Source organism: Gastrolobium bilobum, unplaced genomic scaffold (assembly GCF_033153095.1).
Source record: "Gastrolobium bilobum isolate Gb01-03AN ecotype WA unplaced genomic scaffold, APGP_CSIRO_Gbil_v1 utg2169, whole genome shotgun sequence".
In the NCBI taxonomy this organism is placed as follows: domain Eukaryota; kingdom Viridiplantae; phylum Streptophyta; class Magnoliopsida; order Fabales; family Fabaceae; genus Gastrolobium; species Gastrolobium bilobum.
In genome coordinates this window covers 164,443-235,160 of record NW_026897815.1, presented here as the reverse complement: position 1 = coordinate 235,160, position 70,718 = coordinate 164,443, and the positions used below count along the sequence as shown (strand labels likewise).

The window sequence follows — 70,718 nt, the reverse complement described above, 5'->3', positions numbered from 1 at the left end:
TATATATATATATATATATATATATATATATATATATGAGAGGTTATACTTACTATCTTTTTTTCTTACTATCAAATTTTAACCATTGATTTCCGTCAATCTAACGATTATAATTTATTGGGTCACACATATTAATTAATTATTAAATTCCAATAAGTTATAACCGTTAGATTGGCGAAAATCAACAGTTAAGATTTGATAATAAGAGATAGTAACAAAAAAAGTAGTAAATATAACATTTCTCACACATATATATATATATATATATATATATATATATATATATATATAGGGGGAGGATATTGTAACAACCAAGTTGTGTTACTACCATGTTACTACCAATCAATCTCACCGTTAGATCGATTATGTTAATCCAACGGTTATATTTATTTCCATCTTTGTATGATTATGATTCCCCATATTTAAAGTGAAAGCATTAAATATGGAAAATCATAACCATACAAAGGTTACAATATCCTTCCCCATATATATATATATATATATATATATATATATATATATATATATATATATATATATATGAGTTAAGATCATTTTATACCAGTATAAGTTATATTTTCAATCTTATCCTCTGATCCCACTTATATTTAAGGGCTCAAAATTTTTAGTAATGTCAGTCATTGGATACAAGTGGGTCAATGGTCAAGATTGAGTGTAAGACTTCTTACTCTTACACAGGTGTAAGAATATCCTGCCATATATATATGTGTGTGTGTGTGTCCAGCTAATGTCCAGTTACTGGATAAAATCTTATATCCAGTCCCCGCATTATATATATGGGTCCAGCTGGTGTTCCAGAATACATAATTATAATATTAAAGTTGTATTTTTTTTTTTCATTTTCCACGTCAGGAGATAAGTTAATGAATAGAGAGAAAAAATACAACTTTAACATTATAACTATATATTCTTGAGAGTACATAGTTATAATATTATTTTTTTCTTTCTCTTCAAAAACTTTTCAACTAACGTGAAGAGAAAAAAAAATAACTTTAATATTATAACTATTTATTTTTCGGAGTATATATTTAAATGAGGGTGCCTGAAGATAAACTTATTTTAAATGTCTAGAGAAATATTTTTTCATATATATATATATAGGAAAATGTTATATTTACAACCTTTTTGTTTACAAACTACACTAAGTATGACCGGTCATACTTCAATCAAGAGTGTATGATCGGTCATACTTAGTGTAATTTGTAAAAAAAGTTTGTAAACGAATCAATCCCTATATATATATATATGAGGTAGGATCCTTTGACACCACTGTCAAATTTGAATTTTGACACCTCATCTGAGAGCCATTAGATCAAAAAAGATTAACGACTCTGATTTGTAAGCATGTGACACTATTGATCTTTTTTTATATAATGGCTCTCCGACGAGGTGTCAAAATTTAAATTTGACACTGGTGTTAAGGATCCTACATATATATATATATATATATATATGTGTGTGTGTGTGTGAAAAATATTTTCTTATGTTATAGGATAATTATTTTATCTTATATGTGACCCTTCAATTTTCGTATAATAATTTATTTTTTTTAATAGATGTGAATTTCATACAAGATATGTCTATATATTATGAGAAAATTTTAATGAAAGGAATAAATGAGATGTCATCATGTAACCTTTTAATGATCCATCATTCAGTTTTATAATTATTTTATAACTATCTCAGGTTAGAGTTGAAAAATAATTTTTTTATTCCTTTTATCTTCTAATCCTTCCATCATCATGTCTTAAAGTCTGTTTTTTTTTCTCTCTTTCTGTTTTTTTGGGTAAGATGGAGTGACAGCTAGCGGCAGTCCTATTGGAATAAAGTAGAGTAGAGTGGAAATAGTTATTGGAAATAAAATTCCAAAAACATGAGCTAAAGAAAGCAACTGAAGTATATAAAGTAACCATCATTAGTCTTAAAATTGTAACTATCATCGATGTTACAATATAATTGTAATCATCGTTAATACTATAATCGTAACAATCATCTATCATCACGCTACAATTGTAAAACATTAATTCTATAATCGTAACAGTTTGCTTCCTAAGAAATCGTTTTCTGTCTTCAGAAATTGTGTTTTTACGTAGATTTTTTTACAGTGAGACAAGGTGATATATATTTGTTTTCAGCCATTTAAGAAACATGGTTTGTTTAGCTAGGTTGGTATCACGGCATGCAATCATGTCATTGTCACATTTCATTTATCATAATGATGATTGATGCATAACTCTGAATGGTAGATGAGTTGGTTCAGATGACAACAATTTTCTAGGACAATGCCAGGCCGCTCTCATGGATATATATGTGAATAATGATAAGGTTCACATGACAGCAATTTTCTATAATTTTTTTCTTCCTATTCAGGAAAACGATGTGTACTCCTCTGGAGCCTTATTATTTTTGGGTTTGTTGATCAAACTAAGTAGTTGGAATAGTTATCGAGTGGTAGAATTTTGGTTGATCACGAGTTTTGCCCTTGAGACCCTCTTTGTGCTTCTTTCAGAAGAAGGGACTCTATAATTCTCATACTACCCTTTTGTAGTTTTGTTAATGTATTAGCAGATAGTTGGTTTTATTTAATTTAATTTATACAGTAACAGCTTTTCAACTAATTAAAACTCTCTCTATAGCGTTTATTTGATTAAAAGTTTTTTTTTAAAGGTAAAATGATTATAAACTTATAGTTCAAATGTAATTGTTATCACTGGTGTTTTTAATTTATGCATTAACTCCTAGTTAGTATTAACTCCTAGTTAGTTATAAAGTAACCTTAGTTAATTAGTTAGTTATGGAGTTAGTTAGATGTGAACCTGTATATATAAATTCGTAGCTTTTATCATTTGTATTCATAGTTTCAAAAATTCATTAATAAGAATACACTTTCCATTATGAACCTTCTCTCGCTTAGTTCCTTCGACTCCCTGGGTTCTGATATGGTATCAGAGCTATGAGGGAGCTCTGTTATATGTTCTCTTGATTTTTCCTTTCTTGATCTTTCCTTGTTTTTCTTCTTGATCTTGATTTCATTATGGCAGATCAACATCGAAACCAAAGCCCCCTCCCTGATCATCTTACGAACCCAGCCAATCCTCTGTACTTACATCCTGGTGAAAATCCAAATCTGGTTCTTGTTACTCCTCTTCTCAATGGCAAGAATTTCCATTCCTGGCTGAGATCGATGAAAATGGCGCTGAAGTCCAAGAACAAGTTGAGTATTGCAGACGAAACTTTTGTTATTCCAAAAAAGAGCAATTCTACCTTTGATGCGTGGGATCGATGCAACACAATGGTGCTATCGTGGATTCACCACTCGGTCGAAGCTTCTATTGTCAGATCAATTATCTGGATGGAGAAGTCTCATGAAGTGTGGAAGGATCTAAATGAAAGATTCTCACAGACCGATGTTTTTAGAATTGCAAATCTATACGAAGACATTCATCGTCTCCATCAAGGTTAGCAAACGGTGAGTGGCTTCTTTATTGAGTTAAAAACGCTTTGGGATGAGTTGAAGAACCTTCAATCATTACCAAAATGTACTTGTGGAGTAGCTGATAAATTGAAGAGTTGTCGTGAGCAAGATCTAGTGATAAGGTTCTTGAAAGGTTTGAATGATCAATTTCACATGTACGCTCTCAGATCATGCTGATTGAGCCATTACCAAGCTTAAATAAAGCTTTCTCACTAGTAATCCAACAGGAACGCCAAAAGAATATTGAAAATGTTACTGAAGTTGTTATGGAAACAAAGGCATATGTTGTTGATCAACAACCTGCTCGAACTTTTATTCCAAATAGATTCAGAACTGGAAGAGGAAGAGGTATGAGGATTTGCATTTACTGTGGACGAAATAATCACACAGTGGAAACATGCTATGCTAAGCATGGTTATCCACCAGGATTTCGAGGAAGGAACACGATGGCTTTCGCTAATGCAGTAGATTCTAACTCTGATTCCAACAATGTAGCTGATACAGTTACCATTAGTCAAGGAGAATATCAAAATTTGATTGATTCATTTCATCAGCCAAGAGTCGCTGACAGTGAAAATGGAAGTAACAGTGTTGAGAATCATAGTGCACATATGATTCAGACCAAACATGGCATGGCAAATAACACTAATAATAATGGTACGTTTCCTACTCATTGGATAGTAGATACTGGAGCAACTGATCATATAGGATCAATGATCTCTCAATTTTCTTTTATTAAGAAAATTAATCCTGTTATGATTATGCTTCCAAATGGGCACAAGGTCTCTGCACATTACTCAGGCACAATTATTTTGTCTGATTCTCTACATCTCCTGGATGCGTTGTTTGTTCCAGAGTTTCATGTCAATTTAATATCGGTTGCTAAGTTGCTAAAGTCATCACATTATGAGCTCATTTTTCGTGATTGTTTGTGTTACATAAAGCAGATCCCTTCAAGGCAAGTGATTGGTTCTGCTAGGCTAGTTAATGGTCATTTTGTCTTAGAACTTGATGAAGCAGTTGGTTACAAACGAAAGAAGATTGGTTCAGCTGTTGACAGCTCTTTTTCCACTGATGCTATTAGAAATTCATATAATATACTTGTTGATACTGAGTTCAACAATGTTGTTGATTTTTGTAAATCTCATACTGATTCATTAGGAGATAGTCTCTTATGGCATTACAGGTTAGGCCATATATTAGATTCTGTGATGACAGATATGTGTACACGTTTTTCCTTTGTGAAATGTAATAAAGCAAATGTACCTTGTGATATTTGCCATTTGGCTAAGCAACGAAAACTTTCATACCCCAACATCAATAGTGTCTCACTCAAACCTTTTGATTTGATTCACACTGACATCCGGGGACCATTCTCAATTCCTTCGATTAATGGTGATAAATACTTTCTAACGATTATAGATGATTTTTCCAAGTTTACATGGGTAATCTTGATGCAGAATAAAGGAGAAACAAGGACTCATTTACGCAATTTTTTCTTGATGATTGAGAATCAGTTTAAAACTACCATCAAAGTGATTCGTAGTGATAATGGTGCTGAGTTCATGATGCATGAATTTTATTCCAGTAAAGGTGTTCTCCGTCAAACCTCATGTGTTCAAAGTCCTCAACAGAATGGTGTGGTGGAAAGGAAGCACCAACACATTCTAAATGTTGCAAGGGCTTTATACTTTCAAGCAAAGCTTCCTTTAAAGTTCTGGTCTTACTGGATATTACATGCAGTCCATTTAATAAATCGAGTTAGCAGTCAAAGTCTATTGGGAAGACTCCTTATGAAATTCTCTATGGCCAACCTCCTATGCTCATTCATTTAAAGGTCTTTGGCTGTCTCTGCTATGCTAGTACTCTCCTCACTGGTCACACCAAGTTCTCCTCTTGTGCAAGGAAGTGTTTGTTTTTGGGATACAAGTTAGGCACCAAAGGTTATGTCTTATTAGACCTTAACTCTCATGAAGTTTTTGTATCTCGCAATGTAGTATTTTATGAGCACCAGTTCCATTTCAAACTCATCCTGAAAATGAAACCACAAAAGAGATCCCTGACTCTACACAAACTACCACAATTACTCATTTTGATGACATCATATTTTCTCCATTACTTCCCATTTCTTCCCCTCAGAACCATGTTTCACCTACAAGTCATGGTCCAACCCCATTTACCTCTCAGTCATTATCCCACTTACCTAATCATACAGTATCCCACCAGCCCTCTTTACCTAACCACACAGTATCCAACCACCAACCCTCTTTATCTACTGAACCTGATCCTAACCTTCGTCGTTCAACAAGAACACGTCAAAGGCCCTCTCATCTTCATGATTACAGCTGCAATATTGCTTCCAAAACACTTTATCCCTTATCCTCATTTGTCTCTTATGACTCATGCCCATCCGAACATACATCCCTTTGTCTCAACCTTAATTCCATCCAAGATCCTCATTCTTATACTGAGGCATCCAAGCACAAATGTTGGAATGATGTTATGGCTGCTGAGTTACAGGCTTTACAACAAAACAACACTTGGTCCCTCACTGATCTCCCTCCAGGAAAACACCCAATTGGATGTAAATGGGTTTTTAAAACAAAACTCAAAGCTGATGGCTCACTTGAACGCCACAAAGCACGCCTTGTGGCTAAGGGATATACACAGCTTGAGGGTGTGGATTTTCTGGAAACATTCTCTCCAGTTGCAAAAATTGCTACAATCAGAATTCTCCTTAGCGTTGCTGCTGCTAGAGGATGGCACTTGGAACAACTTGATGTAACAACGCCTTCTTACATGGAGAATTAAATGAAGAAGTCTATATGTCCTTGCCACCTGGTTTTCAGCCACCTAAGCCTAATCAGGTGTGTCACTTACAGAAATCTTTGTATGGACTGAGACAAGCGAATCGACAGTGGTACTCTCGCCTCAGCTCTGCTCTAGTTTCCATCGGCTATGTGCAATCAGAAGCTGACCACTCATTACTCATCAAGGCTACTTCCAATTCTTTCACAGCTCTCCTCATTTATGTTGATGACATAGTGTTAGCAGGGAGTAGTTTGGAAGAAATAAATCATGTCAAAAAGTTCCTCGATTCTGAGTTCAAAATCAAGGACTTGGGCAAGCTACACTACTTCCTTGGACTTGAAATACCGAGGACAAAGGAGGGTCTAATAGTTAATCAACGAAAGTATACACTTGATTTGATTGCAGATGGTGGAGTACTTGGAGCCAAACCTTGTTCAACACCTATGGAACCTGGAACAAAGCTGGATCGTGAATCAGGAACAGCTTGCACTGATCCGGGTGAATACAGAAGATTGGTGGGAAGATTACTTTATTTGACTACTACTAGGCCTGATATTTGCCATGCTGTTCAACAACTCAGTCAGTATGTTTCGAGCCCCACTGATCTACATATGAAGGCAGCAATGCATGTTCTTAAATATCTCAAGAATGCTCCTGGAAATGGCCTGTTTTATTCATCTACAAACACAATGATACCAAGTGGTTTTTCTGACTTCGATTGGGAAACTTGTTCAGATACAAGAAGGTCAATCATGGGCTATTGTGTGTTTTTAGGTGACTCATTAATGTGCTGGAAGTCTAAGAAACAAACTACAGTATCCAGAAGCTCCTCAGAGGCAGAATATAGAGCACTGGCCACACTGACCTGTGAATTACAATGGTTGAGTTACATACTGCAGGACTTGCATGTTACTGTCTCTAAACCAATATCAGTATACTGTGACAACCGATCAGCAATCCATTTGGCACATAATCCAAGCTTTCATAAGAGAACAAAGCACATCGAAATTGATTGCCATTTAATTCGCGAAAAGATCAACTTGGGATTGATTCATCTCCTTCCCATTCGTTCTGCAGCCCAATTGGCAGATCCGTTCACCAAGAATTTATCACCAGGACAGTTCTAGACTTTAATTAGCAAGTTAGGTCTGGTGAATGTACACCATCCCACTTGCGGGGGGATGTTATCACTGGTGTTTTTAATTTATGCATTAACTTCTAGTTAGTTATAAAGTAACCTTAGTTAATTAGTTAGTTATGGAGTTAGTTAGATGTGAATCTGTATATAAATTCGTAGCTTTTATCATTTGTATTCATAGTTTCAGTTTTCATTAATAAGAATACACTTTCCATTATGAACCTTCTCTCGCTTAGTTCCTTCGACTCCCTGGGTTCTGATAGTAATTGTTAACGTTTGCTGAATTTCAAGCTTTCAACCTTGCTCCAAGTTTGGATGGATGAATTTATTACCAATTTCTACCTTCGTGCAACTTCCTAGTAGATGTTCTGTTCCAATGATTTACCAGTCTTTGGATTTTGATAATCCATTGTGGAAAATGTTCATTCATCCTGTCAAAGGTAAATTTTGTGGTTGTCATTAGGTACTTTCTGTGTTTTTACCCCAACCAGATGATCCCCATTCTCGATCTCACTTATCACTGTCTTCTACCTCTCACTGTTTTATCCAGCAATCTTTGTCTTCTTATATAGTTATACTAGTTTATTACTGGTGTGTGATGCATCGAGAACAAAAATAAGTCAGTTTATTTGTCTCGTAAAAGTTAACACAAATTTTAAATAAATTTTATAGAACACAATTATTAAAGAAATAATTAAAAGATATAATAGATTAGGGATTTGCAACTTAATATTGAATGATGTTTATAATAGACTCTAAGAATATTATATTAGTGACTTCAAAAATCTGCAATAAGAAATCCCGTAGAAGAGATTTTAGGGGCATCTGTAGCATTTATCTCTATTTCTCTCGCTCCCCACTTTACAGAAAATGAAGAATCAACCATTGAAAGAAGATTCAGAAAAAAAAGGAATATCATACGTTTTCAGAAAATAATCAAGATTAATTAAAAGACTAACATGTAGTTTATAAAAAAACAAAAAAACAAACTTCCTAATAAATATAAATTAAAAGAAGTCGGTTGAAGTGTAGACACATGAATAATAAAATTTTGAATGACAAATACCATTTTACACTGCAGAATGTATCTCTTCATTTTTTTAGTTGAAAATGGTTTACCATAAATGTATTTTATTAAACTTTTCTTTTTTCGTCATCAAACAAAGAAATAAATATTTTCAAATTTCAAGGAATAAACGAATTATTGTATATTAATCATTACAGAAGATTAACTTAAGAAGATGAGAAGAAAAACAAATACAAAAAATTTAGATTATATTAAATGAGATAGGATATTGATACTACCAATTAGTGTTGCTACCAATATCACTACCAGCTTGTTTTACCGTTAGATCGATTATGTAGATCCAACGGCTCTTATTTAACTTTATAAAAACCTTTTTTCTTCTCCTTACAATTAATACTTTATATTTATTTCCACCTTTGTATGGTTATGATTCTCCATATTTAATGTTTTCACAATAAATATGGAGAATCATAACCATACAAAGGTGAAAATAAATATAACCGTTGGATCAATATAATCGATCTAATGGTAAAATAAACTGGTAGTGACATTGTGACATTGATAGTAAAACGAATTAGTATTAACAATATCCTATTTCATATTAAATATCATAACGTCAAATAATTAATGTTTAACCTCATGTTAAACATTAGACAATCATCCATAATTGTTCAATCAAACATCAAATAAATATTAAGACATTGCATATTTTCTAACTGTCTAATAATTCTCAAATATATAGTTCAACAACATCTAGAACAATGTTTATGTTACACAACTTCTTTTCTAGCAGTTCCGTCCATACACAACTTCCCTTTCTTCAGCAAGGTATCTCCAATATCAGCAATAGAACTAATTTAAAAAAAATATTTGTTGGGGTCACTATACTATATTAATGATATAGAATATAGAAATAATATGTAATAGAAAATTATAAACACACAAATAATGGTTAAGTACTTAACTCTTTCTCTATCTTAATCTTATGAAATTGTCACTATTTAAACCAACTCCAAAATTTCTGATAAAATAAATATATCCTTCACGAATTTTATTTCGGATTTGTAAAGAACATTCAACAGCAGCATGTATCCTTCCATCTTACAAAACGTACATATTAATAAAATAATAAAATCAAAGTATATCATTTCACAACAGTTATGCCAAATAAAAAATCAAAAGTATTATCTGTTCATCTAATAGAACCATCTCCACATTGTCATCAAAATCTTTCTGATACAAATTAGGAACCTTCAAAGTCCTAACCACCCTAACCTTAACCCTCCACTCCTCCTTGGTAGAATTAAGATCCTTTATAAAATCATATTCGAAATACATAATGTAGAAGAACTTGAGAAGAAGAAGAAAATCAGACAGAGAACGAAGAAATATGTGTATATAAGTCAATTACAAAACAAAAAAATGCAGTAACACATTAGCAAACTTTTCAATAGGAATAATTTTTGGCTAGGGTTTTTGAAGGAGCAAAATAAGAAAAATATCTCATTTAAAAAAAGAAAAAAGGAAACTAAATATAATGGCTAATTAACCCCTTGATTAGCATCCTATCACTTCCCAATCATATTGGGTAATTTCTATTTTTTTATCTAATCAATACAATTGATTGGTTTCTCTAATTTTAGTCAATCAATTTAATTAATTGGTTTTCTTAATTTGAGCCAATCAATCTAATTAATTAATTTTCTTAATTTTCTCCAGTGTCATAAAATCTAATTTCATAGCTATATTTAAATTTAAAATTTAAAATTTAAAATTTAAAATTTAAAATTATAATTCAAATTAATTTTATTAATTTAATATTTAAATTAATTAAGTTGCATCATGAATCAAGTCTCATTTGGCCCATGACGCATATAATATAAAATTTTTAAAAAACTTATTTAACATGAAAAGTTTACACTTTTTAAGAGAATTCAAATCATTGTATAAATTACATGTCACAAAATTTTGGAGGAACTCTAAATTATAATATAGTATACATCATTAATGTGGCCAGGCAAAATCAGATAGTTGAGCGAAGTACAAGAAACCAACAAGTTCAAAGTTGTAACGCCGTGTTTGTTATATAGAATAACACATGATAATATAAGTTGATATTATAGGCACATTTTTATTATATATTTTTTTTTGATAACACATTTTTATTATATTTAGTGTGACTGTTGACATGATTATGATAAAGTTACGTGCTCAACCCATCAAATTGAAAACATCTTTGGTACTATTATTGCTGAGTATTAACTTCCGTTTAAAATAAAATTATAAATAAAGTATTTAAGGTAATATATAGGTATAAATTTTTTTTTTTGATAACAGGTATAATTTATTTATTTATTTATTTTTTTTATATCTCCAATAAGTTTTTTTTTTGATAACAGGTATAATTTTTTTTTAATAAACCATGGTATTCTTTACAGGAACCAATTTTATTAGGGGTAGGTTCAAGATTAAAGTTTTAAATTCTTTTCAAAAATGATATTGGAGATGATTGAATATATATTCTTACTTCATCTGCTCAACTCTCACATGCTAACTGAACTATTATTATTTGATGATATAATTTTTTTTCTCCAAAAAAATGTCAATACATATATTGTATTTTTATTGGACAGATATAAGTACGGTTGTATATTAGAAATTTCGCATCAAATGAGTCTGATTTTGTCAATTTTTTTTGCAGGTAGATGGGCTTTAAGGTCATGCTGACCTTGGCCTTCAGGCCTGAAGCCGCCTCCTTTTATTTTATTTTAGTTTTTTATTTATTTAATCGCACGTCCAAACCGATGCTACTAATAGACATCATTTAGGAATGGGTAAAACAAGTATTATTTAAATGGATATAAGTTAGTCTTTCATACGATGTACATAAAGTATGATTGATTATATTTTGTGTAAATTTAAAAAGTTATTTTTTTTCTCTTTTCAATCATATCACTGACGTATAAATTTAAAAAAAAATGTAACTTTTCAAAATTACACAGAATATGACCGTTGATACCAAGTCACTAAAAAAACACAACTTCTATCATTTTAAACGACACACACTAAACCTTTTAGGAAGTTGTGGCCAAAATTTGTTATCATCAATATTTTAAACAAATAGCAGTATATTCGTCATTTAAAACTCTAAATATATGCATCTCATGAAATTTAACAGTGAGCATGCTGTCACACATTGAATTCACTGTAAGCTTGAATCTATATTAACCTTTCTCAAAAGTAAAGACAATATAGAATTTCGTAAATAAAAAAATACAATTGTAAGAATTTTATAAGTACTGAGGAATACTTGTGAGGTTAATCGGAACACTAGAGAGAAAAGAATAGAAAAATACATAAGATATTGAAATAATTTTCTTAAAAAAAATGTAGATACAAAAAATGTGGCAAAAGATGAAATGGAGAAAAGTTAAATGAATATTGTGCATATTAATTAGGTAGCTTTTTTTCTATGGTCTAAATACTAATTATGTAGCTGGCTTTATAGTAAAAAAATAGGAAATACTAAAAAACACACAGATATATCAACTTATATATAATAAAGGAAAAATATTTATCTTTTAAAAAGATATAACTTTGTATTATTGTAGATCTTAATCTTTAATTTTCGTCAATTAACAATTGTAATTTATTGGGTCGAACTTATTAATCAATTAATAATTCGCAATAAATTATAATCATTAATTGACGAAAATTAACGGTTAGAATCTAAAATGATACAAAATTATATCCTTTAAAATGATAAATATTTTTTCATATAATAAAATAAACTATAATTATTAATTGACGAAAATCAACGGTTATAATCTAAAATGACACAAAGTTATATCTTTAAAAGAATAAATATTTTTTCCATATAATAATAATTGTAATTAACTCTTGAAATCATTATATTAAATAATGATATACACATAAAAAACTTCTTTATAAATTTTATACATCTCATAACAATAAACTATTATTATTGTTTCTTTTCCTCTCTTTTTTTTTTGTCCGTTACACCAAAATTCAATAAGAAATATGTACAGTAAACACCATTAATATTATCATTAGAGTAAATACTTTTTTTAATTTTAACTTCTTTTGATAAGCTAAATCATAATTAATTCATTTTATTACCCTACCAATTTATTTTTCATTTTATTACATACATAACTTACAAATATCAATTCGAATATTCTTTTCTTTTTTCTTTTTTCTTTTTTTTTTTCTAGAAAAGAAGAAAGAAATTCTAGGGTCTGGGGTTGGCGTTCTCAGCACACACTGTTTGAACGTAGTTTATGGTTGAAGGAGCAAAAAGAGGCAGAGGCATTATCACTCTAGAATTGAATCGAATCCATTTTGACTCTAAGATCTTCAAATCCATAACACTATAACGACAATGGTGAGAGGATTGCTCAACAAACTCGTCTCACGCTCCCTCTCCGTCGCCGGCAAATGGCAGCACCACCAGCTCCGCCGCCTCAACATCCACGAGTACCAGGTCTATTTCTTCCTCTCTCTCTCTCTCTCTCATCGTTATCGATTTTATTTCTAATCAAGGTCAAGCTTCGCCGAATCTGTTACTTCTTTTCATTTTAGATTCCTCTCGTGTCTCCATTTTTTTAATTAAAAAAAGAAAGTAACAATAACAAATCGTCTTTGTGGATCATGACTCTGTAATTTCTTGAATATATGTAATTTGCGAAATCGTTTATGTTTCTTCGAAGCTCTTTGGTTGATTGATTGATTGATCGAGCGCCGCTAATAATGACATGTGAATTTCCATGAAATCAGGGAGCTGAATTGATGAGCAAATACGGAGTCAACGTTCCGAGAGGCGTAGCCGTTTCATCTGTTGAAGAAGCCAAAAAGGCTATCAAGGATGTATTCCCTGGTGAAAATGAGGTAAATCGGTAGTACAACTCGATGCTCAGGAAAAATTAAGAACTAAAATTTAAAATTTGCAAAGTGCACTGTGTTTTCGTTAATTCCCTCTATAACAAATTTTCAAGTTGAAACCTTGTTCCTGCATTTTTTTTCCCCTCAGTAAAACATTGCCTAGTTAGTACAGAATATTTCATGTGATGACAAGCAGGGATTATTGTGCAGTTGGTGGTTAAGAGTCAAATTTTAGCTGGTGGACGAGGTTTGGGAACTTTTAAAAGTGGTCTTAAGGGAGGAGTGCACATTGTTAAGACAGACCAGGTTGAAGACATAGCTGGTATTATTTGTTGCCTCCTTTGTACCTCAAATTGGAAAATTCCTTGTTCTAAATTTATGCCCTTGGCCTTTTATATGCAATACACTATTAGTGCATATCATGCTTGTATGTATTAAATTGTTCAATTTGAATTCATAGAGGATATAATACTCATTAATCTAAATTTCGGTTATTTTTGCTTGGTGTTATTATTATTTCATTGTTGTTATTTCAGGGAAGATGCTTGGGCAGATACTAGTTACCAAACAGACTGGTCCTCAGGGAAAAATTGTTAGCAAGGTTTGAAATCATTCTATCTGCAAACATGCTAGCATTTTCAGTATGCATGTATATGCTAGCAATTTTCTGCTCTGAAAATTGAAATTTTTGGTGAGGCAATGCTATGGCATAAACCTTCACCGATAAATTATGCTTGAGTAGTTCTTGTTTGCTTTCTTTATGGAAAAATTTACTCCTTTTTTGAACCCACAGTAGGTCTTTTTCTTATGTGTAATATGTATGTCTGGAGGATGAATTGGTGCTTCCAATTAATACTTCAAAGTCTAGTTATTTTTATGGACTGATATGGCTGGTTGGACTGGTAAACTGGCCACAAAACCAATCTGCTTCAATGTGGATTAGTTTCAGCATATGAACTGGTGGAACCTGGAAGTTGAACTGGTGAACCAGTGTGAATTGAGTGGTTGGACTAGTCAACTGGACAATTTCTTTTTTCCAAATGATTTTTGTCCATCGTTATCAAAGTTATAAACTTATAACCACTTTTGTTATTTGGTGTCTAGTCAATTGTTATATCTACATATACTTCCATTGGATTCTTAGTGGTGGTTGTATTGATAATGAACATAAATTTCATGTTAATTGGATATTGCAAGTACTTCATGTAATTGCTCGTTGTTTCTCAATTTTTTAAAACTGAATACACAGTGATAGTTGCTACTTTGTTTGATTTTGGTTTCATTCAATTCAATTATGGAGAATGATATACGATATGGGGACATATTGCTGCTGGATGAGTTGATTGTTTGATATCCAATTTTCTACTTTATACAGGTTTACTTGTGTCAAAAGCTCTCACTTGTGAATGAGATGTACTTTGCTATAACTCTGGATCGTATAACTGCTGGTCCAGTAAGTATACTATTTCAATATGTTATCTTTGATTTGCTTTATATGCTAATTTAATTCTTCAAACTTGTATATCATGTTTAATGTATGACTCCCTTTTTCCCTGAATTTAGTTTCTTTAAATCTAACCAATAAACAGTCTAGGAAGCACGGACACTCCAAAAAACAGGGAGTGTCGTGTCCGACACGCCGACATGGTGCCGGCACGCGGTCAACATTCCCAACACGTTGACCATTTCGACACACGAATTTGACTGTGTTCGACACGCACCGCCACGGTCAAATGGTATTTTCGTAAAAATATTATATTTTTAAAAAAAATATATTTTTAAAAAAAATATTAAAATATATTAATAAAGTTTCCACTTGATCATATCAATTCCCCCCTCCTCCCCCTCTCTTTCCCCTTAAGTAGATAATAGATCATCTTAGCACTATCGTTGTCATTCCTGTTACGCTCTTGTTGTGTCTCCTTCTCTGATCTCTCTCTAATCTGATCTGATCTCTCTCTCTCATCCCAATTCCTATTTTTTTATTAAAGCTTCCACCTTTATAATGTTTGATTGTGTTCTTGATGTTATTTTATTTTACAGTGTATTCAGTAAATAATTTTAGATTTGATTCCTTTTCTTTTAGTTTATGTTTTTTCCTTTTGTGAAGAACGTTGCTATGATTCATGGTATTGGGTTCGGTGAATTTTTTGCTGTTGTTGCCATTGGTTACATCAGTTTTTTTTTCTCCGTTTATGTAACACCTTGGATTCCGATTTTGAACCAATTTTTCTTATGTGGTTTTGGTTTGGAAAGGAAAGTTGAAAGATAACATGTTGATGGGTATTATTAATTTAGTTTCACTGTTTTGTTAAATTATTGAATATTTAATGAAAGGGAAAAGTGTGTCATTTTAAAAGATGTAAAGTTGTGTCATTTTAAGTGAGAGAAAGAGATAGATCATGGGGGGAGAGAGAATGGACAAAAAAAATAAAGTGTGGGTTCCACCTCTTTATGAGAGTGAAATGACATAAGTTGTGTCATTTAAAAGGACAAACACTTTCCCTAAATGAAATATACACTATATAAATTAAAAATATTTTTTAATATTAAAACGTGTCATAACGTGTCGAAATTCATATTTTTTAGGATTGATGTGTTGGAGTGTCGTGTCGTGTCGGTGCTACATAGTAAACAATTATGGTACTTATTGCAGTTCTTTTCTTTTTTATGGTTTTGCAGATTATTATTGCTTGTAGAAAGGGAGGAACCAGCATTGAAGATCTCGCAGAGAAATTTCCTGACATGATTGTAAAGGTTTGTTATTCTTGGCATTTCTCATGATATTAAAAATACTCCGTCCAAGCAGTATTCTTTTGGAAGATAGACCTGATGTACTCCTTCTTTCTAGTAGGTACCTGTTGATGTTTTTGAAGGAATTACTGATGCAGATGCTGCGAAGGTTGTTGATGGTTTGGCTCTCAAAGTGGCTGATAGAAATAATTCAATTGAACAAGTGAAGAATTTGTATAAACTTTTTGTTGATTGTGACTGCACTCTTTTGGAAGTAAGCATATGCGAGTTTTTTAGTCATGTGAGCTATCTGCATATTTATCTTATGAAGAATGTGTATAATGACAGCTGATTATCTTGAACAGATCAATCCCATAGCTGAGACAGCTGATAACCAGTTGGTGGCTGCTGATGCTAAGTTGAATTTTGACGATAATGCTGCATATCGTCAGAAAGAGATATTCACTCTTCGTGATACAACACAAGAGGATCCTCGAGAGGTTTACTTATAATATTTATTTATTTATTTATTTGGTTTACATTACATGGGAATCAAACATATGAACCCTAAACCCACCCATATTTACCACTTGAGTCCAGGGATGTTCAAGACCCAGCTTGGAGGTCTGGTTAAAAATTAGGCCTGGTGTGTTTTAGGGTCAGGTTTAAGTTAAGACACATTTTGGGTTGGTGCAACCTGGCAAGATGCAGCGTAATATTTGTAAATAGTTTTGACAATTAGTTATAAGTAATAAATATTCTTGACTTGAATTAATACCTTTTACATAGCATGATAATATATTTATATAGATATACTTTGTTCCATAATATATTGTATAATATGCCTTAGTTTTAGTCAGTTTCCTGCTGCTAAATTTTTTTGACTAACAATGCAATATGCATGATGTTTAAATTTGCATGTTTTGTCTAAATATTGGGTTGGCCCAATTGTTAATTGGGCTGGGTCTGGGTCCAAAAATTGGCCCGATCAAAATATTGGGTTGGGTTCGGGTTATGTTAAACCCCAGCCCATTCCATATGCACCCCTCAGCCTACTTGTTACATTTCTTTCTTATTATTTCGATGCTTTTGATATGTACTTGGAGCTTGTGCTTATGACACAATTATGGTGTCCCGGATTTCACACGATCTATTTGTGCCTGCTTATCAAGCTCTTATGTTCTAATTAATTCTTTCCTTTAACTGGGCACATGTAACATTATTTGTACCTTTTATCTTTAAATAGGTGACTGCTGCAAAGGCAGATTTAAATTACATTGGGTTAGATGGAGAAATTGGCTGCATGGTGAATGGAGCAGGGTTAGCAATGGCCACAATGGATATAATTAAATTGCATGGGGGTACTCCTGCCAATTTTCTGGATGTAGGTGGGAATGCCTCTGAAGGCCAGGTAATGTTATAAAAGTTTGGATTGCTTCCATTATGGTATCAGTCTTCGTTCCATTATTATGATCCAGATAATTGCTTGCATTTGATATCAGATCAGTTTGTAATCTCCTAGTGTATTAACCTGAACTTTACTCCAAAAAGATGATATTAGAAAAACTTAGTTTAGATGTTGCTAGATATTAACTTAAGTGATCTCCATCTTATGATATTTTTGTTCATATTTATTGCAATTATATAAATCAGGTGGTTGAGGCATTTAAAATATTGACCGCTGATGACAAAGTGAAGGCAATTTTGGTTAACATTTTTGGTGGTATAATGAAGTGTGATGTTATAGCAAGTGGAATAGTGAATGCCGCAAAACAGGTTAGTAAAGTTATGCCTTTACCAAAAAAAGTTGTGCCTTTATAAACAGTTTTATCCTTTGTCCTTCGCCTTCCTATGATTGAGGAAGTTTCTCTGTGAAAATTAACTTTTTATGTTATTTTATTAGCATTTTTGGATAATGATTTTATTGGGAACTATTTGATATTAAAAGATTTGACATGAAGTCAAGAAAATGTACATTGTTTATATTTGATGTCTTATAAGATTTAAATTGATCAGTTGACTACGTTTTGGCCTATGATAGTGGATGTAAATTCTTGATAGTTGCAATTTTTTAAATAAATTAGATATATAGAGTGAGATATATATAGAACTATTGTTATTTCCACTCTTTTCTATGTTGATTTTTTTACTGAAAAAGAATAGGGACTGAACATGACCGCATCTATTTTTTTAATTTTTTATTATTTATTATCAGAAATACCACTTCTATTGTATCCTGATCTTATAATAGCGTTAACTTCTCTTGCCGTTATTTTCAAGGTTGCACTAAAAGTACCAGTAATTGTTCGTCTGGAAGGCACCAATGTTGATCAAGGAAAAAGAATTTTGAAGGTAAATTGTAGATTTATTAATATAAATAGAAACCATCCGTTTAAAAATGGAAGCAAGAATGTCACATGCTTATTATGTTGATGATCATCATTGGTTCAACAGGAAAGTGGTATGACATTAATAACGGCTGAAGATTTGGATGATGCAGCTCAGAAAGCTGTGAAAGCTTACAAATGAAGGGTCACTTTTTTTCAAATTTGAGAATCAGTTTAGTTACAACGTTATTCTTTATGTTAAAACTCATTGACGAGAAGGGAATTGATGCGAGAAATCTTCTTATTGAAGCCGTAGTGGCTATCAGAGCGTTTCCAATAAGTTAGTGCTTTACATATCGTTGTTCATTTGGGTTGATGCACGTGGTTGCTATTTGGCTTCTCTCTTACAATTCTAAGATACTGGTCCCTTTCTGGTTATTCCTGGTTGAGTTCTCTTTAATCTTCATGTTAATAACATGGAAATACTTGTCTTTCTATGGGACACGGTGGTTCATTAAGGTGCCTACACCTGTAACTTTTAAACTAGGATTTCGAATTTTGAATGTTTAATAGGTAATCTAATGTCAAGTTTTATCTTACATTCTAATTTCCTTTTTTCCCCCCAAAAAAAAAAAACAAACAAATATAACGTAAGGTTCGCAGAGACATCATTACTATGTTTTTCTGCAGGACTCGAATGAATATAAAATTCAATTTTGTAAGCTTTTTTTTAATCTTTTTAAATGTTTTCTAGATGCTTGATTACTATTTACGAGGAAACAAATTTGTATTCGAAGTGCTTTGTTGTAAGATCCAAGACCCATTCTTGATCGATATAAGGTATTTAGTCTTTGAAGAATGTTACAAGCAATGAGCTCATCACTTAACACGGTAGCATCGAATTAATGAATGCAAATCCTTTAAAATGAATGGTATGCTATTAAATTATTTAAGCATCATACCAAATAAGTGAGATTTGATTCAATCATGAAAAGTTTTATGAAACTGAACATTTGTTATATGTTTTCATATATGGAGTACTCATTCTGATTGAGAATGATGTATTTTCATTTTTGACCCTGAATAGATATAGGCCTTTTATTTTTTTGGGTACAAAGATATAGGCCTTTTTGATCTAGTTAAATATCACAATAAGGCCTTTTGTTAAGAGAAAATTATATCGAGCTATATGAATTTGCTTTTAAAAAGACTGATAGGTAATTAGGTATGATTCGTATGATTAAATATTTTGATAAAAGTAGTACGTTATCAGTATTGTAGACGTTGAGAATCAGGGAAATGATGGATTAAGTGGGAGAAAACTAAATATGAATTAATATCTCTAATGGTCTCATCATTATTTTGTTCTATTTAGATTACAATGTTTTTTTAGTATGTAATTCACTTTCAAGGAGGCCTTTATTTTGTTTTTATTTGTGCTATGATATATATACACATTAAGAAACATAATTGATGGAGTCATGACCATGCAGGATAATTGTACAATAGGAAATAGGAATAGCAGAATTCCAGTTATTTTCCTTCCAGAAATTAGGATTCAGCAACATCCAAGCACCTACGTTGTCCATTCATGTGGACACAATTCATCGTAGAAATGACCTGTTAAAGACATCCTAAATTTAGCACCTATTGCCACACCTAAAATTTCGATCAGCTTCTGGTCTTGATTGACTGGGAAAATCAACAAGCAAACAATTGCCGTCGAATCTACGAAATTAAAGATGGGTATGCTTTAAACAGAACTTGTTTGTTAGATTCGTCCCTTTTCTCACCATTGCCACCTTCATGACACATTTGTCAAAAACTACCTTAAGTTTTTGAACCATTATTATTCTCTTTCTTCAAATGACAAAAGAAGCAGAAAACCATATTTGCATGTCCTGAGAAGAAGAAAAAAAATTTAAAATAAAAAACACACCTCTAATATTCCCCCATCATGGGTTCTCTCTGGAGCATATCTTCAACTCAAAGATACATACATTGTTGAGTGTTGACCCTTTAGGAAGAACTTTAATAGGTGAAAATTCAACAGATAAAGTTCTTTCCTTTTTCTCTTGTGGGTCTCAAAAGTCAATGCTGGATTTTCTTCTAAGCACATATTTATAAATTGTCAAAACTCAAAAGAGAATTCCAACGCACCAGTTTTGTTGAACATGTCCAGCAACAAGGTAAAGGGCATTCTTAAAGGCCTTAGATACATATCTCAGATGTTTGGTAAGTAAACCTCCCTTTCATGTAGTTAATTATTGTATTTCTGATGCGTTAATTGTTAGTATTAATTAATTTTATTCTCTGTTTTCATTTTCCCTTTATGTTAATTAAAAAAGATGTGACTTCGCAGAAAATGAAAAAGAACAAGATATTCAAATTGGATATCCCACGGATGTAAAGCATGTGGCCCATATAGGATGGGATGGTCCATCTGTAAATTCTCCTAGCTGGGTAATTCTCAACTTTCTTAATTTCTTCAAATGTTAATTAACTATTATCTAAGATTAACTAATTAAATACTTAAAGTAAACACTTTTGTGTTCATGTTGGTGTTAATTTTCCTTTAAAAAGAAAGCCTTTTGGGGCTTGCTGTGACTGTTTCAGATGAACGAATTTACAACTTCCCAGGGATTTGCATCAGCACCTCTAAATCTTACCGAAGATGCTCAAAATAAAGCACAGGAAAATTCAGTCCAATGGGTCTCCGAAGGTACATATAATTATTATTAAATTTTTTTCCCTACACAAGGTTGATATGCTATGTTAATGAAAAGCTTTTACTTTAATTATATACAGAATGAAGGATAAAGATAAACTTTAATTCATACACCAATTTTAATTACGGGAAATATTTGATTCTTACACATAGATCGAATTCCGTGCCAATTTTTTGTTTTTGTTTTTATTTTTTAATTTTAATTGCTGCCCTCACTTTTTGTCTCATTATAAAATAATTCTTCTCTGATGTAAAAGGAGAAAAATATTTCCCTTTAATTATTAATCTCGCTGGCATATAACGACTTTATTTTATTAGTCATGTAAGTTATTATTATTTAATATAAGACTTGTTATTTTTACACTGCTATAAATTAATATTTTGAATATAAAATAACTTTTAAAAAAATCATTTTTTTTTATTGTTTAAAGAATGTGTGTGCATGACCTTTTTGTATACCATAGAAGAATAATTATGATTGAAAGTCAAACACAAAATGATGATGGGATTGATTGAATTTTCATGGTGTGACATAGATTCAAGGAGAAGAAGTTCAAGGCATGTGAATTCACAAGGTCAAGGGAGGGCTTTGCCCGAGCTGCCCAAGGCATCTAGAAGGCAGTCAACGGGCAGCATGACAGATTCTCCCACAAGTGAAAAGTCAGACAAGCCAAGAAGGAAGTCATCCAACAAACATTCACAACCCAAAGATTCCTCAGATGGATCCAATCCGACCCGACAACTCATTTCATCGGATTCGCTGGACGGGTCACCGGCCCGGATCCCACCGGAAATTCCAAAAAACACTCGCCGGAAGAAGTCAAAAGATACTTCTAGTGGTGGCGGGTCATCCAAATTGAGATCCAAAGCCCAGCTCATGGATCCCGCATCTCCATCCGGATCCGAATCCAAGTCTAGTAACAAACAAAGGTCATTTGAAGAAAATGAACAGGGTGGTGGTGAGAGAGTGGTGACTAGCTTATCTTGAGAAAATTGGTGTACTTTTATGCTATTAGTTAGACTCTTGCATAGATCATACTTGAAATTAGAATACTTTCCTATGCTACTTTTTCTTTTTCTTTTTCCTTCCCTATTCTTAATTTTATTACCCCTTTTTTTTTCCCTTCCCTAGACTCTTGTATTGTTTACCCATTGCTGATATGTAATTACTAATTAGTGCAACTTGTTCATTTTAGTTTTCAATAGTTTGTTTAAGATAAATATACAAGATTTTCAGTTTAATACAAGGATTCTACATATATATATTAAGTGCAAGAGAATGACATGCTACATTATCTTAGGGTTGGCAAAACGGGCCTACTAGGCTCGACTCAGCCCAATCCATATGCAATTCGAGAAAAATGAATCAAGTTAGAGTTGGTTTGAAAAAAAATGAACCAAAAAATTCAACACAACCTGACTCGAGCTGGGTTAGGATTGGCTCAGGTTGGTTAGTTTTCAGCCTATTTAAATGAGCATGTAGTATTAATGCACCATGTATGTGACTTCCATTAGCTTAAACAATACAATTACCTTACAGAATTTATAAAAAAAGTAAAACAGAAACTGGTTATAGAATGAGAAGCAAAAAACCAAGAATACAATAAGCTTTCAATGCAAGAATTGAGGCCAAGACTAAGCAACTAAGGCTATGAAGCCAGGGGTTGAGGGAGCACTGACGATGATGGCTGGCGGATGCGTCTCAATTTTTGAGTGAGAAATTGAATAAAAATGGCAGCGATATGAGAAGATTTGGGACTTAAGTTTAGAGAAGGAAAAAAGGCGATGACAACATGTGTGAGTTTTGTCCCTTTTTTATATTATATTTTGTATTTAAAAAAAAACTCAACCCACTAACTGGCCTATTTGACCATCGGGTTGACTCGTTTTATCCTTAGCTGGCTCAGGTCAAGTTAACTCGGGTTGACAACTCATTTTTACCAACTCAACTCGACTCATTTTTGACAAATTACGAACCAACTCGATAGATTGAATCATTTTTTCCAACCTTACTATCTTCGTGTCACCACAGGAATCAAATGCAACGTAAAAACAAGAAAGAATATGATTTAAATTTTATGTGAATATTGAATCATATTTTTAAATATTGCATGACCACCGCGACGTTTATTTTAAGGAAAAAGTATGTATCATTTTAAAAGATACAAAGTTATGTCATTTTAAGTGAAAAAAAGAGATAAATCATGAAAGAGAGCGTGGAGGAAACCTTTTTTAAAAATATAAATCTTACCTCTTTGTGAGAGAAAAATGATATAAGACGTGTCATTTAAAATGACACATATTTTTTTTTTTTTTTTTAAACGACAATGTGTTTTACATGCGATGCGAATAAGATGCTATGTTAGGATATGTATGCCTATGCTATGTCAATTATGAATGGGTTCTTGTTTCAAAAAAAAAAAATTATGAATTGGTTCAGTGTGCTTTGAGCAGCCTCTAATAATGCGTAGGCAGCGTAGCCATCCATCCCAAGTCTCATCATTGTACGAATACGATATTGCTTCTGTCAGTGTCACTACGAATTATTGAAAAGCTTCCTACTTTGATCTTCAGGGTCAATTACACAATTACCCTTTTGTTTTTAACAGGTTTGGAATCAAGAATCAACCCACACTTTTTCTCTATTAGCAATTTAGCATTAAATACTGAAAGAGCACGAGAAATTTTTTTTTATCGATAATTTGAATTTTTAAAAATAAAAAAAATTCAGTTTCTCGAAATTCTGAAAGAATCTCATGTACGAAACACCCCTAAGTTAAATGAAATTCTCATGGGAAAGCACATCTAAGACAGCTCCACATCCATCGAAAAACAAAAGAAGAGTAGATTATTAACATATACATTTTTAAGTTTTGAAAACAAGTGTTAACACACCATTAAAATTAACAGTTTAACTTCGTAAAAAAAATTAGTCAGCAAGAAGTAAAAGTGACCAACAAAATAAATAACATGTATACTAAGTAAAAATAAAGTAATTACATGTTTTCCCGTTGCTCTCTAAACATGTTTTCACTACCTACCATCACCCATCACTATCACTTAAACTTTACACTCCTTAAAAATCCTTTCCTAGTCATAGTAAACAAACATGTTTCTTTGCTCTTTCTCTCTCTTTTTACTGGCAAAAAAAGAGCGTCTTCTCTCCTTCTTCAGCCTAATAAAAGACAAAACCTATTCTCGATATGTGAACCAACCAAACCACCCTCAAAATCCCGTAAAGACAAACAACAACCCCAGCGACATGACCAACATAAGAGGATCAAAAAGCATCAAAGAAACCCCATTGAAAAGGACAGCATCAGGAACATCTGCTTTTTTGCAGGGCTTAAGTTGACCCAAGATGCCTCCGTTCTGAATACACCTAAATTTGTTGTCCACACAGAGTCCTCTATTCCCTCCTAACTTGAGCTTCCCTCCAACTTTGTTTGAGAATGGGATTCTACCACTCAAATTGTTGTTCTCCAAGTTGATCTCATCAGCAAATTCAAGAAGTGCAAACTCCTCAGGAACAGGCCCTTCAAGCATGTTGTTATCAAGCCCAAGATAAGACAAGTTCCTCAGATAAACCCCCATTGAGGCAGGGATATTCCCAACCAAACCCATGTCTGAAAATCCCATTTTTATCACACCACCAAGATTTTCCCATATTTCTGGAATCTTCCCAGAAAGTGAATTCCCACTGAGGTACACTTCCTTCAATCTTGGAATCTCTCCCAGGAACAAAGGGACCCCAAAATTACCAAAACTGTTGAAGCTGAGGTCCAAAAACTCAAGCTTTTGCAAGTTTCTCAAACTCTCAGGGATCTTACAACCAAACCCGTTGTAACTCATATCAAGCTTCAAAAGCTCCGTGAGATTCCCCAGAGATTCAGGGACACACCCTTCAAACTCATTCTCACTGAGGTCAAGAACCTTCAGATTCTTCAGCATTGCCAAACTAGGACTCACCTCACCTCCAAGGTGGTTTCTCGAGAGAGTAACCTCTTCCAAGTTGACCAAACCACCAATGTGACGTGGAACTTCACCGTGAAAACCGTTTCCGATCAAAACAAGCCTCCTCAGAGAGGTGAGATTCGAAAGCAAGTGAGTAAAAGGCGCAACCAAAGATGGGTTGTCGATGAAAACAAGCTCCTCAAGAGTTGGAGGAAAAGAAGGAAGAAGAGAAACTAAGGAAAGGGGTGTTGTTGTGTGGTTGAAGCATTTGTAGAAGAAGAGTTTGCGAAGATAGTTGAATGAAGTGAAGAGAAGAGGGTTAAGGGTTGCGTTAAGGGAGCAAGGTGGGTTTGGAGTTTCATCAGAAACGTAACCGAAGCTGAGCTCCACAACGTGTGCAATCTGTTGAGTGGTGTCCCAGTCGCAAACGACGCCGTGTGGGGCGGAGAGACAGAGGTCGTCGGGGAAGAGGGTGCGCCAGGGAATGGTGGGGTTGAGAGAGTTAAGCACTTCATAAACCGCTTCCTGTTCGCCGGTGTCCAACGGAGGTTGCTGCTGTGAGAGGAGGAACACGGTGGACAACAGAGCTATTCTTAACAACAAAAGACCCATCGAATTTGATACAATGAAAATGTTGCAACTTTAGAATGTTTGTTTGTTTGTTATTATAATAGAGTAATGGCTGTGAAAGTGTTGATGATGAAGGGTTTGTGAAATTACAAAAGTGTCCTTTCTTTGGTGTTATAAGGGCCGTGTCTCTGTGTTGTGTGTATGGTTGTGTATATGAGAGAGGGAGACAGACAGAGGAACAGGCACACAGTGACAGAGAAGAGATGGATGTTGGTAAGAATAACAAAAGAGAGAAAAGGTGTTGTTGTTGGGGGTTAAAGGTGGGAGAAGAAAAGGACAAGAGATAATGATGAATGTGGCAAGGGGTTAGGGGTAGTGTTGTGAGACAGAGGAACCTGCATGCCTAAGTGGCGACAGGATTCGCCGCGCACTCGCCGACTTTTTGTCTTGTGTTTTAGAAAGCGACATGTAACGCCGTCTGCATTAAAACATCACGTGACCACTCCATTGCTCCACCAAAATTGAACCACCTTCTCATTTCTATTTTTGGCCACGTTTGCCACCAACCTTTTTAACATTATAAACAGACACAGAAAGAGAAAAAGAAAGAGAGAGTTTAATTTTCTGATTGTATATTAAACAGTTAAATGTAATGAAAAAAAAATCATATAATTTATTCAACTAATTATAGGGAATAACATCTATCCTTTTAAAGGATATAAATTTATATTTTTTTAGATTCTAACAGTTGATTTTTGTCCATCAACTGTTATAATTTATTAGATTAAAATTATTAATTAATTAATAATAAATTTGGCCCATTAATTTTGATCCAATAGATTATAACCGTTGATTGGTGGACGAAAATCAACGGTTAGGATCTAAAAGGATATAAACTTATATCCTTTAAAATGATAAATGTTTTCCCCTAATTATATTAGGAAAATGTGTTTCTTATGTTACATGAGATAATTTGTCTCATGCAACACACAAAAAAGTGAGTGAAATCCACCTTTTTTTTTCTCTCTCTCCTTTAAAGTGGGTTCTATTCACTTTTTTGTGTGTTGCATAAAACAAATTATCTCATGTAACCATGGTAGTTAAAATCTCGATTTAAATCGTAGATTTCACGATTTTACGATTTTTCGATTTTTTTCAATCAAAACAATTGTATCAAAATTCCAAACGCTTTTACGATTTTTCTTACGTTAAGATTTTACGTTTTATGATTTTTTATCCTCCTGCCAATTTTAAGTAAAATTCAGATTTTAACTACCATATATGTAACAATGAGAAAAATCAAATCCATATAATTAATTGTGTATATGGTACATGCATTGTCACATGACAAAGCTCCCTGTGTTTTGTCATATGGTACTATTATGGTCGCCTTCGTGATTTTTTAATATAATAGTCGGTTAAATAAATTATTATGGACTTCATTTTTTTTTACTAGATCTTATTAAGAGTTTATTATTGGAGTTGAGCTTAAAAAATCACTACTAGAACTTCTGCCTGTCATTACTGTAAAAGTAAGGAATAACATCATGACCAAATGATGGTAGTCTAATTGACATACGAAAATTGAGCAGGTAAAGATGAGAGCATGTATTCGATCTTTTCCAGTATCATCTTTGAAGGAGGTTTAAAACCTTAATCTTGGATCCACCCCGAATCGAACTAGTCGCGAAACGATGAACCGATTAGAATATTTTCAAAATAAAATAAAATAAAAATAAGATCATAAATATGAATCCTTAAAAACTATTTAGCTTACGTGATGTCTGGTTAGGGTATTGTAATTATTTTTTTTTGTTTTTTCCTTCTTATTCTAACCTTAAGAGCTTCGCAATTTTATTGGTGGAACGAGGGATTGAATATTTATGCTTACTAATACCAACCCATGTTATAACTTTATAGCCTTCAAAAAGTTATGAAATTTCCCTTTCATCCAAAAAATTAAATTCATGTCAGAGTTCCACCAATATATTTATAATTTTCAATCATCAATTTTTCATTAGCATAAGTTCCCAGTTGTAATTGTCCAAGAGTTTAAGGAAAAATATAGAATTGTGCAAGCAGCATCACTAAGAATTTTAACCCATGTTATTGTTTCTTCGATTAAAAATAAAACATTTAACAATTTTATAATCTTCGATTTGATAATATAAATGTCCCCCAGTTGAGGAAAAAAGGGTACCTCTCTTGCCTATAAGATAACATGAAAGTAATTCTGAAGTATATAATAAGCCAATACAATTGATACAAATATTTTTTTTTTTGCTAATAATCCCACCAAATGAATAGATGTTTTTATCTAAAGTTAACATTTTCTGGTTCCCTGGATCTCATGGCATCGATATTGAAGAATATTTCAAAGTATAAGATTAAAATTTGATTTTCAAATGATCAACAAGGAACTGCTGACCACCACTAAGAGAAAAGAAAAGAAAATAATGAAAGAGAAAGTAAACAATAGCCTATAAGGAGCAACTGAAACCTCAGAAGATCATATAACCATAGCTGCCATCATATAGTTACAGAAAATCTACTATTGTCTCTGTCATGCCTTCTTGGTCTGCATGAACAAACAGTCACAACAACAATTGACATCTCTTGTATGGAAGCAACATAATACAACAAACGTTAAAGTTTAAATGATTACGGTGAAAATAGAAAGAAATGTTGTAGTAGCAAAGCAAATGATTATGCATGAATCATCTCCCAGTAATAGACTACTTACAACAAAAAGAGGCCCAAAAACAAAGATTGGTCAGTAAAAAATTTCAAAATCAAGATTATTGGAAAATGTGTAGCCGATTATATCATTTGTTTTCCATAAAAAATCTCCATGATTTTCCTAAACACAGACAGGGAAGACAGAGTGAAACTTACCTTGCTCAGGTATTTTTTCTGAATTTTCAATGCTTCATTACATGCTTTTTTAGCATCAAGATTGGAGGTTATGTCACCCAAGATCTGAAGAACATATAGTTTCACGTGAGATACATGCAAAAACATATACTCATCCATACAAGGGATGGAAGGTGAAAGAGAGAAAGAGAGAAAGAAAGAGAGACCTGGACAACATCGTCCACACCCTTGGCCTCGTTTAAAATCCGCCTATTCTTGATCTCAAGAACACTTGCAACAAGAAAAACAGATAGTGCACTATTTTCCTCTGTATGCCCATTCTTCATTTTTTTTCTCTCAAATTTTCCATATTGCTTTAAGAGTTTGTCATTTACTACAGGCGCAGGGCCTTTTGGTTTAGCACGATCTGGCTCCTCATATTTGAAGAAGATGCTTGGGTTGTATTCCATGGCCCACATCAACTGGAAACAATCTATATTATGTCTTAAAATGAGCTTATTAATTTGAAGCACTCTATCTCATCAAGGAATCAGAAAACAATAGCTTCTCAACGTAAAAAAACAAAAGCAAAAGCAAAAGCATTTTTCTTGAGAAAATTTATATTTGTCCATAGGAATTCATCCTTACCTCCCAAAGATACATAGTATCTGCAAAAGAAAATTCTCTTCGGAAAAGAACCATGAGCATGCGAAATGCAAAAAGATACTCTCCACCATCTAAATCCTCTGCAAAATTAAAAGGAGATCAAGTTAAGTGTTGCTTTCTCACACATTGATACAGAAGAAAGCTTCTGTATACTGAGGCACACTTCAGGCAACATCTCCCTTAGGGAGAGGTCCCATATGATTGTCAAAGAGAGAAATATTTTCCACAAACATCCACCATCTTAAACTGAAAAGCATGTGGAAGCATTTGACGCTGATTCTGGTTCAAAATTAAAAAGATAGAAGAATCTGAACTATGAAGCTATAACTCATAGCATATTAGAAGCTTCCCAAACAAGTTTCACATACCAAGGTGCTGATGAAGCTTGGGATCAACTGTTTTCATTATCTGTGAGAGTGTACCCAACTGAGATTGCACCCCCATTGAACTTGCACTGCACCTGAAGTTCTCTCTCTGTTATGGAAACAAACATAGGAATGTTAAAACACTAGAAAGATTAATTGATTGAGAAGGACCAGGTGCAACACAGATCAAACATTATATTACTGTAGATTTTCTACACATGAGAAGGACCAGGTGCAACACAGTTAAAACACGAAATAAGCCACTGCTTCTACTTGATGAATCAGTTCCAATCCCAACTCTAGAGTCTGTTCCCGGAGTTAGTCATACATTTTGTTGTGCAACAATATTTCTTCAAGTGTGGAAAACATATATATAAAAAGAACAGAACAGGAAAAGAGTTAAGAGATTCCTATTCAGATCTCTTTTAGTCTTTATTCTCAACAGCGATAAGATGTAAGTATGATATAAGTTGTAAGAATAACATCACCAGATATTGACATGCACAAATGTAGCAAAATTAAAAACAATAAGAAATAATGATCTGATGAACAACTAATCATGCTTCCTAACAAAACTTCATATCAGTATTTTCATAGTTATTAATTCTCTAAGGCCACTACCATCTAGGTTGTAGTTTCTACAGATCAACTCCCCACACAAGAAACATGCACTTTTAGGCAAATTTGTTGTTTCATTATGTTTAGCATACCATCCTTCGCATCGCGCGGTCAAAGCACCAAAAGCAATCTGCTTCATTCTCAATAAGAATAATCAAAGGTGAGCAAATATCATTCATTCCTGCAAAGTAAATACGACCTTAAGAATGTCTCAAACTTCTCGAAGCTCTTTCAGTTTAACATTTAAAAATTGTCAGCTATTGTGGTTCACCTTGTACATAACCAATATCATTGTCCAACCAAGCATAAACTGCTAGAACATCCCAAAGTTTTGCTTGATTATCTTCACTCTCATAAAAGACAAGTGCTCGATCTGTTCGAACAACATCCAGACCTACAATGCAACCAATTGCCACTATTACTTAAAACAATTAACTACCACAAACAAAAAAAATTTAAGGGAAAAATAACAGCATAAACTTGGGTAGCTATTATATAATGCTCTCGTTCTGTAAGCATCATGGAACAGATGCCATCAGCACCACAAATCAGGCACTAAACATTCTGCCTTAATCTGATTTCTGGGTTGCTAGTCAGTTTTAATGACTTCAAATATTTTTGTTATTGAGTTATCATCGTATGGTATGTATGCGAGGATGTTGCCTTTGCCATTACATATTTAATCCATTCTCTTTTTTTTAATAAAAAAATAAAATTTCTTGAGTTTAGGTAAAAACTATATTGTATTTGCCTTCTTTGTGGGGAAAATTTACTTGACAACCAATTAAGTGAAAATTACTAATAAAATCACGACCTTACTCCTGCAAAAAGAACACAACCCTGTTTCTATGCAATTGATCTGAGACAAACTGTAAATACCAAAAAGAATTCTCTTTTCCTGTATCCGCAAAATTATGGCACAACCTTTTTTCTTTAATGAAGGCCCAAGAAGTAAAACTTTTCGAACGAAATTAAAAGCAAACAGAATGAAAAAAGTATCCAGTATTTATGCAGCAGCATATACATACCAATCTGATGTAATAACTGCATCCACTGCACAACTTTCTTATCTGAAGCCGGGACGCCTACCAAAGAATGATCTGTTGGCTGGCCATCATCACCGATGATGGGTGTTGTAATAAATTTTCCACTACCAATGGCTGGGACCAGTTTTTGACATTCAGCTTTCCACATATCATACTGCCCCCTGAATAATAAATTTATAAAAAAAAATTTGTTTATTTTCAATGAATACAAAAGAAAGGAAGAAAAAGGAAGAGAAGACTAGGGATTGACACCCTAAAAAATTTGAAACACCAGTTGCCTTTTAGAAAAACCAACACTAGACTATAGGAGGAAACATAGGAAGCCATCCAGCCTTGTGTTAATATAGTCTATAGATTCTATGGGAGGTAAAGTAAAGAGAATTAATTAATCTTATTGTTCATATTTTAAAAGGCACCAAACAAAAAATTGATAGAAAGCATGGTCATTCAAGAGGTCACAATTTGATTAGAATAGTACAATATGAATATTTGGCCAGCAATTATACAGCAATGCTTTAATGGCAATGGTCACAGTCGCAGAAGTGGTAATAGGAAGTGACGGAAATGATAGGAGGCACCGGTAGTATCAGCAGCAACAAAGCAGTGCTGAATGTGGCAACTCGAGGATGGTGGAATTGGCAGATGGGGGTTACATATGGTCTACTTATTTGATATGTTTTATCTCCCGCCTATGTTAGCTAATAAGAAAAGTGATAATTTAGCCCCTCTTCACAGGTTATACAAAAGAAGGTGGAAAAGTACTCCAATAACATTGATCTTAAAACCCACACCAATTGCATTCCCAATAAACAGATACCTGAGTTCAGAGGACCACAGAAATTTGTATAGTATTGCTAATGTTCTTTTATTCCTCTCAATCTGATTTACTAATTCTCAAGAAATACATTAAAATGAAATTATACCTCCGACGTTGTTTGAGGTCATTCCGTTCTTCAAATGTACTGTTAGGATCATAGCAACCTAGCAAGAACTCCCATACTTCCCCTTTGATTGAAGGATGGACACCCTACATAATTTATAGAAATAGACACAGCAATAAGCACAAATCAGAAGGAACAAAAACTTGAACAATAACAGGATAATGATATAACTTTTTCAATGTATATTGTCAGAAAAATACACAGCACATCAAATTGCTACCATAAATCACCATCATATGGTATCACTTTCATAAAGAAAAATGTCTAAAACATGTTGAAGGAAGAAGGGGGCGGGGGAGTATACATAATATTGCTACAGTCTACAAACTATAGGGAAAGGGGTCACCGTGTAGTTGAACGCTAGCTCTCAGAGTGATTACAAACCCGCTAACATACAGACAGACACACACATACATATATACCAGAAGCCAAAAGAAAGATTGTTACTACACATTATTGACAGATTTAGCAATGTAATTATAAACATTATACAAGTAAACAATAAAATTTACCCCCCGCTGGATTCGTCTAAGCACTTTCGCAATATCCAAGCGACCATCTTCAGAGAATGATGCATGCCATCTTCTTGCACTTAGAGTTTTGCCAGCCTGTGTGACCAAAAAGTGAAGTGTGGAAATCATAAGAATAAAATAGAGATAAATAAAACCAACAACTCACACAAGTATATATAATAGTAATAATGCAAAATAGCATCTACCTTGTAGGCATAGACAAAAACATAAGCATAAATTTTCAATCTTGTACTATTATCAATATTTTGTTTATCACATTCAAAGGGTTTACAAGTGTACAATCATTACATACAGTGTTAATAGAATTGATGTGCATTTGGGATAAAAATAAAAGACAAAAAGAAGAGTGATAAGAAAGCATTAGTTGAGAAGAAAAAACACACCCTTGGTTTGAAACGAGTGGCTGGAACATCAGCTTGGCATTCTGGTCGAATGGGGTAGAAGGAATTCAACTCAGTAACTCCAGAACTCTTCATAAGAACCCTCAACAGTCCCTCACAACCAACCATCTACTAAAACGAAGTTCTTCAATTCCAGGTCCGTTGCTAGAAATCCATCACCATCAATTTGCTGCTCATTGAAGAAACCCAAACCTAACCCATAAAAAAAAAAAATTAATTTTTTTTTTCTTCAATGAAAAGGAAAACAAAAGGGTCAGTTTCACTGGCAATGGCATCTTTCTATGAATACAACTAAGTTAGTTTCCTTAAAGTTGCCAAATTCTCAAAAAAATAAAAAACTAGACATATCAAATCGTTGTTTGGAAACATCGATGATAAGAACAATATCTTAATCCGATTCTGCATCTTAAAGCAGCTCCTGGAAAACCCAGTTGCGGGAACGTTTTTGAGGAAAACATGAAATCACATGTGAGAAAAAGGAAGCACCTTGGCGATTTTGAAAACGATTTAATGCGAAGAGGTGAAGCTTATTCTGGAGCTGTGGACGAATCTGTGAGAGAGAGAAAGAAAGAGAGAGAGAGAGAGAGAGAGAGAGAGAGAGAGAGAGAAAGAGAGAATGGTGAATTCAATGCTTCGCAGGAGAGGAACAAGGAGGTGAGAGAGATTGAAGGAGATGAATGTTGAATAGAATAATTCGCAAAAATGGAACAATGATTGATTGTCGCAAAATGAACTATATATATGCAATTTCTTAACGGTTATTTGCACATTTTCACATTTAGATTTGGTTGGTTTTTTCACAAATTCAACATTTTTCATAAATATTTAGAATTTTGGATAATTTTTTTTTTTGAACTGTTCTCCCACCCACCCTACTATGACTGATATTTGAATTTTTCAGGGTCCGCATTAACCAATTCAAAGTGCGACCTTACATGACAAAAAGGGAAGAAATAATTTTTTTTGATGAACATGTTTTGATCTTATTTGTTACTAGCGTTTCGATGAATTAATTCTCAAATCATTTTTGTTTTTTGTTTTTTGTTTTTTTTGAAAAAATAGGTAATAATGAAAAGCGTAGGTTAATTATAATTATATAGTGAAAAATACTTATAGTTTTCTTTTTATATCTGAAATCTTTAAATTAGTAATTAATGATAGTGATTTCAAAAAATAAAAATTGAAGACCAAAGTGAAGAAATGAATTAAAGTATTTAATTGACTAATTTTTGTGTGTGTGGTATGTATCCAATTTTTTAAATTTATTTTAATATGTGATTATATTATCTATAGTGGAGGGTGATGATAATAGCATTATGTATACATATTGTGAAATTTTGATTGTTTTAAAAAATATATATAAGGAAAGGGGATCCACGTTCGTATTAACATACAAGTTTAATTTTATATATATTGCTTTAGTATAAACATTTTTGTATTATTGTTTAATCATATATCATACAATGTTAAATGGTAATATTTAAGAAAAGACTTTATTTTTTAGTGCAATAGACAGTGTAACTTAGGTTCGACATTATATGATTATAGAATATAGCATGAATAATATTCGATAAACAATAGGCTGTTAGACGTCAAGAGGGGGAAATATACTTATCAACAATCATTAATTTAAGGGAAATAGTTGTCTTATGTCACATAAGACAACTATCTTATGTTGCACACTCATGAAATTTTATGCCCATTTTTCTTTTTCTTTTTTATTTTTTTAAAATTGTGGGTCCACAACTTTGTCTCACCCACATAACATATCTATCTTATGCAACATAAGATTAATAACTCTCTTAATTTAATTGGTAAAAACTTGTTTTCTTAAGAAGTGATTTTAAGTTGGAGTTTTGAGGAGAAAGTTATATTTACAACCTATTTTCGTTTACAACTTCTTACAATCATATTTTAACCGTTGATTTTCATCAATCAACGGTTAAGATTTTCGCAAATCAAATTTATTAATTAATTATTAATTCACAATAAATGACAATCGTTGATTGGCGAAAATCAACGATTAAGATATGATTGTAAGAGTTTGTAACTATTTGGGTTGTTAAATATAACCCCTCCCATTTTTGAGAATAAAAAAAATAAAATTGGGCAGTAGTTTTGGATAACTAGACCCAGTCATCATCGTTACAACAAATTAGTTAATGTCTTAATGGTAATCAATCCTTCACAACAATTATTGATCATATCTAGTAACACCAAAAACTAACATTTCCGTCCTCATTAGGAGGAGAACAAATACATAGTCCAAAAACACAAGCCCTTTATCAAAAGCATGTTCTTTTTTATAGGCTTTAATGTTAATCTACAATAAATGTAGATAAATAATTTACATTCGCTTCCAAAACGACGTCATTTTACGTTAAAAAATTAAAAATTATAATTAAAAAGACTATAATAACCCTGAAATAAATTATAATTACAAAAATACTTTGATTTCTGCCTCAAAAATGACGTCGTTTTGGGCTTAATGTAGATAAGTTATCTACACTGACGGTAGAAAAAGAGAACCCTTTTTTTAAGGGAAAACATTGTCCTTTTAAAGAATCTAACTTTATATCATGAGTAAATACCCCTTTTCGTTCCTGGCAATTTTCACGACGCACATTTTAGTCTCGAACAATAAAAAAGGCTCATTTTAGTCCCTAATGTTTGAAAAAAAGGGCCACGTTCGTCCTTCCGTTAGTTGCATTTGACGGCCCAATTAACGGAGCACATGTGGACCGTTACTTTGCCGAGTCACCGTTAAGTATGCCAGCGTGGAAGTAATACAATGTCGTTTTATATCTTCTTGGAGTTTTGGACAACTAACTCTAGCATCGAAGGCCCTATTTGGTCCCTGACAAATTTATCGAGGCCCTATTTGGTCCTTAACACCACAAACCTTTCTCTATCTGCATGCACCTCGAGCTGCATTAAATGTTTTTTTCCTCAACTCTTTCTTCAATCAATATAGTTTTCTGCAAGTGAATTTTCCCCCCATGTCAAAAGAAAATGAGCAATTTTCCACAGAGATTCTGCAAATGGGTGTTGAGAACTCTAACCCAAATTCAGGCACTCTTAATTTCTCAGTTAAAGTACAGCCTAAATTGCCAGATTTTCTTAGTTCAGTTAATCTAAAATATGTGAAATTCGGTTACGGCTACCTCATTAGCCATTGTTTGTATTTGTTGCTGGCACCACCTCTTCTTGCAACCTTGATTGCTCATATTGGAAATTTCACTTGGAAAGATCTCTATGACAAACATGACCTCACTGAGGCTCTATTTATATAAGCACTTTTGTGCTTAATGCTATATTTTTATATTGAATCTACACCCCGGTCTACCTATTTGCTTGATTTTTCATGTTTTTGCCCTTCAGATGAATACAAGGTAAACAACACTTTTTTGTTAATTATTTACCACTCTTCACATATTTAAGTGTGGATGAGATTTCAGTCTTCATTATTTGAGATTGTATAATTCTTTGCCAATATGTTTAAGGGAATGTAAGCCTATTTATGTATATATATTCAATTTTTTGCATGCATTGAATGGGACAATTAAGGACAAGAGGTATCCATGGTGATGTTTAGGGCAATTAAGGACCTTCTTGCTGTCACAAAAGTAAAACCAAAGGAATATTAAACACCACCCCATCACTCTCATCAATGATAATAAACCAAAGGGAAGATATTGAAGGGAGGAAGGGACTTTCTGTAAGCAAAGATGTCAGGTTGGAGGCCATGCATCAAAGGCCAATATTACCACATTAGGTCCACTAGTCCTACCAGATTCAAAACAGCTTCACTTTTTCACCAATTTTCTCTTCAAGAAAAAGAAAACAAAGCCATACATTCCGGATTACAAGCTGGCTTTTGAGCATGTATGCATTCTGGCAACAAGTAAGAAAGTGTTGGATGAGATTCAGAAGAATTTGGAGCTCACAGAGGAGTACATGGAAGCATCAAGGAAGACATTGGAACGATTTGGCAACACATCTAACAGCAGCATCTGGTATGAACTGGCATTACCTTGAGTTTAACTCAAGGATCAAGAGGGGTAATAGGGTTTGTCAGATAGCTTTTGGTGCTGGGTTCATGTGTAACAGTGTTGTTTGGAAGGCCCTCAGGAATGTTGGGAGACCCAAGCAGAGTCCTTGGATTGAGGATGAGTGCTGCACCACCTAGCTAACAAAAAACCTTTTAGGGATCCTACATTTCCATATTATGAGCAATGGAAAAATTACATCAATTAAATAAATAAAACAGATAGAGAAAGGTTTGTGGTGTTAAGGACTAAATAGGGCCTCAATACATTTGTCAGAGACCAAATAGGGTCTCGATAAATTTGTCAGGGACCAAATAGGGCCTCGATAAATTTGTCAGGGACCAAATAGGGCCTTCGATGCTAGGGTCAGTTGTCCAAAACTCCAAGAAGACATAAAACGACGTCGTATTACTTCCACGCTGGCATACTTAACGGTGACTCAGCAAAGTAACAGTCTACGTGTGCTCCGTTAGTTGGGTTGTCAGATGCCAACTAACGGAAGGACAAACGTGGCCTGTTTTTTCAAATATTAGGGACTAAAATGAGCCTTTTTTATTGTTCGGGACTAAAATGTGCCTCGTGAAAATTGTCAGGGACGAAAAGAGGTATTTACTCTTATATCATTTTAGATCCTAACCGTTGATTTTCGTCAATCAACGGTTAGGATTTATTGGGTTTTATTGTGAATTACTAATTAATTAATAAATTTGATTCAATAAATCCTAATTGTTGATTGACGAAAATCAACAATTAGGATCTAAAAGAACACAAAATTATATTCTTTAAAAGGATAAATATTTTTTTCTTTTTTTAAATAAGTAAGTGTGGACAAATGAGTAAAAGTACGGACATCTTTAATTAGCACAATTTTTCAAAGTGCAGCACCCACTCAAATTATCCATATTTAGTCCTCACAATCACACAACTTTTGTAGACAAAGTCTACACAAGAATTTCTCAAGAAGACTATAAGGTGGTGTTTGGTTGAGGGGTTTTTTAAATTTGCCCATGCAAATGATGTTGGGATTATGGGAAGCATGTGTTTGGTTGAGGGAGAAAAGAAGCAATACCCAGGGAAACATGATGCATACCATTTTCAGTTTTGCCCCATTTAACTATGCATCGGTACTGTTTAAAAAGTAAAGTGGGAGGTGGTTTTTTGATGAAAGCTAGCTAAATCACATAGGCCACAACAAATCATACCAAATATACCCTCACCATTTTTCTTTGTTTTGCTTCTGCAGCTAAATCATCATGGGTCAAAGTCTCGGTTGGGTTCAGGATCGGCATCAGTCGATACTGCTGGTAGAGCCTTGAGGCCTAGGAAACAATACAAAGAAAAGGGTAATTCCAGGAAGAGGTGCCATTTTTATGAAATATTGTTAGATGACATGGATGCACATCAGGTACTCAACCATAGAAATAAGGTCTTTTGACCTTTGGACCAAAGTTGGTATCGTGGTCTTGTCGATGGCTATAACAAAGAAACAAAGCTTCACCATATCAAATATGACGATCGAGAAGAAGAATGGATTGATCTCCAAACTATTTCTTTTTCTTTTTCGTTTTAAAAATTTTAATAATAGGGATATTTTCGTAATTGTCACTTATTTCCCATCTATATTTTACCTCAAACCAAATATAGGTTTTATAAATTTTACCTAATTTGCCCGGTAAAATTTGTTCAAACTAAACAACTTTTTTTTACATTTTCCTACTTAACTCACTTTCCAACCATTTTCCTATCAATTACATTTCCCTAGTATTCAAAAAATTTCTCCTCAACCAAACGACCCCTAAGATGTATTCATTGGTATTCCAATGGATAGAATGAAGAAATTAAACAGCATTTCCCTTTTTTTTTTTAAGAAAAAACATTCCAAATTCGTTTGACATGTTTCGGGATTAGAAACAATGAATTGCTCCAACAAAATTGGCAGTGTTATATGTACTTACTTTACTTGCACTGGATTTCAAAAAGGATGTTTCTAAAATAAGAACATGTGAGGACCTAATGATTCCAAGCCTAAAAAAAATGGGCTAATGGGAGAACATACTAGAACTCAGTTCAGACATACGCATCTGAATGATTTGGCAGTGAATCCTATCAAGTTAGTTAATTTAAAAAACAAAACAGTATAAACAAATAAATCAAGAACCTTGAATACTGTTATATATATAAAAACAAGTGTTTGGTGTTTGTCATTTTAAATAACATAAATTATGTCATTTTAAGAGAGATAGACACAAGGAATGAAAATCATGAAAGAGAAAGTAAGTGGTTTTTTTTTAATTTAAATTTAAAAAAAAAAATATTTTCTTATGTCTATCTCTCTCTTAAAATGACATAATTTTATGTCATTTAAAATGACAAACATTTTTTCTTAAAAACAAATAATTTTGGATCGATGAAACATTATCAAATTAATTTCAAAAAAGAAACAGCACAAACAAATAAATCAAACAAAATGAACATACCTTGAAATTTGAAAAGAATACTACTACGTAAAACTGCACGGACGTGAATGGGGCAAGGGTTTGTGAGCTTATTTATACTAAGACGGTTGGATGACTTACCCAATCATGTTGTGACACGAGTCCACACCAATATTTGCAATTTTAAATTCAAAATCTGAAAAATCACTATTAAATAAAGAAAGGAAATAGAAATATGATTTGTATTTCAAATTCAAAAATAAATATAGAAACTAACTATTAACTAGGGAAACAATCTGAACATTACGATGTGATGTTATTCATGATATAAGATAATAAAAACAAAATCAAACGATATACAATATGTATCGCGATGCAATAGCTTTGATTAAAGTTAAAATTCATATTCAATAACATATCACGATTTTCGGTCTTTTTCATATTATTATGTTGAATAGTTAATAATTATATATGATGACGAAACTTACCATATAAATGTTAAATTTTATCAATACAATTGTTAGACTGAAATTTTTCGTTAAATATATTAAGCTTAGAGTAAATACCCTTTTTGGTCCTCAGAAAATTTCACGAGGCCCGTTTTAGTACCTAGCAAATAAAAAGGCCCATCGTGGTCCCTTAAAAATTCAAAAGGACCCATTTAGTTGAAATCGTGATCCCTCACAAATTCAAAAAAGAGCCATATAAGTCCTCAAAAGGACTAAAATGGGTCCAATTTAAATTTTTTAGGGACCACGATGGGCCTTTTTATTTGCTAGGAACTAAAACGGGCTTCGTGAAATTTTCTGAGGACCAAAAAAGGTATTTACTCTTAAGCTTATAAGATTTCATTTAATATAAAAATTAGTTGATATTTCATTGCATAACTTCATTTTAGTATATAATTGGCGAGGATGTGGCCTCACAAGTTGGAATTAGTTATTAATATTTGCACACTATCATCTGTCTTTGTTGTAAATATTTGTTATTTTATTATTATTAGTATTTGTTGTATTGGGCCAAGCCCATTAGGTTAAGTATTAGGGTTTTCATTCTCTATAAATAGAGACCTCTTTGTACAGATTATTTACACAATTCAATAATATTTCAAATACCCTTTTCTTTCAAGTTGGTATCAGAGCTCTCGATCATGAAGGCTCTGCTTCCGCGCCTACGAAACCTTTTTATTCTTTTTTACGTCTGCTGCCATCAGCCGCCACCGGAAAATTTTTTCCGGGGACCTCTTGGACCGAGAAGACCATTGCTTCACTGTTCCTCTTTCTTTTTCTTGTCTATTACACAACAATAAACAAACGTTCACAGAATCAACGTACAGAACTTAGAACCACCGTACAGAACCTGTTCATCGCGATTGGACCCTTTTTCCGGTGGATTCTTCACTCCGAACAGCCACAGAAACCATCGCGCTCGCCGGACGACCTTTGCCTGAAAAACCCAGCACCATCGGAGGTCAGACGCGCCTCCACGCGCCGACAGCTTCACCGGCGCGTGACAGCGCGTGACAGTGGTTCTCGGCCGCGGACCACCACAGTTCTGATCGTCTCTCCAAGCCGGCTCTGGATCTGTGCTCTTCACTTTGATCGGACATCGTTTGGTATTTTTTTCCGAATTTCTTGGCTTCTTGGAGTTTGTTCTTTCACCAATTTCTTGCCTCCGACCAGATCTGACGTTGTTTGGTATTTGTTCCGGCCACTGCGTTACTGTTTCGGCCGCTGTGTTACTGTTCCGGTCAGATCTGACGTTGTTTAGTATTTGTTTGTGATTTTTTGGCTTCTTGGTGCTATTCTTTGACAAGTTTTGTGCAGTATGGCCTCTTCTCAAAGGAGTTCCTTTACAAAGTTTTCTGATGGTGCAACTTCTGAACCTAAGAGAGATGATCGATGGTGTTCTTATTGTAAAAGAACAGGTCATATCAAGGATCTATGCTTTCGCCTCCATGGAAAGCAAACTGTCTTAGAAAAGATGAATAGGATGCATGGTCAACAGCATTTTACTTCCTCTAAAATAAATTCTGCATTTCGTCCAGATGAGTTGGAATGGCTCCGAACCCTTCTTGATTCTTTGAGTAAGCCATCTGATACTAGTACTTTGACTATGACTGGTATGAGCTCCAAAACTTCTTCTTTCATTTCTTCATGTAATGATTTTAAACATTCTTGGGTTGTTGATTCTGGTGCTACTGATCATATGGCTTGTTGTGCTGACTCCTTTACTTCTTATCATCCTACCATTGGAACTCATACAATAGCCGTAGCTGATGGCTCTCATACATCAGTTGCGGGTTCTGGTGACATAAACTTACAGCAGTCCTTACATCTTAAGGATGTTCTTCATGTTCCTAAACTCTCCACGAATCTTTTTTCGATTCGTAAAATTACAAAAGATTTGAATTGTACTGTAACCTTCTATCCTACCCATTGTGTTTTTCAGGATCTCGCCACGGGAAAGACGATTGGTAGTGCTAAAGAGCAAGGTGAGCTGTACTATCTGGTGTCACAATCTCCTGCAAATAAAGTAACAGATCACATCTTGATGTCTCATGGTCAATCAACTGCTGATTCTTTGATTTTGCTTCATCATAAGCGCTTAGGTCATCCTCCATTTAGTTTACTCAAATCTTTATTTCCGTCATTATTTTTGTCTAAGTCTGTTGAGTCTTTTCATTGTGATGTTTGTGAATTTGCTAAGCATCATCGTGTGTCTTTTCCTTCTAGTATTACTAAGAGTGCTGAACCTTTTGATCTTATTCATTCTGATGTTTGGGGTCCCTCTAAAGTCCCTCATGCTTCTGGAAATAGATGGTTTGTTTCTTTCATTGATGATTGCACTAGTGTAACTTGGGTGTACTTAATGCATGAAAAGTCTGAGGTACCACAACTGTTCTTTCAATTTTATAAAATGGTTGAGACCCAGTTTGGTAAAAAAATAAGAGACTAAGAACAGATAATGGTACTGAATATGTTAATCACAGTTTTTCCCAATTTATAAGAAATAACGGTATGATTCATGAACTTACTTGTGTTGACACCCCCCAACAGAATGGGGTTGCTGAAAGAAAAAATCGTTACCTTCTTGAAGTGGCTCGTGCATTAATGTTTCAGACACATGTACCCAAATATTATTGGGGAGATGCTATTCTTACTGCAGCATTCTTGATCAACCGTTTACCCACTCGGGTACTTGACCATGTAAGTCCTATTCACTCCATGACTTCTTTTTTCCCTTCTATTCCAATTATGAGTCTTCCTCCACGTGTGTTTGGGTGTGTTGTTTTTGTTCATATTCATAAACATCATCGTAGTAAGTTGGACCCTAGGGCTATTAAATGTGTTTTTCTTGGTTATGCTCCTGTTAAGAAGGGCTACAACTGCTATCACCCTAGTAGTAGGAAATTTTTTGTTTCTATGGATGTTACATTTCAGGAATCTGAGTCTTTTTTCCAAGGTCCTCATCTTCAGGGGGAGAATCCTTCACCAGAAATCTCATCACCTCCCGTCTTTGAGTTTGAATCTTCAGTGTCTACTCCTTTACCTGTGTCAGTGTATCCTCCTCTTGGTCCTGTTCATCCTGTGTATGTTCCTCTGTGTCTGATCCTCCTGTGAGTAATCCTTCTGTGACTGATTCTCCTGTGATTGATACATCAAGTACACCAGAGATACGAAAGATTATGACACCCGAGTTGGTATATCAAAGAAGGAAACAACCCACATTGCCTCAGCAGCAACCTCAATCGTCTGAACCACTGGTAAGTCCTAAATCTCATATTTCTGATCATGATGTTAATACTTCTGATGACTTACCCATTACTACTGATTCTGATGATTTACCCATTGCTCTTAGAAAAGGAAAAAGAGCTTGTCCCAAGAAATCTTGTCCCTCCTGTCCCTCTTGTACTCAATACCCTATCTCCCATTTTGTTTCCTATGCTAATCTTTATGTGCAGCACAAAAGCTTTGTTTCAGCACTAGACTCTATTGCAATCCCAAAATCAGTACATGAAGCCTTGAAAGATGGGAATTGGGCTCAAGCCATGCAAGAGGAAATGAATGCGTTGGAGAAAAATAAAACATGGGAGGTTATTGATAGACCTAATGGAAAGAAAGTAGTAGGGTGCAGATGGGTTTATGCCCTGAAATATAATTCTGATGGAACTCTTGAGAGATATAAGGCTCGATTAGTTGGCAAAGGTTACACTCAAACCTATGGCATTGATTATGAAGAAACATTTTCTCCAGTTGCAAAGATGAATACGGTGAGAGTCTTGTTATCCCTTGCTGCCCATTACAATTGGGATATAAATCAATTTGATGTGAAAAATGCTTTCCTCAATGGTGAGTTAGAAGAAGAAGTCTACATGGAAATCCCGCCTGGTTTTGATTCTGTGAAGGGAGAAAATAAAGTTTGTAGATTAAAAAAGGCCTTGTATGGATTGAAGCAGTCACCTCGTGCCTGGTTTGGAAGGTTTACTAAGGTTATGATGACCTTAGGATACAGACAGAGTCAAGGAGATCACACTCTTTTCTTCAAGCACTCCCATAATGGGAAGCTTACTGTGCTCCTTGTATATGTTGATGATATTATTATCACAGGTGATGATTTTGTAGAAAAACAGATTCTGCAAACACGGCTTGCCTCTGAGTTTGAAGTCAAAGACCTTGGGAAACTGAGATATTTCCTAGGGATAAAAGTAGCTCATTCAAGGAAAGGAATTTTTATTAGCCAGAGGAAATATGTTCTTGATCTTCTCAAAGAAGCAGGAAAGCTCGGGTGTAAACCCTCTAATACTCCTATTGAGCAGAATCACACGATATGCTATGAAGAAGAGAGTCCTCCAGTTGATAAAGGACAATATCAACGGCTAGTTGGGAAATTGATATATCTGGCTCATACTAGACCAGATCTAGCTTATGCTGTTAGTGTTGTCAGTCAGTTTATGCACGATCCAAAGGAGAAACACATGCAGGTAGTAGAGAGAATTCTGCAGTATCTTAAAGCTACTCCTGGTAAAGGATTGTTATTCCGACGTGATGGCAATCTCTCTTTAGAAGTTTACACTGATGCTGATTATGCTGGATCCGTGACTGACCGTCGTTCTACCACTGGTTACTGCATGTTTCTTTGCGGTAACTTGGTGACATGGAGAAGTAAGAAACAAGATGTGGTCGCCAGATCAAGTGCAGAAGCTGAATTTCGAGCTATGGCTCAAGGCATTTGTGAGTTACTGTGGCTGAAAATTATACTTGATGATCTAAAAATAAAATGTGAGGGACCTATGAAGCTGCTATGTGACAATAAGTCCGCTATTTGTATAGCTCATAATCCGGTTCAACATGATCGGACTAAACATATTGAGGTCGACCGCCATTTCATCAAAGAGAAACTTGATAGCGGGTTGATTATCACTCCATACATTCCCACTGGGCGTCAATTAGCTGATCTATTGACAAAGGGACTTCCTTCAGACAGATTTCAAGAACTTACTAGCAAGCTGAGAATGATAAATATTTATTCCTCAGCTTGAGGGGGAGTGTTGTAAATATTTGTTATTTTATTATTATTAGTATTCGTTGTATTGGGCCAAGCCCATTAGGTCAAGTATTAGGGTTTTCATTCTCTATAAATAGAGACCTCTTTGTACAGATTATTTACACAATTCAATAATATTTCAAATACCCTTTTCTTTCAAGTGTCTTCAATCTTAATGCTTCGTGCTCAAGTTAATTTGTGTTTTACTTGAACTCTTGGCAGTTATCAGCAGAAAACAAAGAATACTGAAAATGTCAGCAGGTATATAACACATCATTTTATTTTATTTTATCATAACTGGTTTTCCTTCCTCAATCCTTAGTCTTCAAAAAAGTTAAGATGAAGGAAGATATGAATTTCTTTGTGTAACTTATAATCACAACAAAAAAATACTGAAATTGTCAGTAGGTATCTACAATCTAATATGAATTTCTTTTGTGTAACTTCTAAGTCGTGAAGAATTTACTATGGCTCCTTATATATTTGAAGTTCCAAATTAACAACTATGTATGTTTTTATTTTTATTTTTATTTTTGTGAGGTTATGGTTCTCAAATTCAGTTGTAAATTATAATTCTTTACAGAACTCCATGTTTTCTTGAGATTTCAGAATTTCCATGTGTATATCCTCCTTGAAACTACTGATGTATTTTCTATTAAAATTTCTTATTCACGAGGCTAGCAAATCTCCTCGTTAAGATCTCCATGCAAGAAAGCATTGTTTACGTCGAGTTGAAGTAAGTGCCATCCTCTAGAAGCAACCATAGAGAGCAACACACGCACAATGGTCATTTTTGCAACGGGGAAAAATGTGTCAAAGTAATCAACACCTTCTATCTGTGTATAGCCTTTGACAATGAGTCTGGCTTTGTATCTCTCTATAGAACCATCAATTTTAAGCTTTATCTTGTATACCCACTTGCATCCGATGATGCGCTTATCAGGAAGACGATCAACTAAGACCCAGGTGTTGTTTTGTTCCAAAGCATATATTTCTGCTTGCATCGCTTGCTGCCAGCACTCATGCTTAGATGCTTGAGCATAGTGCTGAGGTTCAATATGGCAAATGGAGTTGCAACAGAACCGAGAAAAATTAAGAATTATAGGATATGACACTAGACAGAGGAAAACGAGTGCTTGCAAATGAGGAAAAATTGCAATGAAAATCAGCTAGTAAGTCAAATGTTTGTAGCTCTCTCTAAGACTATTGTTGACTAGTAAGTCACAAGACAATATGTCGACTCGTCGTTGTGTCTTAAATTATAATCATTAAGGTGATAACTAAATAATTAACATGTTTGTGCTTTTAAAGGAAAACACAAACAACAAAAATCATGACTAAAGAAAGTGGGTGATTTTTTTTTTAAATTAAATTCTAAATAAAATATATATTAATTTTTATCTTTTTTTCATTTAAAATAACACAACTCTATGTTCTTTAAAAGGAGAAACATTTTTCTCTTGCACAAACTTACAAATCTTCAGTCCTATAGCACTATATGATACATTGTTCCTTATACTAACTGGATTAAATTTAAACGATCAAAAAATAGTCTTTACTAGACACCAAACCATGAAAAAGCGTTTCCTCCATGTAACAGCTTGGACGATAAATCAAGGAAGACTTGCATTCATGTCTAGATTTAACTTCATTAGTTCAAAATACTCAACATGCATTCATGTGTTCCAGTTCTATAGTGACAAATAATGATAATAATAATAATAAAATATCCAAGCCATGTAAGCAGATGCTGTAAATGAAGGGAAGATCACGAATTACTCAATTAGCTAGTTTGAAACCAAATACTAGCTTGTTAATAAATTTCATCCTCAAGGGCAAGTGTAAATAACATACAAGTAGGTAGTGTTGGACCTCATTGTCAACAAACAATAACATAGGAATATCATATAACTTACAACTCAAGTTTCATTTAGTACAACAATTAAATATAAAAAGAATCCGGGTTGAATTATCCTTGGCACGTTTTAAGAACAAGTTAGGTGGCAGAGAGAAATCTTCTGATGCAATCTGGGGGCAAAAAAAAAGGTCCACCTTGATCCAAAAATGACATCAGGAGGTCAAGCCATTATGACCTCAATTGTAATTCAGTAATATCCATGAAATTGATTCTTTGGTTTCTTTCCATAATGCTTGATACTATATTCTTGAATAAAAGCTGGCATTTCAGGTGTCAAAATATAGAACTGGCAACAACAAGACACCCCCATTTACTTAATTACTTCCTGATATTGAGGAGCTCAAAGCTCCTCAGAGGATCATCACGGTTGCCTCTTGTAGACCCACTGCGCATAAATGTTGCTTGTTTGGTTTCATACACAGGTTGAACTCTATGCGGGCCAGGTGTACGACCCCCATTTGAGGTCAGCCTGCCAGTATAATCGCCTGACGAAATTTGCTTGTTTGATGAGACCATGGCTCTTCTTGAACTGCTGCCGTATCGTGAGGAACTGTGTTGGGCATAGTGCTGTAATACAAGGTAAAGCTAAACATAAGAATAATTGAATGAACAAATACTTAGTTTCATCCATGAGTAAAACAGAAAAGGAAGAATACATTGGGTAGATAGTAAAGCAAATCATGCAACTAAAATAGTGTCCTTATCAATCATCAATAAGAACAAGCAACGTTATCATCAACTGCAACCTTTCCTGTTTAAAATGTTTTACTCCTAGTGTTTCAGTAATTTTTTTTTACTCCTCTCAATTTTCATGTTGATTACTTTTTTGTTGAGAACTGATGTCAGGAACCTACAGTATCAACGATAGAAAAAATAGAGCCAGTGAATTTCAAATCGACCTTAACTGAAAATTGAAGCCATATACAAAATAACAAGTTAAAATGAATCTCATAACATCAGGTTATGAGAAAAAGTAAACTAATTCACTCTCTAATTGATATCTTTATCCATTTCTTCCATAATGAAAGTACTCCAAAGTCCAAACTATAATCCCTCCAAGGAAAAGATATAGCATGCTACTCCGCTACAAACTAGATATACAGAAAATAATATTCTTCTCAATAGAAAACTTCAGATGGTGATTTATATATTCTAATTGTTGAAAAATATATATATATATATTACCAAATCATTGTGTACTGCTACATCCTCATAAGTCCTTTGTCTGACATGATCAGCACGAGGACTAGAACTTGCAGGGTTCCTTCGGGAGAATGCTTCAACTGCACCAGAGAATTTCTCTCTAATCTCTTTCCCGACTGAAAGAAGTAATGCATGACCAAAGATTATATAACAAGAAATTTGAGAAAGTAAATTAGTTTCACCATTGATATGAGCGATGAAAAAGATAATCATATATGAATGCGTTAATACGATTATTTTCTGGCACAACATATATTAAATTCAAAATTCCTGACCACCCAAGGTTAGACTCATTAAGAATTAGCAAAACACCAAATTTGATTAGCTTATTCAGCTGAAAGAGAATAAACCTGAGACTTTTTCTGGTCTATGTAAAGGTGTGGCTCCATACATAGCTGCCTTGCCAGTGTCATGCTGTTATTAAAACAATTACAGTAAGCGACCAACAATAGCCAGCAAACAGTCAACCAAGCAAGATATAAAGGTACTAACCCGCCCTCTAGAGTTGCCACCAATCTGTGGATACTTCAATATAGTCCAGTCAAAAACATAGTCAAATTGATAGCCTGCATGAATAATCTCCAGATCAATTAACAGCCACTAAACACACTAAAAGTTTTCAGCAAAATATTTTGAATGCATTAACCATATTAGATATTTTGGGTAACATACCTTCTCGAATAAACAGGTCTCGGAAAAGTCTCTTTAAATATGAATAATCTGGCTTGTCCTCAAACCGCAATGACCGGCAATAATGGAAGTATGATACAAACTCAGGGGGATATGATTTGCAGAGCACCTGTTCATACAAGCACATAATTCAATAGGACCAATAAAATTGAGATCTGGCCTGAGACAGAAGGGGAAGGAAGAGGGAAAACTTTACAAGTTATGCCAAGTGCCAACTATTGAATGCAAGGAATATAGGATTGAGAATTAAAAAGTGCACATGAACCTTAGAGTATTTGCTTGACCTTAGTATTGTGCACAAGTAGAACAATCAGACCTAGTTCTAATGTACAAGAAATAGTCCTTGTATAAGTATTCAAATTCAAACATGCAAACTATTATGGGGCTGGCTTTCAAGCCTGGCCTGTCATATTAACCTCCAAGGCATCACAACGTCTGACCTAAGTATCAAATCTATTTCTAGTATTAATTTCTACAAAAACCAAACAGATCTAGCTAGTCACAATACCTCTATGCGAGTTGACACCTTTGTCTCACTGATTTTATCATATTTTTGTTTTTTGGTGCCGGCCTTCAGTCCCTGCCAAGGAAGACTGAAAAAGGAAAACGTAAGAAACAAAGACAACAGAAAAATATTGAAAAAACATCCAAACTCTAGTAGGGGGTAAAGTGTATATATATATATTTGTTAATTATCCAACCTTCCTCTTAAGAAATACATGAGCACATAACCAAGAGATTCCAGATCATCCCTTCTGCTTTGTTCTACCAGCAAAATAAAGTGCAATTAGTTAATAGAAAACATTCAAGTCTAATAATGTAATAATTCACTTCTAATTATATGTTGATAGAAGAAAGGAATGAACCAGCAGAAAATATTACTCACCAATTCCAAGATGAGTGTTGACACTTGCATAGCGTGCTGTGCCTGTAAGGTTCTTGTTTTCCCTATGCAAGGAACACAAATATGAAATCAAGAAGGATATATTTCAAACCAGGGGTTTCAATGCCCTGAGATGGGTTTGAATGGTTATCAAACACTATTCTACCAGAGCCAATGAGAACTTGTGGGACCTACATTTAAGTGAAAACTTTTCTCTAGAAAAATAGCATAATAATAGCCTATTAAAGTAATACAAATGCATGGAAACAAAAAAGGAAGATCCGTGAAATATTAAGGCAACATAACGTTTGGTTTGCCCAAGTGTTGTTGCTTAACTAAATATTGCACCCTCGTGAAATAATGAGGACAAAACCAACCTGTATGGAATGTGCCTATGAGTCTGAAGATCCCTATATTTTTTTCCAAGGCCATAGTCAATGATGTACACCTGAAATGAGATACCCAGTATGATGTATAGTTAAAAGAACTGAACGTTCAACTAAGCTATTTCTTATCAGATTCTATTAATTTTTTAGTTTTAGTTTGACAAAAGAATAGGATTCTATTAGAAGAGATTGGAAATAAAAGATGGGAAAACAAGTCATTCTCCTATAACATCCATAAATTAAAAAAAGAAAATAGGAAGAAGAAGAAAAGAATCGGTAATATTAACTCAAAATGCTGCCCAATTAATTAGCATACCTGATGATAAAGTAACCCCCTCCCCCCTAAAGAAATTGATTGCTTTGACCCAAAAGGAGGCTACAAAATGAAGTCTATCCAGGATCCGAACTTAAGGTTAAGTGTCTGCTTCATTTCATGGATTATCCCTTCTTAAAGTTTAAGGTCTGATGTGTTAACTCTAGGTAATAATCTTAGTGTAAGTCATTCATGATATATTCCAGTACTGGATGTCAGGATCTATGAAGCTGGAGAATAATCTTTTTGAACTACAATCTTATGCTTGATTAACTGATGCAAGTATCTAGTCACTTGGATGCCAACATTAGTGCACATGCCAAGGACAATTTCTCACTAAGATTAGACCTACTCAACATTTACGCCCAATAATAGTAGATTATCTTTCCAAATTTATTGAACAACAACAAGGATCTATGTTATGAACAGCAACAGTATCTTCAGAGAAAGTCACTGAACTAAAAAAGAAATACACCATCCCATAAAGTAAACATTATTATGATATGTTATGAACTGAACCATGTAGATGTGGTATTAAAATAAGTAAAATGTACTGGTGAAATTTGCTTAGGATTGTAAAGGAAAGGCCCAAGCATATGCAAGAATACCCTTGATTAACTAAAGGACAAACATGGGAACCAGAGTATGTAACTGCCAATCCCTAATATCACTCAACCTAGCTTATGTTTTGATTTTTTTTTGATGTATGAGAACCACTTCAATGTGTAATTCCTTTCCATTTATATCAAAGCCAACAAAAGAACAACCAAAATCTTCCAAATCACGGCAACAATAATGCCATGGATCAAATGACACCATTATATTCTATCAAAAACCAAGTCTTCCAAAAGGCCATTTAGATCTATGTCTTAATGGTTTCTCTTAGGAGTTTTTCATGTTCTTCTCCATCCTTCATTTGTTCATATCTTCTTACAGGGCTTCTATTGGACTCCTTCTACATGGCCAAACCATCTTAGGCGAAATTCTATCTTCTTTTCCTGAATATATGCTGTTCCTCAATGGATTCAATCATCCACAGCAACACTCTCATCTATGCAACACTTAACTTATGTTCTTGTTGGCACTTTATTGCTCAATGCTTGCCTTAGGATCTATGGTAAATTTTCCTTTGAGCTTGAGTGGCACCTTAATCACAAATAATGAATGGAGAACTTTTTCATTTCATCTACCTCTATTTCTTCATCACTTTGTATGATAGATACAAGATACCTAACCTGTGCAATCTTAAATTTTCACCTCTAAGCCAATGCTAGCACGCCTCTTGCTAAAGTTGCATTCCATATGCTCCATTTTACTTCCATTTAATCATAAACCATGTGATTTTATAGCTTCTCTCCACAACTCTAGTTTATATTTATTCCCTCTCTCAATTCTTCCACTAGGACTATATCATCAGAAAAAGCTTGCATTGAGGCATTGCCTGCAGGATATACTCATTAAGAATGTCCAATACCAAGGTGAAATGATAAGGACTCAAAGTTGACCACACCATGTGTTTGCAAACAAGTTTTAACTTCATCATGCATATCCTTGATAGCTCAAATATATTCAACACAAACTCTTTTCTTCTCCAAAGCCTCTCACAAGATTTCTCTTGGCATCCTATTATAAGCCTTTACCAGGTCAACGAAAATCGTGCATAGATCATTTAGTTTCCTCTGGTACCTCTCCATTAAACTCCACAAAAGGTATATTGCTCCCACAATAGGTAAGAGAATAAAAAGCAAAAAACAAAAAACAAAAATAAATAAAATGAAAGAAATCATCTTGAACGACAACATACTTGATTTGCTTTACGTCCTAGGCCCATTAGAAAATTGTCTGGCTTTATGTCACGGTGAAGGAAACCTCGTGAATGCATATATTCAACTCTGTTAATCTGAAAACAAACAAAAATATGAAGCAAATAAAACATTATTATCACTATTTAACATACGTTCTTTAATAACAGCTCCCATGTACACTTACTAATTGATCAGCAAGCATTAACACTGACTTCAATGTGAATTTCCGGTTGCAATAATTGAATAAATCTTCCAGACTTGGTCCAAGAAGGTCAATAACCATGACATTGTAGTCTCCCTCAACTCCAAACCACTTGAGGTGGGGAATCCCCGCTTCATTAAGGAAAAACCATATTGGATTACTCAAACGGAAACATCTTCATTGTTTTCTAATATTTTTTCATTCTTCATTTTGCTTTGATGGTATGGTTTGAGACTAAGGTTCTGATTTCATTAATGGAAGAGTATCCGGTGCATCAATCATGTTATACTCCCAGGATCAAGAAAACAGAGACAAATGTGTATATGTATAAAGATTAAGGTACATTTTCCATGTGGAACTTCTAGCATTAGGTAGATAATACTTTTAGTACTCTAAATACTAAAAAGAGAGATCTAGACTTACTTCCTCCTTGAAGAAGCATATACAATTTTGACTCATAGTGAAGCTGTGGATGCCTGGTCTTCACAGGTTCCTGAATATTTTGGTGGGACAGGAAGGGTTATTAGGAATAAGAAACATAGAATATCATGAGTAATTAACATCATTAACCGGTAACAAAAAGTTATCTCAAAATCCAGCAAAATATGATAAACAATCCAACATAAACTGTGTTTTAACAATATGAACCAAAGTGACCATCCAGCAGCTGCAAACAAAAATTACAAAAATAAAATAAAATAAAATAAATAAATAAACACGTGAAATTCCGCATGTCTCTTCAGTCCATAAAGTGGACTTATTTATTTCTTCTATACCTTAAGAACTGATCCACCAATTGTCCAGCAGTTAACACTTAACAGTAAAAGTTTTAAGGGCATGCCATTTCTTTTGTTATTTAAATCATATCTCATGTCAAATTCCATGTATCGGTATTCATCATTGGAACTCCCGTAGCATTGATAAAAAATTTATGAAGCTTCACCATTCAAAGTGACCATGTCTGCCTCATTGAATAATAATAAGAGACCCCATAGAGCATGATATATTTGTAAAGTCTAGAAAACAGGAGAACAACAGAGCAAAACAAGGTGATTTCATCATTATACACATTTAGGATGATATACTAAACATACATTCAGAAACACCATAAAAAGATCAATGATCAATCGATCTCTAGAAATCCATAAAAGAATTCAATAATCAAACATTGTGGCCCATCCAGACATTAACAAGGCTAAAAGTTTGAAGAGAACTTAACATACCAGCTTAACAGCCACCTCCTCTCCAGTTTGTACATTAACAGCTAAAATGTGAAAGAATAGAACGATCATGTATGCAGAAATAAAACAATAAAATACAATGCTGCAAAAAACAAAATATTTTTTTTTTGTTAAAAAAGAAAGAAAGAGAGAAACATGACCATACCTAAATAGAGCTCCCCAAAAGACCCACTCCCAATTTTCCTTCCCAGTTTAAACTTCCCACCAATCACATGATCCATATTGTGCCCAATTCAGCACGTGATTGTGCACAATCACAAACACAGAGAGAGAGAAGGGGGGGGGGGGGGGGGGGTGAAAAAGAGACCAAGCTGATTCTCCTCAGATTCACCTGAGTCAAAAATCCAAACTTTCTTCTAAAATCCACCCAAATCCAATAAGATTTCACAGCCCATCATCATATTAGTACTAAATTGGTGTATAGCATATATCCAGGACAAATAATAAATTAAATGAATCAAATTTATGAATTTTGCAACACCCCCAATCAACGAGGATGAAATCCTTATTCAGAACACAGAACCAGCTACATTCCTTCAACCCAAATCAATCATCCCCGACCACAAAAATTGCAGATAATAGGACCCCATTAACCCCAAAAACAAAAATGATTAACAAGTGTCAGGAACCACACACAAAAAATGACAAAAAAAATGAACTTTAATGCAAAACAAATTAACAGAGCAAAATAAAAAATAAAAGAGGAGTATGTGCTGGATCAGAGAGGAAGAGACAAAAGTGCTTCCACAAATCAGAATGTTGAGAGATTAACGGAGGAAGCTGGTCTGGTTCGGTATGAAGAGAGAGAAAGATGAGAGAGAAGAATGACAACAGAGAAAAAATGGATGTCTGAGATTATAGGAATCGCTGTTTTCTTTTTTTGGCTGTATTTTTTATTTCAGATTATTTTCAATTTTTTTTATTAACTTATTATTTTTATTCAATTATTCCACACTGTTTTTTTCTTTAAGCATAAAAATTGAACTGTGTTTTTTTTGTTTCCTTAAAATTTTCAAAGAAAAAGACGAGGGGTTACCCGAATCCTTCTCTGTTTATTTCGTAACATTGACTGCTGCCAATGTTTGTGCTGTCAAAAAGCATTTCCCTTATTTTCTTTTGTTTTTTTTTTCTTGTCTTTTTTCTTTTATTTTCCTTCATTTTTTTTTTTATTTTCTTTCTCTTATCTTCTTTCTCTGTCTAGATGGCTGCTGCTTGGGACAATTTGCTTATTTTTTATTTGTCAAAGCATTTAATGGTGATTGCTTCTAATTATAATAAACCTTTTGTGACTGTTTTTCTCTTTGCTTTTTCTTCTCTCTTTTACAAAACGTGCGGAATGAAACAAAGTTAAAAGATGTTATTAGAGAATAATATAAAGGATTTTATTAATCTCCTTCCACATAAGATAGTTATCTTATGTGTGGTAGAGAGAAAATAGGTGGGTCCCACCATTACAAGAAAAAAGAAAAAAAAGAAAAAAGTGGGGTGCGAAAATCGAAGTGAGAGAAAATGAGATAAGTTACCTCATGTAAAAGGAGAGTAATATTTCCCTAATATAAATTATTAAAAAAGCTTTTCATTTAATACTTTAAAAGTTTGGGTTGAAATAATTTTTTTATATGATATCAGAGTTTCAATGACTATAAGGTCATGAGTTCGATCTTCATCACTCTTACTTGTGGAATTAAATAAGCATAAGGTAAAAAAATTAAATTGAACTTATCCAATATCCACGTTTCAAGTCAAAAAGGCTCTTATATGATAGATTATGTTAGAGAATAATATAAACCATTAAAAATACTCTTACCTAATATTTTAAAGTTTTGGATTGAATTGATTCTTTACATAAAATTTTACTTTTAAATTTTGTTTTTTTTTTTTACTTTGTGTTAAAAAAAGGTTATTATTGAATAACCTTAATAACACTTTGATCCATGAAGAGATATATATTTGTAGGTTTATTTTTTATAATTTTAATTTATTTCAGGATTATAATAATTTTTATTATTATAATGTTTTTAATCTTTCAATCCAAAACGATATTGTTTTGGAAGTAAACTTTATTATAGGTTTTTTTCCCTATTTTTAAAACGGTGCATTTTAGAATAGAGATATTACAATAGGATAAATTAATACCTATCTGGTTTAAACAAAAATGTGTGAAATTCATTTAATTAAAAAAAAGATGGCGTGACTTTTTAGTTTTTATGTCTCTGCTGGAGAGTGTGTTTTTCTCTAATAACAGGAAAAAATATATACTCCTTTAAAATATGGATTCGCTCTGCAGCTAGTTACTGCGTATAAGTTATCTGTAGTAAATTCAATATGACATCGTTTTGGGACGGAAATTATGGTATTTTTATAATTTTAATTTATTTCAGGATTATAATAATCTTTATATTTATAACTTTTTAAGATTTAAATATCAAAACGACGTTGTTTTAAGAATAAATGCAGATAACTTATCTGCAGTAACTATAGAAACATTTTTCCCTTAAAATATTACTATATTTTTAGTGAAAAGTATAGACTCATATAAAGTACAGTGTAATGATTTTCCAATGGATATGCCACGAGTTGTATAAAATCCATAACCCTCAAAATAAATTAAGTAAAAGTTATGATAATTGTTGTTAAAATCTTGATTTATCACTACGATTTTACGTTTTTACGATTTCTTTCATCAAAACAATTTTACTAATATTCCAAACGCTTTTATATTTTTATGATTTTTTTACGATTTTTTAATATTATAATTTTAGATTTTACGATTTTATTTAAGATCTCGATTTTAACGGCATTATTTATCATCATACGATCAAGGAGCTTATTATAACTTATACAAGAGCGGAATATGCGATTAATTATAAATTCTACTAAGCCTACTCCAGAAAAAGCCCTCCAGCAATTAATGCAATGCCCAACAGATTAAAACATAATGATGAAGGCTTTTTATGATAATGAAGGCATTCTATCTTAAAAAATGAATCTCATTGGCAACATCCAAAAAAATAATAATGAAGGCTTTTATGATAGAAAACTATTTGCAATAATTCATAGGAATTGATTGCGGAACTTATTGGGCCGATATGACATTTTCATGTTGAAAATTGCAGACTTAACGATGAGACAGGATTCTTTGACACCGGTGTCAAATTTAAAGTTTGACACCTCATCTGAGAGTCGTTAGATCGAAAAAGATCGATGGTATCACATGCTTACAAATCAAAGTCGTTGATCTTTTTCGATCTAACGACTCTCAGATGAGGTGTCAAACTTCAAATTTGACACCGGTGTCAAAAGATCCTACCTCCTTAATGATTGATATATATATATATATATATATATGGAAAAATATTTCTTCAACCACTTTAGATAAGGTTGTCTACAGCTAGTCCTTTTTAACTAAGTATGACCGATCGCACTTAGTTATAACAATAAAGCTGTTCTTTTTTTTTCTTTCCTCAAACACTATCGGCTGACGTGGCGGAGAGAGAAAATGCAATTTCAATGTATGACCGGTCATACTTAGTTAAAAAAGGTAACTGTAGATAACTTTATCTAAAGTGGTTGTAGAAATACTTTTCCTATATATATATATATATATATATATATATATATATATATATATATATATATATATATATATATATATATATATATATATATATATATATAGAGCTTATCATTTCTCAAGATGCCGGAGATAACTAGATAAAGTTATCTCCGACTACTAAATCATAATCGTACAAAGATGGATCAATGGTCATAAAGGAAGAGAGAAAAGGGGAATCATAATCATTCAAAGGTCAATCAATACATATAAGGAAATAAATAATCAAAACGACGTAGTTTTGGGGTGGCCGGAGATAAATTTATCTCAATCAGCTTGAGAAATGTTTTTCCCATATATATATAGACTTATCGTTTCTCAAGCTGCTTGAGATAATCTTATTTCTAGTTACTAAATCATAACCGTACAAAGATGGGTCAATAGTTATAAAGGAAGAGTGAGAAAAAGGAAATCATAACCATTCAAAGGTGAATCAATTAATATAAAGAAATAAATAAATAAAACAACGTAATTTTGGGGTATAGCCGGAGATAAACTTATCTCAAGCTGCTTGAGAAATGTTTTTCCCTATATATATATGGATAGATTATTCTGCCTACTTTTGCCTACCCCTCTCAACATCATTAGATTATAATCTCATCCAATGGTGAAGATTTATGGGATAAAATAAACCTTTTTACCCCTTTCTTCCATTGCCTCCCACACTTTCTCTTTCCTCCCTTCTCTCTCCATTGCCTTTCAAATTTCCAATCTCTCAGAAACTATGAATCCCAACGATAATTTTGAAACCATGTTGATTTTACAGAGGTAACAAAAAAGATACACGACCATATTCAATATAATCCAAGCATTTTCACAATTAATTTTAACTAGAGGAAACACCATATTTGCCCTGCAACCATGGCAGTCTCTTTCACACTAAAGAGAGATGAAAATTATGGTTGTTATGGACCTGAGTAAGGCCTACACCCACAAGAAGCCCAAATCATACAAGCCCAAAGGCAAGCACCATAAATAGGAGCTAAAGACCACTGGTATGACTGATCTCTCTCTAACCCTATTTTATGCAATCACACAGCGCACACACACCCCCTTGGGCTAAGGCCGTCATACAGTGTGTAGTGATTCGCTGACCCCAAGATACCTAGTTCATAGGTATCTAGAGAGAAAGCACTAGATAGGGGCTTAGCCCCTCTTTATTTACAAAAAAAAAAAAAGCACTAGATCCAACATCAAATATCTAACCTAGGGTTAGACATCTCTGCCTCAGGCAGAACATTGGCGCCGTCTGTGGGGAATCACGAATTTTTCCTGCGATTACGTGTGTAAAAGCCATCGATTGAAATGGTGAGGGCAACTAGGGGTGTTAACAGGTTGTGCTGAGCTTTGGTCTTAAAAGGCTAAGCATGTGTCTAAATGTATCAGTCTGACCTAGCCTGTTACCTGTTATGAATATAATTATCAGCCTGTGGCCTGTCTTATTTACAAAAAATAAAAGTCTGGTTTAGCCTGTTAGCCTTTTTTTTTTTAAAATAAGACAATAAAATTCTATCCAAACAGAATATACAATCAACAACACTATTAATTCCATAACTATTCATAAATTCAATGTATATTCAAGCAGCATAATATAGAACAAAATTATTCAAAAAGTCTGTTTAAACAATAAAATGGGGTGAAATGGATTGAGGAGAGAGATGGGCTATTACAAGTAGTATAATAAATATAAAAAAAAATTAATATACTAGGTCAGCCTGAGAGGCTCCAAGGCCGAGCTTTTGAATTGGAGCCTGAGGCCTTTTTATTAAACGAGCTTTTATACAAGTCCAAGCTTGGTTCCAATAACCAATTTCAGACATGTAAGTGCAGGCCTTCACGAGCCGAGCCAAAGGCCCCTGGTTTGTTTACCACCCCTAAGGGCAACGAGAAGTGGATTTCGACAACCCTCAACTTCGAATCCCGGATATCAGCCCATTCCCCCCACTAGGGAGGATCCGTCAGGTCAACGTATTGTCCAGGATCGTCAGCAGCAACAGATCCCAGATCCTAACGCTATGCACGTCAGCAATGTATATTCTGACTCGACATCAACTCTGGCGGTTAACCCGGATGCCCCATATGTACAAGGGATACAACCAATAGGAGTGCAGGCTGCAAATGCGGTCCAGGTGCCAAATGATGCAGCTAATGATCCGCGGGCACACTACAGATGAATTTTAGGACCTGAGAGACGCCATTGAAAAGTATATCAGGGACGAAAAGCTGCGTCAGTACTTAATAAGAACTAAAGGATGGAAGAACAACAGGAAAAGAAGAGGCCGGCCTATGAACCCGCCAAAAGAAAAGAGCTTCAAGGAGGATAGCCGAGGTAAGAAGCCGGCCCAAGATGAGGATGAATTTGTGGAGCTCGAGTTTGAATGCAATGTTATAAGTGGGGCTTTGGTGGGGGAGGCGATACTATGAATGCCAGAAGGAAGTATCTAAGAGAGGTGCTCTCGATTCGAGAGCGACCTAAGTTCAAAGAAGAAGACAAACCAGAGCCGCCACTATTATATTTTACTAAAAAGGAGTTGGAGGACATGATGCTAGGACACATCGATGGATTGATTATTACAGGAACGATGGTCATTGCAAAGTCAAGAAGATATTTGTTGACAACGGCAGTTGTGCCGACATAATCCTGTGGCAGGCATTTAAAAAAATGAACCTAGATAAGAAAGATTTGAAGCCCTGCAACACTTCCTTGATTGCATTCAACGGCTGTAATACCATTCCTAAAGGGTATATTGATCTCAGGCTCATCTTAGGAACCAAAGAGGCCTACAAATTCGAAAGGGTAAGGTTCATCGTAGCTGACTTCCCTTCAGAATATAATGTAATATTAGGAAGACCAACCATCCACAGTTGGGATATGTTGGTTTCCAACAAACATTAGAAAATTAAGATGATTGTAAGCAAAATACGGTGATCACCATCGTTGGAGATCAGAAGGAGTCTTGAGACCGTTATTTCAAGTCAGTCAGAGCGGTGGACAATTATCTTAATCCTTCAGCTGAGGTTCAAGGGAGCAGCAGACAAGCCGACCTGAGCCAGAAAGAGAAAAAATCAGTTAGCATGGTGGAGTTAGACATGAGGGATGACACTCAGATGCCGAGACCTAAACCAGATGGAGAGCTGGAAGAAGTGACTATTGATGAGGAAGGACAAACAACAAGGATAAGCAAGGGGTTGACGGATGAAGTAAAGGAACAGCTCACCGCATGTTTAAGGAACAGCAAGGACGTCTTTGCCTGGAAGTCTTCAAAAATTCCTGGGTAAACCCGGCTTTCTGTTGTCATAAACTAGCAGTGTACCCAGGATCTAAGCCGGTAGCTCAGAAGAAAAGGAAGCTTATCTCAGAACGTCGACAGGTGTTAAAGGACCATGTGAAAGAATTATTAGAAGTCGGCTTCGTCCGAGAAATACAATATACAACATGGTTATCCAATGTGGTGATGGTCAAAAAGTCAAATGGAAAATGGAGAGTGTGCACAGATTACTCCGACTTGAATAAGGTGCTCCCCAAGGATGCATACCCGATGCCTAATATAGACCAATTGGTTGATGGCTCATCCGGGTTCCAGATGTTGTCCTTCATGGATGCCTATTCGGGGTATAATCAAATCGCATTACATCCGGAAGACCAAGAAAAAACTGTTTTCATCGCTGAAAAGGTGAATTATTGTTACAATGTGATGCCCTTTGGGTTGAAAAACTCAGGGACCACTTACCAAAGGATGATGAATCAAGTGTTCGCGGACCAGCTAGGCAAAAGTGTTGAGGTGTACATCGATGACATGATAGTCAAGTCATTTAATTCAGCAGTACATATGGAGGATTTGGAGCAAACCTTTGACAAATTAAGGTGACATAACATTCGGTTAAATCCAACAAAGTGAGCTTTCGGGGTCTTTGCGGGAAAGTTCCTCGGTTTTATGTTGACTCACAAAGGTATTGAGGTTAATCCGGATAAATGTAGAGCAGTGCTAGAAATGAAGGCCCCAACAAGCAAGAAAGAGATACAGCAGTTAACGGGGAGATTAGCCTCTCTGACAAGGTTCTTACCTCGGTCTGCAGAGACAACATTGTCTTTCTTCAAGCTACTGAGAAAGGAAGTGCAATATGGATGGAACTCAGACTGCAAAGCTACGTTCCAAGAGATAAAAAGGCAGTTAGCTTCTCCCCCAGTGTTAACTAAACCAAGGGAGCAAGAAACTTTGATAATGTATCTCTCTGTCAGTGATATTGTTGTCAGCTCGACTTTAGCATGAGAAGATGAAGAAGGGCAGCAACTGATTTACTTCGTGAGTCGGCTTTTACAGGGAGCAGAGCTGAGATATCAAAGGTTGGAAAAAGTGGCTTTTGCTTTGCTGATCTCTGCTAGAAGACTTAGGGCATATTTCCAGGGACACAAAATACTGGTCAGGTCAGATTTTCCAATTCGGCAAATCCTCCATAAACCTGACCTGGCAGGAAGGATGATGAGCTGGGCTGTGGAGTTGTCAGAGTTTGATATAACGTTTGAGAGTCGCAAAGCGATCAAATCACAAGTGTTAGCAGATTTTGTCAGAGAACTAACTTCAATCCAAAATGGGATGTCGGATACTTGGAAAGTATACGTGGATGGCTCATCTAATTCCAAAGGAAGTGGAGCCAGGGTTATAATTGAAAACCCAGAAGGTATAACAATTGAGTACTCTATGCAAATGAACTTCGAAACGTCAAACAACCAGGAAAAATAAGAGGCCTTCATAGCCGGCCTCCAGCAGGCCAAGGAACTCAGAGCACGAAGGTTGCAAGTTTACAGCGATTCTCAATTGGTTACCTCCCAAATTGAGGGGAGTTACCAAGCGAGGGGACCATTCTTGACAAAGTATCTAGACTACGCAAGACAAATAATGGCAGAGTTTGAAAAATTGGAGGTCAGTCATATTCCAAGAAATGAAAACAGCAGGGTTGATATATTAACCAAGTTAGCAAGTACCAAAGGATGGGGAAACCATAGGACAGTGGTTGAACGGAGTATCCCAGAACCGACATGTGTCATGCAAATATCAGAGATAAATGATTGGCGTTGTATCATCATTGACTATCTAGAAAATGGCACGTTACCTGCGAGAAAGGAGGAAGCTAAGAAGCTACTTAGAGATGCAGCATTATATACCATGGTGGAAGGACAACTTTACAGAAAGGGCATTTATTCACCTTTGCTGAAATGCTTGAGCTCAGATAGGGCAAAATATGTCCTGGCTGAAATTCATGAAGGAATTAATGGCCAGCACGTTAGGGGTAAGGCCTTAGCTCGAAAAGCAGTTAGAGCTGGGTACTTTTAGCCATCTATGAGTAATGATGCGAAGGAACATGTGCAAAAGTGTGATCAATGCCATAAGCATGGAAAGAACTTGTTGGCTCCTCTAGAAGAATTAAATTTAATCACGACACCGTGGCCATTCTTTAAATGGGGAATGGACCTTCTAGGTCCATTTGCGGAAGCATAAGGTCAGTTAAAATGGCTAATAGTGGCTGTCAATTACTTTACTAAATGGATAGAAGCAGAGCCAGTCGCTACTATCACTTCGGCTAGGGTCCAACGCTTCTTTGAAAGGAACTTGATTTGCAGGTTCGGGATTCCAGCCGAGGTAGTTACTGACAATGAAACCCAGTTCACAAGCAGAGCCTTCCAGGAGTTAATGGCAAACCTTCACATCCGGCATCGTTTTGCATCGGTGGAGCATCCTCAAACTAAAGGTCAAGCAGAAGCTGCAAATAAAGTCATCATAGAAGGACTAAGGAAGAGAATAGAGCAATCCACCAAGGGAAGGTGGGAAGAAGAGCTATATTATGTACTTTGGGGGTACAGAATCACGATGCAGACATCTACTGGAGAAAGCCCATTCAGGCTAACCTATGGATGTGAGGCTATGATTACAGTAGAATTGGGAGAGCCATCATGGAGAAGAGTCCAGGCCTTGTCACAGGTAGAAGAGGAAAACAGTAAGAAAGTCGCAGTGGAACTGGATCTGATAGATGAAGCTTGGGTTACAGCACATTGCAAAAATTTTGCGGCCAAACAGCTCGTTGCTAACCGGTTCAATAAAAGGGTAAAACCCATATCTTTTGCGGTAGGGGAGTTGATTCTTCGAAGAGCAGACGTTGAAGGGCGAAACGCGGCTGAAGGAAAGTTGGTTCCAAAATGGGAGGACCTTTTAGAGTAAAAGGAAATCTATCAAAAGGGGACTATGTGCTAGAAACTACACAGGGGAAAGAGATCAAAAGAACATGGAATGCAGATAAGTTAAAAAAATATTTTAGTTGAAAGGGACATGTAAACTTCGTCTTGTAATTACAAGCTTAGTGATGAAAGAATTAAATAAAGTGAGTATTCATCTCTTCAGAAATTTGATATACTTTGTAAAAGCCGAGGTAATGGAACCCGCCTTGCTAGAGATCAAGGTCGAGAATTCTAGCCAGGCACAAAGCCAAGGTAATGGAACCCATCTTGCCAAAGAGCGAGATCGAGAGTTCTAACCAGGCACAAAGGCTGAGGTAATGGAACCCACCTCGCCAGAGAGCGAGATTGAGAGTTCTAGCCAGCCACAACGCTGAGGTAATGGAACCCACCTCGCCAGAGAGCAAGGTTGAGAGTTCTAGCCAGGCACAAAGGCTGAGGTAATGAAACCCACCTCGCCAGAGAGCAAGGTTGAGAGTTCTAGCCAGCCACAACGCTGAGGTAATGGAACCCACCTTGTCGGAGAGCAAAGTTGAGAGTTCTAGCCAGCCACAAGCCGAGGTAATGGAACCCGTCTTGCCAGAAGAGCAAGATCGAGAGTTCTAGCCAGGCATAAAACCCAAGGCTGTAGAGCCCACCTTGCCAAAAGCAAGGTTGAAAGTCCTAGCCAATGGGTACGAGTTTGAGAGGTAAGGGGACGCCCTAAAACCTTTTCCAAATTTCAAAAATAAAAGCAGAAATATTGCTACAAGCAAAATACTATATAGTGCAAGTAACCCTAATCAGGTTACTGAGCTATTGAAATACCACAAGGATGCGTATGACTTAGCAATTCATATAATATTTGTCGCATATCAAAAAAATTAATTCTTGTAGCTAAACCAGTATCAAACAAATCAAAATGAAGAGGAAGTCATTACAATATAAACCGGCATCCCGGCTCTTCAATGTGTACTATTGGTTGTCGCCCCTGAACAAGTCATTCATTTCTGCTTCAAATTGTTGTCTGGCGGCTTCAATCTCCGGGTTCCCTGAGACGTCCTCCTCAGCCGCCGCATTAGGATCCGCTTCAGAAGGGACGAAAATGTCACCCCAAACGTAACCAAAATCGTCTAGTTGGTCAGTATTCAACGTAACTCTGGGGTTGAAATACTTCATCTGATTTATAGCATTATTGAAGGCGGAGCCAGCAGCCTTTTCCAAAACGGCTTAACTATGATCATAGTCAATTTGCAAATCTTAGAGATCGAATTTCAGCTTGTTGATTTCCAAATTTAAAGCTCCGTTCTTTGACTCAGTCTCGGCTAATAAGGACATCTTCTCCTTGAAATAATTAATGAGAACCTCTTTATTAGCATCGAGGCCAAAGGAATCTGATACAAGCTTCAAATCGGCTTGGGACTGCTGCAAAGACGATTTCAAGTCAGCAGCAGCAATGGTCAAATTCTGATTCTCTTGAATCACCTTGTCACGATCGGCCTGAAGGGCATCCCTATCAATCTGGAGAGCGTCCTTCTCAGCGCAAATTTCTGAGTGCTTCTCCAACAAAAGAGAGTATGGCTTCACTAAAGAGGCCACCTTGTAAGCATATAGCTCGACCTTTTGTAGTTCTTCAACCTCGGCTCTTGAAAGGATCCCAGTCCCATAAAAGGCAGGTGGAGGGCGTGTAACACCACGACGCTCTGGGGCAACCCCAATCTCCCATAGAGCCCCTCTCCTAAGCCCAGCAGGAAGGGGAGTCGGTGACAGAGTACCCCGATCCACAGACACCACGGCTCGGGTTGTACCTCTGGTGCCTGCAGCAGGAGGAGCTTAGTGGTTGCTCGGATCTACCCAGTTATCAGCATCGTTGGTCAAATCCAACACGAATATGTCAGGGTTTGTAGCCGGGCTAGAAGTAGTGGCACCTACGGAATGACTGATGGTCATTTGTCTCTTGTTAGCAGGGGAGGTCGAGCAGCAGCCTTTCCTCGTCGAGATAACACATAATCAGGCTCCTCATCTGGAGCAGAATCCATCCGACTACCTACAAATTAAGTGAGTACAATTATGATCAGAAAAAGAAATCAATATTACAAGGAATACATTGAAGAAATTGCAAGGGCATACTAGTTTGGTCTAGAGCGGCATTAGATTTAGCAACCAAAGAAGCTATGCTCAAATGTCCTTGAGAGCGGACATGAGCTAATAGGATCTTAACATTGGCTTTATCTTCGGCTGACAATCTAAGTTTAAAATCAGCCGACCTACGGAGATGATGCTCTTGGGACCAGTAAAGAGGAAACTTTCCTTCCCCATCCTCTCCTACAAACCATGGCATTTCCCCGACTTCAGCAACCACTTTAAAATATGAGCCCTTGAAGTCTTTAAAAGAGTTACTGTAAACAGAGAATAATTTCTTGGAGGGCTTGCTAGCACGACCGCGGATGCTGGTCCATCCTTTGAACTGAGGAGGTTCAAAGCCAGTACGAGGAGTGTATATGTTAAAAAAATAAAGGAAAAGTGGAACGGTGCAGTTTACAAACAGGGATGTGCAGAGTTGTTCAAAGGTAACAATATAGGCCCAACCGTTGGGATGAATTTGAGTGGGAGCAAGGAGAAGGTGGTTCAAAAGGTGTATTTCAAAAGGGGAAAGAGAAAAGCGAATACCAATCTTGGTAAATAGGTCGCGATAAAAAAGAAAAAAGGTGGCTCTTGAGGATTCCGGCTTAAGCAAACGGGCTCATCTTCTGCTGGACAGAAGGTGTTGAATCCCATCGGGTTACCAATAGGGAGACTGGATATCTCTTCGGTAGTCATGGCGGATTTGAAGCTAAGAACCTCCTCAGTAACCCATGGAAATTGTTTGCGAAGATTGCCGCTAACTGGTGCGAAACCTTTCTCGGCGGGGCTCACGTCGGCCTCCTGTCCTTGGCTAGATGAGGTAATCTCCATGTTTAACTCTGCAGAAGGGGACTCCATAGAAACCTAGAACAGCAAAATGGGAGGATTAAAAGCAGAAAAAGTACGTAGTAAAGAAAGTATGCACCTGAGCTAAACAAACTACTATGAGAAGAGCTTGAGGAGTCATCAGAGAGAACCAAAGAAGCAGGGGTAGATGAGTCGGGGTGGTGTGAAAAACTGCTTAACACCAGGTCAACCATGAAATTGTTTCCTTTTTCAACAAATTGAGCACTAAAGTAAACGCAATTGAAACAAGGATCCGGGTTCCTAACACCCGGGTTAATTGACACGGCTTGAGAAGGAGTTCGAATTGAAGTAGGGGTTTGAGTGGAGGTGGAAGTCGGATGAAAAGAGGCAGGGTTTCTACCTAAGTTACAAGTAGAATGTTCTGGTAAAGCACCTAAAGCGCGGCTAGAACTTTGGCAGCGCCCTCGGATAGAGAGACGAGATGAAGAGGCCCCCTATTTCTACCTCCTTGATAGCCCCTAAGCAAGGCGGTCTGTGTTTCCTCCTCGGTGCGAGGTCTACCAAACAACCAGTATCTAGGACCAGGAGGAAGGCTCTGGATGAACCTTTCCTCCTCTTGTGCAGCCCTTTTCCTCTTCCTCTACGATCATTTCATCACTACGGCCGAAGATGCGAGGGCAAGTGGGTCTCCCTCGACCGTTGAAGTTCCTCTCACTCATACTAGAAGTTTTTGACTAAAGGAACAGTAGAATGTAAACAATTGCAAGCAGTAGCAGAGAAGCTTCATACGAACAACGTATAACATTCCAATAAAGTATAATCAGGCAAATAAGGAGTAAACATGCATGTTTGAAGTGCAGACACAGTAATACCAGAAGCATCATGGCTCTAGAATATATCACAAAATAGGGAGGCAGGAAACAACACTGAAAGAAGGATGAAAATGGAAGGAAATTACGGAACATACCTGGAAAAAGTTTGAAGACTCAAGAAGAGTTTGCAAGGTGAGAGAAAAGTTCAAATGCAGCGCCAGACAAAGAAGCACGTAACAAGAAAATGAGAAGGAGAAAGGAAAATTAAAAGAATATGACCCGCGAAACGAAAGAATAGGGGAAAAAGAGTAAAACTGACAGAAAGGACAGTTGAGGGACGTCCTGACAGTTACAATTAATGCAAGCGGTGCAAGTTGGAGTAGTGGTGCACGTCGCGTTGATTAGGGGGAGCCACGTGGAAGGCCGTTATGATTACGTGAGAAGGAGAACCGTTTCTTGGAAGAAGAACCATTGCTCAGAATAAGAGTCTTGGTCATAGTTTGGATGGACATATCGGCCTGGGATGTATGTCCATACCATAATCTTCACCCATGAGGTATATCCCGGTTAAGGATTCACAACCAGGATAGTCCAAATCATTTTGCTCCCTCTTTCTAATAAAGTTGAATGAAAGATGAAATCGAGGTAAGGAAGTAAACAAAGGTGTAGTGCCAATGTGGGAGAACAGAAATCAGACATCCCGGGTATGGTCATATCCAGGATGACCCGGTGAATCTCAGTCATTTCTTACAGCTACACTGAGGAGCCGAGATATAAACTAAAACAATGTGACAGGGCCAGATGACCAGCACCCGAGGTGAAACCCAAATATCAAGCGGCCCGACTTGGACATCTCGGCATCCTGAACACTCAGTCTACCGGGCTAGGGGGAAACTGTTATGGACCTGAGTAAGGTCCACACCCACAAGAAGCCCAAATCATACAAGTCCAAAGGTAAGCACTATAAATAGGAGCTAAAGATCACAGGTATGACTGATCTCTCTCTAACCCTATTTTATGCAATCACACAGCGCACACACACACCCCCTTTGGCTAAGGTCATCATACAGTGTGTAGTGATTCGCTGATCCCAAGATACCTAGTTCATAGGTATCTAGAGAGAAAGCACTAGATCCAACATCAAACATCTAACCTAGAGTTAGACATCTCTGCCTCAGGCAGAACAACGGTCTTCTTCAAAATTCGGTTATTGAAAACAAATTGTTCGATACTTATGTGATGCGTTAACTGCAACAAGGAAAATTACAAGAAGAAATTTTCACAAATCAAAACAAAGCGACGTCTTCGCAAGGGAGGAGAGAGAAAGTGTGGAAGGCAATAGAAGAAAGAAAGGGGTAAAAGGGTTTATTTTATCCCATAAATCTCCACCGTTGGATGAGATTATAATCTAACGATGTTGAAAGGGGTAGGCAAAGGTAGGCAGAATAAGAGTAGGCAGAATAACATATCCCATATATATATATATAATTTATTTTTATTTACAACCTCTTACAATCATATTTCAACCATTGATTTTCGTCAATTAACGATTATTATTTATTTTGAATTAATAATTAATTAATGAGTTTGATCTACGAAAATAATAACCGTTGATTGACAAAAATCAACAATTAAGATATAATTATAAGATGTCGTAAATAAAAATAAGATGTAAGTATAACCTTCCTTATCTTTCAAAGTGAAAATGATTAAGATATATCCACAGATATTCATATAAATAATTAGGATATATCTACAAGAATTTATTATATTAATTTCCTTTTCGAATTGAAAAATTCTTCAGATTTTTAACTTAAATTGTGTTCAAAATCTCTATGAAACCAATTAGATTTGTTAAAAAAATAATAGATTGAGACAAGGGATGTTAAAAAACTATGGCATTAAATCGCATTATTGTGCCAATGTTTGTTTGTGGGGTTGGTTCGTAAGGTGTAACTAGATTAGACATCAATAGCAAGAGAAATATTTTAATACACCAGAAATATCAAATTCGGTGTCCCTTTATTTAAAAAAATAAAAATAAAAAATTCCTCTTTTTACTCATACTTTTTTTATATTTTTCTTTAAATTCTAAAAAAAATTTATTTTACAAAAATAAAACATTAAATTCAACGGTTTGGTGTTTGTCATTTTAAATAACATAAGCTATGTTATTTTAAAAGAAAAATAGACATAAAAAAATAGGAATCATAGGAGAGAGAAAGCAAGTGATTTTTTTTAATTTAAAATTTAAATAAAAATAATAATCTTATGTCTATCTCTCTCTTAAAATAACATAACGTATGTCATTTAAAATGACAAACACTTTTTCCTCAATTGAACACTGGCATTGAAGTTTTTCTACGATAGCAAATTGATACCTAGTTGATGTCTTTTTGAATAAGACTATTTTCTACCTTTCTTTTCATTCCATATTAATTTAAGACAGCTTCCGCGCTTAAAACTTCATTTATATATGTAGCCAAATGGTGCCTAATAATTTATTTTTTTCCATTTTCTTCAAGAAAAGTTTGATTGGAAAGAAGGTTACATCATTCTTTTTTTATTAAAATGTTACATCATTCTAAAGTTAGGAAAAGCCTTTATAAATAAAAAAAAGAAGGAGGAGCTTTCAGCAACGGTATATTCTGCTTGTAAAAAAATCGTGTCTTATCGATATATTCCAATGTATCAATATATCAGTATGATACGCGTTTCTTTATAATTACATTATCCACAAAACATACTATACCATTACTTATAAAAAGCAACATTAATTCAGTACTAGCTAGTCAACACCAAGATCCACATGAAACAAGATAATTGATTGTTCACATGTTATGAAACAAAACCAAATGGAAGTTCTTCTGCTCCTGCTTAAGGAATTTTTCTATCCAAGTAGAGTGATGGCCTTGGTGGCTGTGTGCCTAAATTTGACATGAAGATGGAAAGTAGAAAAAAAATGGAAAAAAATATTGTTCATAAAATACCCCAGCAACTTTTTTCTGGAAAGTAGAATTTGACAAAAGCAAACTAGAATTTAAGGAAATCACAAATTGTGTAAACATATATATGGTTACTGAATTGTATAAGTCCTAATCAATTTTCTCAATATACAGCTCAATTCTCCAGCTAGTAATAGTTGAATATGTAAACTGTTTTAAGACCAATTTCAGAGCTCTAAGCAAACCCCAAAAGCTAGGAACCTTAAGCTACCTTGCTAGAAGCACTACATGTCCATGCAGAAGCTGTATACAAACTAGTATCCTTCCATCCAAGCCTTAGTGTGCCATCAACTTGAGCAAGGCTATACCCATGAGCTGGTGAAAACATGTTCAATATCAATTGTGCTTGAGCCATTGAATTAGAACTC

The 70,718-nt window shown here is 34.9% G+C and overlaps 6 protein-coding genes and 1 pseudogene across 9 annotated transcripts; 3 read left to right on the top strand and 4 right to left on the bottom strand.

The window, feature by feature from the left end:
* Positions 1-12,731: 12,731 nt before the first annotated feature.
* LOC133310544 (succinate--CoA ligase [ADP-forming] subunit beta, mitochondrial) lies at positions 12,732-19,007 on the top strand. The gene is made up of 12 exons (XM_061511490.1): positions 12,732-12,976; positions 13,270-13,380; positions 13,585-13,696; positions 13,911-13,975; positions 14,750-14,827; positions 16,057-16,131; positions 16,229-16,381; positions 16,473-16,607; positions 17,354-17,518; positions 17,761-17,883; positions 18,388-18,459; positions 18,562-19,007. Exons 1-12 carry the CDS (start codon positions 12,875-12,877, stop codon positions 18,634-18,636), a joined length of 1,266 nt encoding a protein of 421 aa, XP_061367474.1. The 5' UTR covers positions 12,732-12,874; the 3' UTR covers positions 18,637-19,007.
* Positions 19,008-20,602: 1,595 nt separating this feature from the next.
* On the top strand, positions 20,603-22,136 carry LOC133310557 (CRIB domain-containing protein RIC6-like). Its single transcript, XM_061511508.1, is given in 5 exon segments — positions 20,603-20,669; positions 20,797-20,897; positions 21,051-21,156; positions 21,699-22,080; positions 22,082-22,136. Coding segments are annotated over 5 exon segments (705 nt in total). The 5' UTR covers positions 20,603-20,608.
* Positions 22,137-24,387: 2,251 nt separating this feature from the next.
* On the bottom strand, positions 24,388-25,728 carry LOC133310556 (piriformospora indica-insensitive protein 2-like). Its single transcript, XM_061511507.1, has one exon. It carries the CDS (start codon positions 25,726-25,728, stop codon positions 24,388-24,390), a length of 1,341 nt encoding a protein of 446 aa, XP_061367491.1.
* Positions 25,729-27,998: 2,270 nt separating this feature from the next.
* LOC133310548 (rab GTPase-activating protein 22-like) lies at positions 27,999-33,797 on the bottom strand. Of its 3 annotated transcripts, XM_061511497.1 has the most exons (12): positions 33,596-33,797; positions 33,092-33,301; positions 32,688-32,783; positions 32,158-32,261; positions 31,217-31,395; positions 30,460-30,582; positions 30,281-30,369; positions 29,574-29,679; positions 29,188-29,285; positions 28,767-29,021; positions 28,582-28,665; positions 27,999-28,264 (listed from the first exon to the last, which is right to left on the bottom strand). In XM_061511497.1, exons 2-12 carry the CDS (start codon positions 33,215-33,217, stop codon positions 28,250-28,252), a joined length of 1,275 nt encoding a protein of 424 aa, XP_061367481.1. In that variant the 5' UTR covers positions 33,218-33,301; positions 33,596-33,797; the 3' UTR covers positions 27,999-28,249. The 3 variants fall into 3 exon arrangements, with proteins under 3 accessions (XP_061367481.1, XP_061367480.1, XP_061367482.1); XM_061511496.1 differs by lacking the exon at positions 27,999-28,264 and having other exon boundaries at positions 28,327-28,665; XM_061511498.1 differs by lacking the exons at positions 27,999-28,264; positions 28,582-28,665 and having other exon boundaries at positions 28,899-29,032.
* Positions 33,798-36,108: 2,311 nt separating this feature from the next.
* LOC133310555 (3-ketoacyl-CoA synthase 10-like) lies at positions 36,109-37,298 on the top strand (annotated as a pseudogene).
* Positions 37,299-45,817: 8,519 nt separating this feature from the next.
* LOC133310554 (uncharacterized mitochondrial protein AtMg00820-like) lies at positions 45,818-46,144 on the bottom strand. Its single transcript, XM_061511506.1, has one exon. It carries the CDS (start codon positions 46,142-46,144, stop codon positions 45,818-45,820), a length of 327 nt encoding a protein of 108 aa, XP_061367490.1.
* An 809-nt stretch (positions 46,145-46,953) lies between these two features.
* LOC133310546 (casein kinase 1-like protein 6) lies at positions 46,954-54,640 on the bottom strand. Of its 2 annotated transcripts, none has more exons than XM_061511494.1 (14): positions 53,927-54,640; positions 53,764-53,804; positions 52,964-53,033; positions 52,523-52,671; positions 52,338-52,433; positions 50,212-50,282; positions 49,838-49,899; positions 49,653-49,716; positions 49,460-49,544; positions 48,934-49,060; positions 48,754-48,827; positions 48,612-48,675; positions 48,237-48,377; positions 46,954-47,612 (listed from the first exon to the last, which is right to left on the bottom strand). In XM_061511494.1, exons 1-14 carry the CDS (start codon positions 54,000-54,002, stop codon positions 47,377-47,379), a joined length of 1,356 nt encoding a protein of 451 aa, XP_061367478.1. In that variant the 5' UTR covers positions 54,003-54,640; the 3' UTR covers positions 46,954-47,376. The 2 variants fall into 2 exon arrangements, with proteins under 2 accessions (XP_061367478.1, XP_061367476.1); XM_061511492.1 differs by having other exon boundaries at positions 46,954-47,625; positions 48,244-48,377; positions 53,927-54,636.
* Between the last annotated feature and the right edge of the window lie 16,078 nt (positions 54,641-70,718).

Bases quoted from the DNA above. Each gene is read 5' to 3' on its own strand.
- LOC133310544 (XM_061511490.1), top strand. From the start codon at position 12,875: ATGGTGAGAGGATTGCTCAACAAACTCGTCTCACGCTCCCTCTCCGTC. The intron at 14,828-16,056 runs GTAAGTATACTA...ATGGTTTTGCAG, and splicing joins ATCGTATAACTGCTGGTCCA to ATTATTATTGCTTGTAGAAA. The intron at 17,884-18,387 runs GTTAGTAAAGTT...GTTATTTTCAAG, and splicing joins TAGTGAATGCCGCAAAACAG to GTTGCACTAAAAGTACCAGT.
- LOC133310546 (XM_061511492.1), bottom strand. From the start codon at position 54,002: ATGGATCATGTGATTGGTGGGAAGTTTAAACTGGGAAGGAAAATTGGG. The intron at 49,545-49,652 runs GTTGGATAATTA...TTCCTTTTTCAG, and splicing joins ATGTATTTCTTAAGAGGAAG to TCTTCCTTGGCAGGGACTGA. The intron at 48,828-48,933 runs GTATGTTACCCA...TTATTCATGCAG, and splicing joins AGACCTGTTTATTCGAGAAG to GCTATCAATTTGACTATGTT.
- LOC133310548 (XM_061511496.1), bottom strand. From the start codon at position 33,217: ATGGTTGGTTGTGAGGGACTGTTGAGGGTTCTTATGAAGAGTTCTGGA. The intron at 31,396-32,157 runs GTATAATTTCAT...TTTATTATTCAG, and splicing joins GACCTCAAACAACGTCGGAG to GGGGCAGTATGATATGTGGA. The intron at 29,286-29,573 runs GTATGTGAAACT...TTAATTTTGCAG, and splicing joins CAAGCTTCATCAGCACCTTG to AGGATTTAGATGGTGGAGAG.
- LOC133310556 (XM_061511507.1), bottom strand. From the start codon at position 25,728: ATGGGTCTTTTGTTGTTAAGAATAGCTCTGTTGTCCACCGTGTTCCTC.
- LOC133310554 (XM_061511506.1), bottom strand. From the start codon at position 46,144: ATGCAAGCAGAAATATATGCTTTGGAACAAAACAACACCTGGGTCTTA.